Source organism: Gossypium arboreum, chromosome 7 (assembly GCF_025698485.1).
Source record: "Gossypium arboreum isolate Shixiya-1 chromosome 7, ASM2569848v2, whole genome shotgun sequence".
Lineage (NCBI taxonomy): Eukaryota > Viridiplantae > Streptophyta > Magnoliopsida > Malvales > Malvaceae > Gossypium > Gossypium arboreum.
The window spans coordinates 94,807,775-94,879,863 of NC_069076.1; the positions used below are offsets into that span (position 1 = coordinate 94,807,775).

The following is a 72,089-nucleotide window of genomic DNA, read 5'->3' on the forward strand; positions in this document are numbered from 1 at the left end:
ACTGCTCTATTTTTTTTCCAATTCCCGACTCCTTTTCTCAAAATCTTGCTTGATGATCTCTAATTCAGACGGGATTACTTGTAAGTGTTCCTGTATCGGGCGAACGTTTTCTTGACTTGGAATTGGAAAGATGTCGTTGATTCTTTTACGCTACCACCAGTCATAGCGTTTTCTTGACTTGGAATTGGGAAGATGTCGTTGATTTTTTTACGCCACCACCAGTCATACTCAGGGGTTGTCATCGGACCTGCGACGAATCCTTTCTTTCTACAGGTTCAGTTCCAATCGTTCGATATTTCATGAACCTTCTTCTTATAGTTATCGCTCTTGTAAGTGAAATCGCATTGAGCCAACCCTTGTATTGTTGGTATGAACTGTCTTGATCGATACTGCCTTATCATGAGTAGTGGAGCATATCCAACAGCTCCCCATATCCTAAGTAGAGGGACCCAGTCGAAGTCATTACACCGATATAAGATCTCATCAGGGATCATCCTTGGAGCCCTCCATTCGACATTTTCAACTTATAAATTTTGGAGAATCGCCATCCATTTCTCTTCGGAGATGTCGTCCTGTCTCGGTGTAGCCATTAATTCCTTCAACGGGGAGTAGTTCTCAGAAAAACTCAATATGAAACCTTTTCTACATTCTACAAGTGACTATGGAACCATGCCAACAACAAATACGTATACCCTATGAATCTTCCCTCACCCGCTCTCTGGCAAGCATTTAGGGATCTAAAAGTTTCAGCTAAGATTGCAGGAATGGGTGTGACCTTTTTGTCAAGTCGATCAAACAGGTCTGAGACTGCCTCATCAACGTGCCCTAAAGTTTTGGGGAAGACGACCAAACCGTAGATGCTCAAAACAAAAACATCAACCTTCTTTTTCATATCTGGATGGGCTAAAATCATATCCCTCAAGTTTTTCCAAGGGATGCACTTACTATCTCCTTTTTGCTTTATCCGGGCTGCAACCCACTGTTCGCTCATCCCCGTAATACTCATCAATTTCTTCAAAAAGGTCAGGACATTAGCGGCTTTTGAATAGGCTTTGTCAGCTTGAATCTTCGAGCAACGAAGTAAAGCCATGTACTCTTCCACAGTAGGTACCAAATCAACTATCCCAAAAGTTAAGCAACTGTATGCGGGATTCCAATATTGAATGAGAGCTCAAAATAAATGCTTGTCCACCTTTATATCGAGTAGATAGAGCAAATCGCCATAGTTACAGTAAAATAAATGCTTAATCTCGTCGCCCCATTGGTCCATATCTCCTTTAATTCTCACAGATTATTCTAAGTCACACTGATACGGGTGAAATCCTACAACTCTGATACATATCCCTCGGTTAGACTATCACCTTTCTCTTGTTGCGTCCTCTCAGACCATAATTGGACTACCGCATTATCCTCCACTCTATCAAGAAACCCTTTTTCCATGCTAAGCTCTCTATTTAGTAACCGAATGTGAATCAACACCTTTTTATGATAAAATTCCATACAATAATAGCAAAACACAACAAGTTAGTATTATGTACAAAAAATAGAACTCAAAGCAAACAATAAATAATCAAACACCTATTCGGGTGACCACTAGGGTTTGGCGTGGTTTTACATAGGGTAGGCTCCTAAGGCTCATTACATGTGGTTTGGTTCTAAAGTAAAGGTACCTGAACCGGCAGATTCCTCTATCCTCATCCATTATAGGCTCATAAGGGCCAAGTTCAGTTCAGGGGAATACATTTCCCTATAGCTATATAGAGATGAAAATCTCACGAAGACATAAGTACAGATGTATCCTGAAAGCGGTCCACTATCCTATATGGATGTAAAGACCTCATGAAGGAATAGTTTCTCACTCCCACTTAAAAGGGAAAAAATCGACCAAATCATGAGATGTAATATGCAAACATACATCGAAAGATTTAAACCACTAAAGCAAGCATATTATGACGAAAACCACGAAAGTTACAGATAAAATGCAATGGAGCAACAGTAAATTTAAAACAGATTTTCAAATTTCGACAAAAAAGACAAAAATTAATCAAATTTCGAAATCATTTTTTTTGAAAGGGGGTAAACTTTTATTTAAAAACGAAAATGGAGTCGCCACCAATTTTTTGAGGTGTGATCGGATCACCTAATAATTTGATCATTTTATTAAAATATTTCAATTTACTAAAACAACGGTTTTGCCCAACGAAATTTGAAAAAAAAAAGGGTTCGGGATTCGGTTACGTGCGAGGAAGGATTAGCACCCTCATCACACCCAAAATTGGTACCAAATTTAATTGATTAATGTCTTAATGTCGAGAGTTGAAACTTGAAAAGATTTTAAAATAAGATCCCTTTTGATAAATGTATGTTTTTTTTTAAAAAAAAACTTGAATTAAATTGAAACGAACATCAAAGGCCCACTCGTCCCGAGATAACAAAATGCCACATCCCGTAAGTTAGGATGCGACATGAGAACATTCGAGAACAAGTTTACCTTCAAATTTTTCGAAACTTCATGTATTTTAAAATCTAAAAGGATATTTGGCTATTTAGGTTTAACAAGAAAATCGAAACCCCGTAAGTTAGGGTACGATTTCTTGAATTCCCAAAGCGCGAAATATTGCCTTATTTTGAATTTTTTTTATTTTTGAATAATAACAAGTATAGCATTTAACGATGCGCGTTTATTTTTTTGGAGCAAAACCAATTGGTCGATATTGGACAAATACGTTGGAGCTTAATACACGATGTGATTTAAACTAAATAAACAAAAGGTAACATAGAACATGGAATAATAATACACGAATTAGATGCAATGTTAATGAATGTCCACAATATAAAGATGTTAATAAATAATTTCTAGAACATGTAATGGTGATATTCCTACAATGTATATTATTTTAATACCAATATTAACAAATGAAGAATATGCAACAAAATATTATATAAAACAATTTGAAGTCAATAATATAAAACAATTTCAAATAAATAATACGTAAAACAAATTTAAAATAAATAATATACAAAAAATTTAAAATAAATATTATATAAGACACTCTAAAATAACATATAAAAGTTAAGATAAATAATATGTAAAAAGAAATTTAAAATAAATAATGTACAAAAACAATTTAAAAATAAAAGATATATATAAAATAATCCAAAATAAATAATATATATAAATTTTAAGATAAATAACATTTAAAATATTTAAAATTGATAATAGTTTAAAATACATAATATGTGAAAAACTTAAAACAAATAATAATAAAACGATTTAAAATAAATAATATAAGAAAAAACTTAAAATAAATAATAATAACAAAATAGTTTTAAAAAATGAATAACTAAACAAATAAATAAATTAGACAAACTAAGGACTAGGTTGAAATCGAATTGAAATTTAGGGTACAAATTGTAAATAATAAAAAATAGGCCATCAAGGACCGAAGTGGAATGCGCTTAAAGAATGAGGGACTGATTAGGGAAATATTCTCAGCCCTTATGTGCAGCGTTTCAAATGTTTGCCTCTTCAAATGGTCAGAGTACCAAACTGAAACAGAGGCAAAATCTTGTGGCAGAAATCAAAAATAAAAAAAGAACATTGGACCCCACTAAGACGGCTACAAAGGTGAGGGGACCCAATGCGCAAATAGACCATAAGTCAAAAAAAATGCGCGGATCCCCTGAAGCGAGTTGGGTCGCGCGGGTCAGAGGCCTTATACGACATCGTTTTGAGGCCACTGAAACAGGCCCTAAACGATGTCGTTTCGCCAGTCCTATAAAAGCAAAATTTAAAACAAAAAATCATTTTGCTATGTATTTATTAAAAAAACTTAGAGAATTCTCTTGGCTCTCTCTCTCTCTCTCCCCTCTCAGGCCTAGGTCCAGCCGATGGGTTTCCCGGCTTTTGTCGCAGCACCACCGTGGCTCCACTGTGGACAGTGGTCGGAGCCACTCAAAAATCAAATTTTCGTCTCTTTTTAAGACGGATCTAAAAGCGAAGCTTTCCTAGCCCGAGAATATCAAGAGAAAGGGACCCTCCACCTTCTCCTTGGGCCGATTTCGACGCCGGAGGGGGAGCTTTCGACGAAGAAAACGCGGACTCCAGTAAGTTTTCCTTCCCTTTTTTATATTTTCTTATATGAAATAAAAAATAAAAAACTTAGAGAAAAATAAATATGAAATATGAAACGAAAATCGCCTTTAGAAGATTTATGGATATTCAATCTTTTTTTGTATTTAATCTTGCCTGTTCATAAAAAAAGGTACAAAGATGGAGTTCGGGTTTTTATAGCAGAATTTTACAACTCTTTAGTTTCTAATTTTTGTTGTTTTGCTATTTACTATTGTTGCCCACGTGTTCCTCTTTGCCATTGCATTTAATTTTATTCTGCATGTGTCAGGGGTGTGCGAAGGCTGGCGTGCGGCGCTGATGACGCGCGTGAGGAGGTGTAGCGGCTGAAGCTCTTAGGGAGGCTAGGGTTTGCTGTTTTGTTTATGTGTTTGGGCTGACTTGGGCTTTAGAGTTTTTTTATTGTTTAGGTCATTTGGGTTTGGGTTTCAATGTGGAAATTGGGCATGCTGTTTTTTTTTGTAAAATGGACTCTTAATGTATTTTGTTCTTTCTTTTTGGTTTTATATTTGGGTATTGGTCCCAGACCAAAATTGGCCTATTATTCTACGCTTGAATCATCGATTACGATAAGGAATTTAGGATTCAAATCCATAATAATGACCAAAAACCACACCAGCAAGTTGATTGTAATAGTTATTTAGGAATCAAATTCAAGATGAAAAATGATGTTAACTTCCTAAAAACAAAACTAAAATGAACTTAATTATGTATAAAAAATTACATTAACTCTTTTATTTACTTGATAAGTCGCTACAGTTTACAATAATACTATATCAAGACAACCAAGATCAATTAAAGTACTTGAAAGGTCATTGTATTATAAAAATTAATCTCTTTATTATTTAATGGATCAATTTATCCTTACACTATAAAAATAATCAAATGAGTCTAAATTGTAACAGAATCAACATTTATTGTATAAAAATGTGCTGAATTTTTTAAAAATTGTTAAAAATTACAACATTTTAAGAAAGTGTATTGAAATTTAAAGAAAAAAAACACAAATGAATTGTGTAGACGTTTTTATGATAATTTACAATACTATTCTTACTTTTTATTACGTTAACTCCAAAAATATTTAATATATTGAAAATAAAATTATCTTGACCGTAAAGCGTAACAAATTTTAGGGGACGAATGAAATTTTAATATTTTATAGTCTATATATTTATAATTTTAAAGGATTAAATTAAATTTTTATAATTTTAGGGAGGCCAAAGTACAATTTTACCTTTACTAATTTAAAATTTTTAAAAAATTTAAAGGCCTAAATATAAATTTTTCATTTTAAAAGGGGCCAAGACCACTGCTAGCCCCTTGTATCCGCCTTTGTTGTTGACCATATTAGTTTTGCTAACTTACAAGTGTATGATTGAATATAACTTTTTTTTAGTTTAAGTGTTTGACTAAGTTAGTGATATTTTTACATTTAATTTAATTTTAAAATTATTAAAAAATTTATTTTATAAAGTAATAAATATTAATTTGAGAATATTTTATTATTTGATATTTACATCAATTTTTATTATAAATTATTAGATATTTTTATTTTAATTTAAATCTTCCACTCACATATCTAATTAATTTGTCAAAATCACATCTCAACCAAACACATAAAATCTTACCTCATAAAAACAAGAGAATCTCCAAAAAGAAATTAATTGACATCGCATACATTAATAACTTACATTAAGTGATATTAACTCAACTTAAAATGAGAGAATCCAAAGTTATTATCTCTATTAATACTTGTTCTTAGCATTATTGTTTTAACAAAAAAAAAATCAAAACAAAAAATGGAGAAGAAATTCATGTGATTTTCTTGGTCCCTTGTTGGGGTTCTTGTGTTCATCATGATTTTGGTAGCGAAACCAAAATTGGTGGATCCAATCACATGCCAAGAAGCTTTGATGTCATTGATTCCTTGTCGACCTTTCTTGACCGGCGGAGCATCCACACCCATTCCGCAGTGTTGTTTGGCGGTGGCTAACATCAACGCCGCTGCTACCACCCCCACAACTCGTAGGGACCTCTGTCGTTGTTTCAAGAAAGCTGGTCCTGGTGCAAGTGTTGTTCCTGACAAAGCTAACCAGCTTCCTCGATTGTGCGGTGTTAGAGTCATTGTTCCTATTGATCTTACTGTTAACTGTGGGTTGTAAGTTTTTATTTCGTTTAATTTTGCAATGAGAAAGCTAATTATGGTGTTTGATTTTCCAAAAAGTGGTGACGAAAGGTATAACTTGTACAAATCTTTCCAGTTTGCAATTCGATCCGATCAATTAGTTCGTAGAACTATTTACTCGATTGCAGACATTTCTGGAACACCTCTGACAGAGGGACAAATAGTCAAGTTTGAAAGAACTTATTGTCAACCTCTTTTAGATATGAATCCATCTAATTCAGAAGAGAAGAACTTGCATCAGTATCTCAATTTCAATTCAAACATGGGTTTGATTCACACTCCATGTTCTGAGAAATATTTACCATCCGAAAAGCGGAAAAAAAAGAGTCTTCGTCTAAAGAAATACGTTGAGAAAGGGTGGATGTATAGAACATTTCAACGAGATAGTGCTTTTTCAACTCTCTCAAAATGGAATCTATTCCAAACATATATGCCATGGTTCCTTACTTCAACAGGGTACAAATATCTAAATTTGATCTTTTTAGATACTTTTTTAGACCTATTGCCGATACTAAGTAGTAGTAAAAAATTTGTATCCATTTTTCATGATATTATGCATGGATCAGATATATCATGGCGAATTCTTCAAAAAAAATTGTGTCTTCCACAATGGAATTTAGTAAAAAAAATTTAGTCACTCAATTATGAAAAATTACAAAAAGGTCACCCAACTATTTAATTTTATCTTTTTTGGTCACCAACAGTTGAATGGATAAAAGAAAGATGATGTAGTAGCTTTTAAAATTAGCATAATAACAACTTTAACCTTCAACATTTACACACTATATAATTTGGTCTTTTTTGCAGTTTTGCTTTTGTTTGCGACCCTTTCACTTAAAAAGCTAAAAAAAACAAATTTATTAGCTAAATTTGATTGAAAATATATCAAATATTGAAACATCAAAAAATCCAAGATAACAATTTTCATCTTTTTTTTATTCTTTTAAAATTAATCTTCAATGTCATAAAGAAAAGCAAAACTGCAATAAAAGACCAAATTAATCAATATGTAAATGTTGAGGGTTATTTTTTTTAGAATCAATACTAAATTGACACAATGTATAAATGTTGAGGGTTAAAGTTATTACTATGCCAATTTTAGAAGCTACCAAGTTATCTTTCTCTAGTTGAGTGATCATTTTGTAACTTTTCATAGTTGAGTAACCAAAAAAGAAATTTACTAATTGTCGAAACTACTTTTTTGAAATCGACTTTTTATTTTGAAAAATGAAAATGGGAGTCGCTACCAATCCTTTTTATGAGGTGTGATCGGATTACCTCGAAACTTGATCTTTTTAATAAAATGTTTAATTTATTAAAATGATATTTTTCGGTCTACAAAAATCCAGAAATGGGTTCAGGAGTCGGTTACCTACGTGGAAGGATTAGCACTCTCGTAACGCCCAAAATTGGTACCTAATTGATTAATTAATGTCTTGATGTCGAAAGTTGAAAACTCGAAAAGAATTTAAAATACGATCCCTCTTTGTATTATATTATTTTAGTAAAGTCCCTTAAATAAATCAAAACGTATGAAAAGGTTTTCTTATCTCAAGGTAACAAAAAATCATATCCCGTAAGTTAGGACACGACATCTCGAATTCTCGAAAATAAGTTCACCTTTTATTTTTATATAAATCTCACGTATTTTAAAAGGATATTCGGTCATCTGAGTTCAACGAGAAAGTCGAGACTCCGTAAGTTAGGGCACAACTTCTCGAATCTCCAAATACGGAACATTGCCTTATTATTTGAAAATTTTCTTTTATGTATCATGCAAAAGTAATGTAACACTTAAATTTTAATTTATTCGGGTATAGTGTAAAACGGACAAGTATGATTGAATACAACACCTAGTACAAATATTGGCATAACATAAAATAATGGATAACAAGTGAATACATCAACAGAATGAAAATATCATGCTAGTAAATGATGATAATGGACGATAGAATGAATAAATAAAAATAGCAATTTAATGATAATGATAACAATAATTATAATAGTAACTATCATAATATTAATATAAATAATAATACTAATAATAATAAGAAGAAGAAGAAGAATATATGTAGTAAAAACATAAATAATCTAATTTTTAAAAATATGTATATATAAAAGGTAAATAATAGATAGATGAATAAATAATAATAAAATAATAATAGATAATAAAATGGTAACAATAATAAAGGTATAAATAAAATAAATAATTAATGAAATAAAGTAAAAATCTAAAAAGAAATGAATATATAAACAAGTAAATAAATAAATGAATTAAAATAAAAGGGCTTAATTGAAACTTAAATGAAATTAAAAGGGTAAATCAAAATTAAAATGAAATTTAAAGCCTAAATTATAATAAAATAAACGAATAACCATAGATAGGGTTAAATCGAAATTTAAACAAAATTAAAAGCATAAATCATAACAAATTAAATAATAAAACTGAAATAGGGACTAAAATTAAATGAGCAAACAAAGGCAGGGACCAATTGGGGAATTATTCCCTGTCTCCAAAACAGTGTCGTTCCTTTCAGGGATTAAAATGAAATAAAAATAAAATTATAAGGCGAAATTTAAATAAAAAATGAAAAAGGACTAAATTGTAATAGGCTACAAAAGCGGAAGGGCCTAATGCACAAATAGCCCATGCACTTAAAAACACGCAAACCCTATGTCATGTCGGGTCAAGGTGCGGGTCGGCCTCAAAACGACGTTGTTTTGGGGCACTTCAAAATGCTTTGAAACAGCGTCGTTTAGCACCCTTATAAATATCAAAAATTCTCCAAAAAAATCAGTTTAAACAGCTTTTAAAAAAAAACACTCTGCTTCTCTTTTTTCTCTGAAAGGGGAGGTTGAGTCCGACCCTGGGAACCACCGTCGGCCACCGTGGCTGCCACCGATCGCCAGCAACGACGACGCGGTCCACAATGTCGGAGAAAATAAAAGAAGTCATTTTCTTCGCTTTTCGAGTCTCCGAGAACGTGACATGTCGTTTTTCATCGGAAGCAACAAACCTCTACCACCTATGGCGACGGAACGCGAAAAATCAGGTAAATCTCGACCCCTTTTTTTGCTTTTCTGTTTTATTTACAAAATAAAAAATTAAAATACATAAAAAATCGCCTTTTAACTGAGTTCTGTTTTTTGATTGATATTCTCTGTGTAAAAAAAATTACATTTGTTCGTGGCTTTTTTATAGCCGATTTTACACTGCTTTATTCACTGTTTAGTTAGTATTTGTTTTCTTTTGCTACAGTTTCTTAACTCTAGTTTTTGTGTTTTTTTAGTCTTCTTTTGCAGGTCTTTGGCGAGTCAACGGAGGGGACTTTGTCATTTCGGTGCAAGACGACCAGGGGTGCCAGGTCTCGGGTGGTGGGTGCGCTGTGAAGGCACGTGGGTGGCAGCAGATGGGTGCAGCGCACATGGGTATTAGGGCTAGGGTTTTTTTTTGAAAAAACTTAATGTTGTGGGCTTGTAAATTGGGCTTAGGGTTTTTATTTTATTTTGGGTTTTAATGTAATTGGACATGGACTATTTAATTTTGGTATTTATATTTGGTTTTATTGGTTTTGGGCCCGGGCAAATTGGGCTTATTACACTAATATTTGGGTGACTATTAGTGTAATTTACCCAAATTTAAATTATAACATGTTAAAAGGTGAAATAAATTTACTTTATTCCTTAAAGGCTTAATGCAATGTTAGTCCCTGAAGTATATTGCTTTTCTCACTTTGATCCTTAAAGTTTTTTTTGGCTCACTTCAATCCCTAACGTTATCAAATGTTCCCAATTTAATCCCAAATATTATCAGATGTTTCCGGTTCAGTCCTTTGGACATTAAAAAATCAACCAATCATTTATTGCCATGTTTCATACAATGATGTCACAATGACATCATCAAAAACCTTAAAAATATTTAAAATTTACAAAAAATTATAAAAATTTAAAACTATTAAACTATAAATTTACAAAAAATCATAAAAATATACTAAAATTTACAAAAAAAGTATAATATATATTAAAATTTTAATATTTTAAAATTTTATAAATGAGATTTACTAAAACTTGAAAATAGCATCATTATTTTTTAAAAGAATACCACTTCTATAATTATTTTATAATTCAATGAATCAGAATTTATAAATTTGATATTTCATTTCAAAACAACAAGGAATGGTAAGAAAAACATAGAGGAAAACAAACACATTAATACTAATATTTAAATGTAGGTAGAGGAAATGATAATGTTTTCACAAGCCAATGGAATAATTTCAGTTCATGTTATGATGAATCACTACATGCAACACAAAGCCATTATTAAACTTTCAAAACTTGAAATTGTGGTTAAAATGAGCTTATATTTATTTAAATTTATTTTCTAAAAGATTTATTAATTATAATTTTTATTGATTGAATTATAAAATAATTATTGTAGATAATTTTCTTTCAAGAGATAATAATAATCTCATGTTCAAGCTCTAGTAAATGTTATTTCTAAAAATTTTAAAAAACTTTTACTAAAATTTAGTTTTTATATTTTATAAATTTTGTAATTTTCTATTTTTTCTATTTTTAGCAATTTTGTAATATTTTAAAATAATTTTGTAAATTTCTTTGCATTTTTTAAAAAATTTAAAAAAATTCATATAATGACATCACAATAACATGATAGGCTAGCCGATTTTTTAACACCTAAAAGAGTGAACTAGGAATATATGATGATAACGTTAAAAAGTGATATACTTTAAGGAATAAAGTGTGCATTAACGTTTCTTAAAAGATTTATATTTAATGATTTGAGAGTTTACATGCACTCTAATAATTATTACGAAAGAATTATAAAAACATATTTATTTTAATTTGAATTTTATGTTTCAAAATGTAAAAGAAAAAAAAAGTTTCAGGATTTACAAGGTAGAAGTGGCAAATTTTTGTTATCCAAATTTGGTTTAACTTGAGGTTAAAAGTTGATTTGAAAACATTAAATTTAAATGTTATATTTAATTATATCGTAAGATATAAATTTTAATTAATGTTGAATATGTAATATTTTAATAAATGTAAAAGTATATACGTTTTGTATAACAAAACAGTTTTTAACTTGTAATTTTCATAATCAAAATAGAATAAAATGGAAATATTAAGACAATGGTTATTGTAAATGTATAAAATTTGATCAATTGAAAAGGTAACAGAGAAAGCAAGAGAGAAAATTATTCTACTTAAATGGATTATGCTTAAATTAAAGGTGTATCAAATTATAAAATATACAAAGGATCAAACTAAAAAGTTTAGTAAAATATAATTTTACTTGTTTTAAGTAATAATTGATATATAATTATTTGAGTGAAGGGTTTTAAAAGAATTAACAAACATTTAATGTTTAGAAAATCATCTAATAATTGAATTTAAAGTATAATTGTTTGTAATTACACAAGATTAATATGTTTAGGTAACCATTATAATTGATAGGCTCCACTAATTTAAATATAATTAAAACATCTCAATTATACTTTTTATTTTTAGAAAAGGATGAGAATTGAGATAATTACATACATAATTACTTCGTTTGTGGCTGCCAAATGATATAATCCCAGTGCCCTTAATTTCTCCTCCTCCTGATTTTATTATTTCCTCCCATTGATCAAAACTCCAAATAATGACTGTGGTAGCAACAGTAGCTTAGATGTGAACAAAATCTTCATTTTGGAGACATTTAACTAAGAAAAAGTACTTTAATAGAGAAAAAAATATGGGGAATGGTTCTGGATGCAACTGTTTATGGTCGAGTTTGATCGGGATTGGTTCGGCCCGACTTGAAAAATGGGTTTAGATTTTGTTTAAGCTTGATCTGGATAAAAATACTAAAATTTAGGTCCGCTTGTGTTAATTTTTTAATTTTATTTTTATATAAAATTTTAAAAATATAATACACCAAACACATTACAAATTTTAAAATAAATGTTTCCTAACAAATTGAAAATAAATTAAAAATAGTCTTTATACTTAAATAATACTAAAATATGTGCAACATGATAAGCAAATGTTTCTAAAATAGCAACAAAAAAATAAAATAAGTGTTATACAATAATCAAAACATTAACAATAGAATAGTAGTAACATAATAGTGAAATTGTATTAAGACAGTGACAAAAAATGAGAAAACAACATCACTACATAGAAAAAGAGCAGTAAAAATAGAAAGGTTTTTTATTAAAAATTCGGCCAGAGTTAAGCCCAAATAAAAAAAAACCTTACTAAGGCTTGGCCCATTTTCAAAATTGGACCTTTATTTTTTTTTTGTCAAAATCTATTTATCGAACCTATATTTTTATCTAAACTCTCTCACTTTTTAGCCGGCTCAGTATATACAACTCTAGTTTTGTATACACAACTAAGACGGTCAGATTCTTCAAATGCCGAACAACGAGAGACTTGAGGCTTTTAAGCTATGGACACCAAGACGAAAAAATAGACTCTAGCCTTTCACATTCCTCAATTCTGCATTTTTTCAAAAGGGTTGCTTGCCTCTTGCAGTCCAAAAACTCCATTGAAAATTTTCATGTCATTTCACTCATGTATAATTCTTTATCCCTTAAACTCAATTTAGACCTTGGTTTCACCAAAACACTTGCTAAAGTACTCCATAATCTAAACTCAAAAATTCGAGGATGGCGTCGAACGATGGTGGCAAGCGAGAATGGTGACAGAAAACAAAGAAACAAGAAAACGTTTAGTTTTGGGTTTATTTTTAATATTAATTATAAAATTATATGGAAATTAGTGGAAAAAATTGATGGTTAAAAAAATACGTATCATTAAATTACCTAATGGGTTAGCAAATTGTTATAATTTTAACGGTTTTAGTAAAAAAATTAAATTAATAAATTGAGTGATATTTTATAAAATTTTAAAATAAAAAAATTAATAACGAGTCATCATTTATGTAATTTACTTTTAAAAACCAATTAAGTGTGTACACAATTTATGGTCGGTTACAATACCATTCTACTGTTTTTACTACGATAACTCCAATGTTTGAATTGACCAAAAAAGTAACTCCAATTTCTTGAAAAATAAAATTATTTAATATATATATATATTTAACATTATTTATTTAATATAATGAAAAGAGTTTTGCTAATCATTTTAATATTAATTAGTATATAGCTATATATCAACAATATTTGGTGCAATGGTAAAACATATGTAAGTTCGAATTTTGAAGATGGCATTGTTAAAAGGAATAGTCATGAACCTCGAATATAAATTATAAAACGGATATGAAAAAAAAATAACATCTACCTTTATATCTATCTTTTATCTTCTATATTTAAGTGTTGATTGAATTGGTGCCATTTATCAATCGAGTCTAATTTCGATTGTAAAATTATCAAAAAAAAATTATTTTACAAAGTAGCAAATATTATTTTGGAGGTGTTTGTCTTTTTATATAAAAACTATAAAATTATATGGGTAAGCTACCCCCAAAGTCACTAAAATATTAGTAAATTTATATTTTTGTCGTTCAACTTCAAAATATTACAAACTATTTAAAAGTTTTCATTTTAAGTCATTAAACTATTCGAAAGATTTTATGTAAGTCAATGAGCTATTATTATTTTTTAAAACATCTGGATAGCGAGTTTCAAATAACAATTTAATGATTGGTACTGTGAATCATTATCCATCAGCGAGCATATCTTAAGTCCAAGTCGATTTGACGATCAATGTCAAAGATCGAAAAAGAAAGCTATTTGGATTTTGATTCATAGATGCAAGATATTCAAAGTTGTTTTATGAAAAAAATTGAACTGTAAAAGAGAAAGGGAAAGAGAGTTTTCGATTGGTGTAAACCATATTAATAGAGAAGGCTAGACAAAAAGTGTTTTAACAATCTAATGACTTAAATGAAAACTTTTAATTAACTTAATAACCATTTTTAACTTTTTGAAATTAAATGATTACAACATAAACTTACTAATAATTAGTAGCATAAAATGAAGTTTACCCAAAATAAAATTGAAGCAAATTTTATGATTTCAACCAAAACCTCCTTTCATATTTACATCAACACAGTGGCAAAGCAAAAATAAATATTTAAGGGGCCGGATAAAATTTTAATTTTTTATAGTTTATATCTTTAAAATTTGTAAATGATTAAATTAAATTTTTATAATTTTAGAGAGGGCCAAAGTGCAATTTTATCTTTACTAATTTAAATTTTTTAAAAAAATTTTAAGAGTCAAAAGAGCAAATTTACATTTAGAGGGCGGGGCCGGGCCATGCTAACCCCTAGCTTCGCCCCTACATCAACACATTTTATAAATTTATTACATAATTTAATTTTGATTTAAATCCAATTATATATGAATTATCTCGACATTTATTCTCATTATCAGCTTATAACCTAAAAAGAATATTAATATTAATTGGTACAACTCATATCTCAACCTACAATTAATATCTTTATCACATAAAAACAAAAGAATCTTAAAAAGGTGATTAATTGACATCACAAACATTAATAACATGCATTAAGTTCCATTGGCCGATAAAGGGGAAGGTGGGGCCAGTGGCCCCTAACTTTTTAGAAATTTACATAATATGTCTTTTAAGATAAATTTTATTACATTAAACTCCTTAAAAGTTTAAATTTTGTCCCAATCCCAAAAAAACACAAACCCTTTTAATATTTTTAAAAATATGTAAATATAGAAATTTCAAAATTTTAAAACTTTCAAAGCTACAATAAAAAATTAGACTTTTATATTATATATTAAAAATTAAAAGCACGGTACAATTATTAATATTAAAAGGTTAAACTTTAATTTTATTCATATTCAAATCATAAATATATATATATATATGTAGTTTAATTATTGAATAATTTATACATGAAAATCAATAATAAAAATATAAAATTGACCATATTAATATAAATTTACAGTTTAAGTCGTATTTATAAATCCACCATAATAAATGCTATTAACTCAACTTAAAATGAAAGAATCCAAAGTTATGCCTATAAATAAGTGCTCTTAGCACTAAATTTTTAATCAAAAACGAAAGAAAAAAAAGAACAAGAAAATGGAGAAGAAATTCATGGGATTTTCTTGGTCACTTGTTGTGGTTTTTATGTTTATCATGATTTTGATAGCGAAATCAAAATCTGTGGATGCAATAACATGCCAAGAAGCTTTATTGTCACTGATGCCTTGTCGACCTTTCTTGACCGGCGGGGAATCCACACCCGTTGCAACATGTTGTTCCGCGGTGGCTAATATCAACTCCGCCGCTACCACCACTGCAATTCGCAAGGACTTGTGTCGTTGTCTCGAGGCAGCTAGTCGTAGTGAAGGTGTTGATCCCGACAAAGCTAAACAGCTTCCTCAGTTGTGCGGTGTTACTGTCGCCATTTCCTTTGATCCTACCATTAACTGCGACACGTAATTAACCTTTTTTTTTTCTTTCCGTTTATTTTTGCAAAAAGAGAAAGAAAATCATGGTGTTTGATTTATGAAACCGATTCATTGATTTTGTTTGTCTGTTTGTGCAGGATCAAGTAGGCAATGGAAATGTGGTGCTGTATGTCACCATGAATAAAAGCATGAAGAGCAAGGAGAATAAATTAATGTATGTAGTTATATAGTTGAAGAAATTAATGATGTTTTAGTTGATTCTTGTAATATGTACTAAAGAAGAAATTTATGACTAAGAGCTGTTTGCTCCTTCCAATATCTGACAGAGTTGCAAATCATTTGTGTTTAAGTTATTGATTTCGAGTTTGATTCTTCGATAACCCTTACTTTTTAACTAGGGACGAAAGCCCTTCTTAAGCTGATAGGAGAACTTCACTTACTAAATTTCTTGAGTAGCGAGAATTTTTCCTCAGAGGTCCCGGAAAGGGTCCAAGCCATAGGAAAATATCCAGTTTATCTGGCAACATATTTATGAAGCAGCATTTATCGAAATAGCATTCCCATAAGCCGAAGATGAAACCCTTGCTTGTTTATCCCGACGAGGGTTTATGAATCACTCAAACGAGCCAATGGACATAATGAGCCTTGGCCTCGTTAATTAAGTGGGAAAATTGCTTTATATCCCCTCTTCAAAATTAAAAAAAAAAATCAATTTAGTCATTTTAAACCTGTGATTAAATGGGAAAATTTAAATTTGAGCCCTTTTAGAAAATTAATAATTTCATTTAATTATTTTTAATACAAAATTTTTAGTTTCCGCATCCAAATTTTATAATTTTTCTCGATTCCTTAAACAAAATTTTGGCTTTCTCCATTGCTTTTAACACATTATAAAAATATATATAACTCTATGCTGGAGATTGATAAAACATTAAATTAAATTATAAGTTGTTAAAGGGTAAAATAAAATTTATATTATTTCTTAAAATATTTATATTTAATGGTTGAGTATATAGGCACTCTAAAAATTATTATGAAAAGGTAGACCTAGCCTTGGAGAAGCAAAATTTTTGTTATCCAAACATAAATATCATATATATAATTTTTATAATAAAAATAATTTTAGTTTTTTAATTGATGTTGAATATGTAAAATTTTAATATGGTTTAACTTCTAAATGAAAAGTTTAATATGTAAATTTTTTCTAATTATGAAAAGTTTTAAAATGGTCACTCAACTATTTAATTTTGTCTTTTCTAGTCATCCAACTATCTTGAATTTTGTGTGTTTCTATTTTTACTTTAGCTAACCAATGGCAAAAAAGACAATTGAATAATTGAGTAACCATTTTGTATCTTTTCATAGTTGGTTAACTATTTTGTATCTTTTATAATTGGATAACAAAAAAATTGCTAATAGTTAGATAATTGTTTTGTAACTTTTCATGTTTAAAAAATCTATAATTAAATAATCTCTATTATAATTTTCGTAGCCATTTTTTTGAAAACGGGTATCGACTTGGAGAAAAAATGAAAACGGGAGTCGCCACCAATCTTTTTAGGTGTGATTGGATCACCTTGTAAAAGTGGTTGTTTTTAATGAATGGTTTGATTTATTTAAACAACGATTTTGGTCCACGTAAATCAAGAAAACAGGTTCGGGAGTCGGTTACGCACGAGGAAGGATTAGCACCCTCGTAGTGCCCAAAAATTGGTACCTAGTTGATTAATTAATATCTTAGTGTCGAAAATGGAAAGCTTGAAAGACATTGAAATACAATCTCTCTTCGTAAAAATGCTAATTTAAAAATGACCGAATAAATTAAAACAAATGTTAAAGACTCTCTCATCTCGAAGTAATAAAATGTCATGCTCAGTAAATTAGGACACGACATCTCAAACTTTGAGAATGAGCTTGCCTTTATTTAAAATTCATATATTCTAAAATTTTTTAAAAGGCTGTTCGATTATTTAGGATAAACAAGAAAAGTCGAAACCCAGTAAGTTAGGACATGTTTTCTCGAATTTCCTAATACCAAATATTGCCTTTATTTTTAAACAAATTCTTATTTCGAGGTGACAAAATGTCGTACCCAGTAAGTTAGGGCACAACACCTCGTACTTCCGAAAATAAGTGTTTTTTCGTATTGCGATTTAAGAGGATTATATCGTTATTTAGATTTAAACGAGGAAAACCGAAACCCAATAAGTTAGGGCGCAATTTTCTCGAATTGTCTAAATACGAAACTTGTTTTATTTTAGAAAAACGCAATTATATGTGTCGAGTAAAAGACCAATGTAATCATAATCGCATGGTGAAATAAGAAACGAGTTGCAGTATTAACATGCATAATAATAACAAAGGTGGTGATATAAACAACAATTATAATGACAAAATAATATGGATTTGCAAATATATTGAGACATATAAGAATAAACGAATAAACATAATGAAATAATGATAATGAGAACAAAACGAAATAAAAATACAACGATAAAGGAAATAACAAAGCAAATTATAGTATAAATTGGATTTTAAATCGGGGTAAGCAAATAAACATATGAGTAAGTAAACAAACTTATAATAAATAAAAAGCATAAAATAGTAATAATGGTATAAATATAAATAAGTATTATATAAAATAAAATAATGATACAAAATATATAAAAGGTTTGGAATTACATAAAAGTATAAACGAATAAGTGGTAAAATCAATGTATTATATAAAACGTAAATGTATAAAAGAGAAACCATAATAATAGTAGTAGGTGTAATGAAAGTAAAAATAATACTAGATATGACAATAGTAATATTAGTAATAAAATAATAGCTATAAGAATACTAACAATGACAATAAGGAATAATAGTAATAATAATGATAAAATAAAAGTCATGTTAATAATACATTAAAATATAATAGTAAAATACTGACAGTGGTAGTGATAATATATGAGTAATACATAATAGAAAGAATATAAAATGCAATAATAATAATTGTAATAATATAAATAATAACGTATATGTATGTACAAAAATAGTAATACAAAGAAGTAAGAATAATAATAATATAAATGATAATATATACGTAAAAATCATAATAGTTAGAGATAAAAGATAATGGAAGTAGTAATAATAATGGTATTAAAACAAAATACATATAGATATAAGTACAATAACAATAATGGTAATAAAAATAAAAATAATAGTAATAATAGCACGTTAAGTTATAAAAATTGTGATAAGAAAAATATGATAGTAAAATAATAATAGTAATAATGTTAATAAAGATACAAAATGATAATAAGTAAAAATGCCAATGAAAATAAAAAAAAAAGAAATAGTAGAATAGTAATGTTCATGCGTAAATATAAAGATAGGTATAATACATAAAATATAAACATAAATATAAAGAGATAAATAGAATTAGATAAGACGAATATAAATTAGGATATAATAGCAATAATAATAAATATTGATAATAAACAATAATAAAAGGAATAAAATAATAGTAATAATAAGAATATTTAATAATAGTAATGATAACGATAATATAATATATACATGAAAATACTAATAATAGCGCAAATAATAACAAAAATAATAAAATTAACTAATTTAACAGTAAAATAGTTAAATAATAAAAAAAAAGGATTAAATTGAGCACTGAAACAAATTATTAAGTAAAAATTTAGATAAACAAAAAAAATGATTGCAAACTGAATTAAAAGCGGAAGGACTTATTTGGCAAATAACCCACTATAGCAAAATCGCGCAGATCTCAGGTAAGGCGGGTCGGGTCGCACAGGTATGGAATAAAACTGCGTCGTTTTGGGTGTTTAAGGTCAGTCCCAAAACGACGTCGTTTTGGTGGCCTATATAAACCCGAATTTTTTTTTTAAGTTCATTTCTTCTCCTCTTTAAAAAAAATTTTCTTTCTTCCTTTTTTGTTCTCTGCAAGGGCCATTGCTCCGGCGAGGTTTCAGTCCGGTCGCCACCGTGGACCACCGCCGTCGTTTTTTGTTTTTTTTTTATTTTTTTTATGTCCTTATGATATATTGATGTAGAGGTAAGTAAATTCGAAAATGAAATAAAAAGGAAAAAAATAATAAATAGAAAGAAAATAATAATAATGTAATATCACCTTTTGTTTTAGATTTTGATTCTTGATATTTCAACTTTTATTTTCCTGTTTCTTTGGTGTTGCTTGGATCTCTGCTTTCTTTTGTGCTTAGATCTAAAAATTGTCAAATGTTTTTTTTTTTTGTATTTGCTCCAAAAAAAAAATTTCTTCTCTCCTTACAATGGTTTTAGTATGGCCTTTTTATAGCTATTTACAAACTTTATTATATATATATATATATACTTAATGTCTTTTCTTCTTTTTGTATGGCAGGCAAACGGTGGTGGAGGCAAGTGCTATTTGCACTATCAATGCAACTAAGGCAGTGGGATTAGGTGATTTAGGGTTTCTTTTTCTTTTCTTTTTTTTTTGTTTTGGGTATTGGGCCAATTGAACTAGGGTTAGGTATTAGGTTTGAGTTTAGTGGGTCATTTGGTTTAATCTGAGCCCGCAAATTGAGCTTGTACAATAATTTATCCAAATTTTAAAATCAAGCCTTGGAATTACCTATCAACATCTTAAATATGAATAAAATTATTCTCTGGCATTATTTTTTTGGTGATAGAAAGAAAACAAGCAAAGTGATTACACTAAACTCATTGGGATCTCTACAAACAACTATCTCCTCTTCCTTGTCAAATGCCATTTTGGCTAGTCGATTGGCTTCACTGTTCTCTATTCTAGGAACATGTTCAAGCATCTATTGGTCTACATTCGTCAAAAGCTGATGGATTCAGCTTGATAAGGACAGCGCTTGATGTCTTCAAAAAAAATTCTTAAATAGTACAAATGGTTTCTATATTATCTGTTTGAATCGACATTCTATCGCAATGTGAGTTCTGTAATAGAGTTAAACCATCTAAAATACCCCATAATTTCGCGTTAAAGACTAAGCATTTTCCCAAACATCTATTATACCTAAGAATCCACTCTTTATGTTGGTCTCTCAAGACGCCCCGATAGCAGCAACCCTAGACTCAACCATCAAATTTTATTTGAATCCTTTAATTATAATCATCAAATTAAATAACTAATTCATCAAACTAAATATGATACAAACCCATAAGTAATAAAGTTTAAACTTAAAATCTCAATTTCCTACTTACCATTAAATTAATGCTTCATAACACGTCATTGTTGAGGTATTTATTATTAAACAAGGTCCATATTATGACATATTGGTCTATTTTTTTCCTTTCGAAAGAAAAGATGGAAAGAGACTAATAAAACAAGGTCCATATTATGACATAAAGTGGCATTTAGAGTCTTGGTTGGTTGAAGAAAATTGGTCTCTGAGAACAATGACAAATGTTGGATAGTTAGGGTTTGGTCATAATCGAAACAGATAATTAAAGAGTACGTAAGGTATGGTAAGGTATGGGGCATGACTTTGTCAACCAAAACTATGACATGCTCACAAATTTGCATGTCACCCCATCCCATGAGATTTCTATTCTAATGATTTTGTATGGCTTTTAGCAATTGGATATGATTCCATGTGCCCCATTAAATCTATATATTTGATCCACAGTCTCTCTAAGCTCATGTAACCATTTGCACGGTTTTTCTACCCATTGCCGACACTTAGCTTCCTCTGTATACAAATTATATGTACATATATGCATGTATTATAAACATAGAGGTTCTTTGCTTAGTCATTTCAACTAAGATTAGAGCTTTATACTTAAGTCATTTTCAAAACTTTTTGAGTTATATATATATATTCAAATGATAAATACAATTATGTTAATTCAACTTAAAGTATAATTCAATCATAACTTATCTTAAATTAGAATAATTATAGACATGACTAGGGTATAGAATAGTTTAAGCTATATATTAATTTAGATAGAGCTCATTCATAATTTATTTTTAAAATGAATTCACTGAACTTTAATGATGTGTTATTATTTAATGGTTAAATTTTACCTTTTAGTCACTGTACTTAACGAAAATTCTGGATTTAATCCTAGTATGTTAATTTAATCATTTTTAGTCATTGTGCTTTTTTTTTTAATTTGAAAATTTCAATCCTCACCAAACAATAACTATTGAATCATTTAGTTAAGTTTTACTATTTTCAAAATATAATGAGGCGTACATATTATCATGTGTAATGCCAGTTTGTTATTTTGACATATTACTCATTGAAAATTCTAAAATTAAAAAATTCAAACGTATATAAACTAAAAATGACCTGATTGAAGAATATGGACTAAATCTAGAATCATAAGATAGTACAAGACTAGTAATTAAATTTAATTACTACAGTTTGAATCAAGACTAAAATTTCAAATTTTAAAAATATAAAACTAAAATTGACCAATTTAAAAGTTAAATTAAATTAGAGAGATTAAATTCAGAAGTTTATAAGCACTAATAACCCTTATTCAATTAACTGCACGCATATTATTTACTATAGGTTAAACTTTTTATATTTTGATTGAATTATATTATCTCTACTGAAACACGTACATTCTTAATTATATAAAAACTCAAATCAACATTTTTTTTTTTGGGAATGATTCACCGTTTTTCAAATTTTATTCCACTCTTACTTAAATTTATTAACCAAATTATTAATATAATAACAAAAACTTGTATTAAATTAAGTCATATCAAATGACATTTAATCTTGAATTCAAACCCTAAAGAGAGTGTAATAAGCTTAGCCTCATGTTTAAAATAAATAAGCCACAAAAAAACATGGTCCAAGACCAAGACTAAGAGCAAGAACATCAGCCATTGATTCACGGCGTAGATAACTGCAACTGGTCCCAACTTCCAACACCAAAGTAGGCTCCAATCTCAACTGACAAACAATATTGCATATTCAAAGACACGTGGTTGTCATTACAGAATCTCACGTCATTTTATCCCTAGTCCCACGACATAGATTTTTTTTTACCATGCAATCGTGTTTGTCGTGTAGAATTTGGTTTGAAAAATTGGAATGAAAATGGTGATGATGATGATGGTAGTGCACTCAAGCTATCGCTTCATTTGAAGAAACAACAAAAACAACAACAACAAAAAACCAAAATTGTTGCATTGTTCCTGAATTAGAAAAATTCCATCCCTTTACTTGTAATGTAAGCCTCTGGTTTTTTTCCATTACATTAACAGCTTTCTGTCCAATGGTAATCATGATATGTTTGTTTTTACTTCAAATAATTCAAATTTCATTTATAAAGTTGATGTCTTTTTGGAACATGGGTCTCTTTTTTTCTATATTGTAGTCAATAAATCTATGATTTTTGGTTTCTGGGCTTTTGTTCTTCTCTCATTTCCTTTCTGGGTTTTCCATTTTCATCTCATTTCTTGTAGCTTCTATTGCATTGTTACACATTTTTTCAATATATAAAAATTGCAATGTTTTTAATTTTGTGTATGAATTGAAGGATGGGAGACCATTTTGTGTTGCTTGTGGACCGGCTATTGACCGAATCCACCCTTGAAGCTGCTATTGAGAGTAAAAAACAATTACAACTAGGCATGCCCTCAGCAAGCAAACATGATATAATTGAATTTTCATCTATGGATGACAATGTTGGTTCCTCTCCAAGTAAATTAGTAGAATGTAGGATTTGTCATGATGATGATGAAGATTTGAACATGGAGATACCCTGTTCTTGTCGTGGCAGCTTGAAGGTCAGTTGCGAATTGAACCGTTCCTCTTGGATTTTAATGTCAGTACTAAAACATACATGCTAAATCAAGACCCTGCCTATGCTGTTAAGTTGAATGTGGTAATTTTTTCATATGAATCAGTAGCTTCATAGAACTGTTTTCTGTGTTTTGCGTGTATGTTATATTGATATATCTATCGATTAGTGTTTTGGCATGCAAAGCACTGAGTGCATACCGGTAGGCGCTCGGAGCATTCTCTGTTCTTCCATTGTCATTGTTGAACATTGCCACTTGTATCAATTGGTTTTTGTGTTTTGGCATGCAAAGCACCGAGTTCGTTCCCACCACATGCTCGGAGCATTCTCTGTTCATCCATTGGCATTGTCAAACTTTGCCACTTGTAGTTGCAATGAGATAACATGTGTGTGCTTCTATTGCTAAATGGAAATTTGTTCAGATGAATCAGTAGCTTCATAGAACCGTTTTCGGCATTTTGCGTGTATGCTATGTTCGTATATGTATTGATTAGTGTTTTGGCGTGCAAAGCACTGAGTGCATACTGGTAGGCGCTCAGAGCGTTCTCCGATCATCCATTGGCATTGTCGAACTTTGCCTCTTGTAGTTGCAAATGAGATAACATGTTTTATTCATTATTGCAGTATGCTCACCGTAAATGTGTGCAGAGGTGGTGCAATGAAAAGGGTGACATAGTCTGTGAGATTTGCCACCAGGTTCAACCATTCTTTTATCCTGGTTCAGAATTTGCTTGCACCGTTTTCTTTCATATCGAAAGAAACTAATTGCTACTTTTGTTGAAACATTTGCGAAATTTTAGCAATTTAAGCCCGGTTATACGGCACCGCCTCCTTTATTTCATTATGGAAGTGTTCCTATGAACTTCAGGTATATATTGTTCTGTTTATATCTATATTCTAGCCATATTCAGGGTCCTTCACTCATTAAGAATTGTGCTTGTCATTTCAGAGGGAATTGGGAAATTTCAAGGAGAGACTTGCCGACTCCGCATTTTATAACAGTAGTCACCGATGATCGTGATTTTCTGGAAACTGAGATCGATGATTACTCAGCTCCTAGATCACGAAGCCTGATATGTTGTCGCGTCATTGCTATAACTGTATCTCTCTCTCTCACACAAACACACGCACATCGGGCTCGAATTTTAACAACAATGTCATTCATTTGCAGTTTATGGTTCTTCTGGTTCTACGCCACACTCTTCCGGTCGTAATCAGTGGCGCTGGAGACTATTCATTGACATTGTTCACGGTAAGACATTACCGTTCGAGCACACTGCTGGAAACAAGCATTGTTAACATTTTTTGTTACTTGTTGCAGTTACTAATGTTGAGAGCCATTGGGATTATGTTGCCTATATATATCATGGTTAAAGCTTTTACTGCTATCCAACGCCGCCAACACCATCAGGTTTAGATTTCGTTTGGCGTTCTTCAAGAACTACTTTTATCAGTATCATTACTAGCTATGTTGACACTTAATTGCCGATGACTTTCACTGTGTTATAGGATCCTCAGTTTTCCCTTGATGCATCGGATGAAGAAAGTGATTTACCGCAATTGCACCAGCCGCATTCACGTTTGATTCGAGTACATTAGTTTAGTCGTAATGCTGGATCGTATGGAAGAACTGATGATTTGATTGCAGCTATAGAGAAAGCAGAAAACAAGCAGGATGGATATATATATAGTTGATGCTACTATGTATATTTACCAAAGTATTAAATAGCAAATATAAATATAGCATATAGAACTGAAAAGAAAAATGAGCTGATGATCATCTATTACTTCTCTGTATGAATGTTTAAACAAAAGAACTGTTCTATTAGCGCAAATCAACAACGCAGACAACCAGACCAAATCCTCAATACCAGACACAAAAAATCATAAAATAAACACTCAAATCAATAAAACTAAGAAAACCCCGAAATCAGACAAGCAGATTAACTATCCACTTTTTATTCTTAGTAGCAGAAAATACCTTAAAAATGCCAAACACACAAGAATGTCATTCTTCTTCAGATTCTGATTCTGCACTTTGAAGCCAATCAATAAAAGGCTTTACATTCTTCCATATCTGAGACCCTTTGTTCTTCCCTATCAAACCTTGTTGATGCCATTGAAGTACATATTCCTCCTCTAATACATCAACATCATAGAGTGTTTTCAAAACTAAAGCGACTTCCTTCAATGCATTTGAGTTAGCTTTTCCACAAAATGACTCTATGGCTTTAAGTAGAAGCAACAGAGATCCCTTGTCTTTAGCAACAACAGCGAGGTAGTTTTTCTTCTTAATCACTTCTTTTGCAAACCCTTTCTCAATGCCTTCAAATAAGGCCTCTAACAGAGCAATCATCTGTCCCTTGTTGCTTGCCTTGGTCGTCACCTTCGGTTTCTTTAAGGTTGATAACATGACCATATCTGCTGTTACAACAGTCAACTGCTCCTTTATTCGCTGCCGAACTGCCTCCATTGATGTATCAGTTTGCCATTGCACATCATCAGCAGCGGCGGCAGCAGCTTCACCTTTCTTAGGTCTCTCTTTTTCAGCTCTCTTCATCGCCTTCTTGTCTGATCTCTTCTTCGGTTCAGCTCGATTTCTCAATATGAAACTTGTCAACTTATCCATCATATCAACATCAGAAACAAAACCACATGCAACACAGTTCAATTTTATCATCTGATTCTTAGTTATAAATATCTCAGTTTCAGGGTTTCCACAACCATAACACTGCACATATTTGTTGATAAAGTTTTCAAGAAGTCTTGCAAGTTTAGCAGTGTCATGGGATCCATTAACAAGAGAAATCCCTGTTTTTTCATCAAATTTAGACTGTGCACCAAGCTCACAACGAAAATACTTGGTTGTATAAGAAACTGGCCTTGCCAATGCCTTTGCAACATCAACCATGTTGACTATGTTTGTTTTAATGCCATTTCCTCGACCTTCAACCTTGGTGATCATTTTTGGCATCTTATACCTGTAGAAGGCATCATCACTATTTCCAGCACCAATGTTTAGCAATGCCATCTTCAACAACAATTCAAAATAGCAAACTTTTCAAGTTCAAGACATATAAGCAAACCTCAAACATGAACAAAACTTATAACGAAATCATGTAAAGAATAAAGGTTATTTGAAACTTGGGAACAATTCCCACATTGAGACTCGATCTATTTAACCTAAATAAATAAATAAAAATGCCAGCAACTGTTGGAGCTTTGGAAAACTGTATAAATTTTTGCCTTCAATATACATATTAGAAAGCATTGAGAAATCAGTGTGACCAATAGACTTAGGGGAGAAGCTAGAAATTTTTTTAAGAGGAGTTAAAATTAAATTGTATTTTTACTATAATAAAATATAATTTTACCATTTTAATAGTCTGTATTTTTATAATTTTAAAAGATTAAATCAAAATTTTATCATTTTAGAGGAGTTAAAAGTACAATTTTACTTTTATTAATTTAAAATTTTAAAGAGGTTGAATGAATTTTTTTCCATTTTAGAGGGACCGAGGCCCCTGCTAGCCCTGCACCCCTGAATAGAGCATAACTACAATATTTATTGATAAAATTCAAACTAAAAATAAGTTAATTAAGAATTAAATTAAATATACAATCACATTTAAAAAAAAATTTGAAGTATCATGGAGACTCCTATACTAGTAGTTAAATTGCATTTTGTCCTCTTTACTCAAAAAATTGGCAAATTTGTCCCTATTTTGTTTAAAAATTATCTATTTCTACTATTAAAAACTAGTCCCTATACATCACCATGAGATATACGTGGCATGTCATGTGTCACTGTATGGTTATTTTGTTACCTACACTAGTTTTTAACAGTGCAAATGGATTAAATTTTTAACATAAAGGACCAATTTACTCTTTGGTTTAATGTGTATGGATTCATTTTTTCATTTTTTGAATTTAAGGGATAAAATATAATTTAACTCCTAATATAAGACTCTCCATGATATTTAAAAAAATTACTTATTTATAACAAAATTCAATGCTACTAAATACTAATATATTCTGCAGTTTTACTTTTATATCTAACTCATTTCATAAAATTTCAAATTAATTACCTATTATCCAGTTTAAATTTATTTTGCCTTTTTTTTCTAACATTAAAGATTACAACTTTTTCTTATAGATTTTCTTTACAAAAACTATTTAAACAATATGGGAAAAAATCAAAATACAGAATAAATAATGAAATAAACAAAGAAATATAAACCAAAAAATTATTAAGAAAAAGATGGAAAATTTTGTGATAATTTACCTGATACTGAAGGAACACGAAAATTAATTATAAAGATTTTGAGTTTTAGAAAAGTTGTGTCTTCCCTTTTTGGTTTAGACGTAGAGATTATTTATTTATTTATTTAGGGATCGGATATGAGGCCTCCTCCAGATCCATGCAATTTGCAATTATTTACATACCTCACTATATACTAGCTTTACATTTTTAATAATTTTTTATTTAATTAATCTTTTAATAATATTTTTAGAATAATACTTAAATTATTGATGGATCCACTTACACTACTGTAAAACTTAAATGGTTTTATATTCTTTCCTAATTTTTTTATATAATTAATGTTTTAACAATTCAACTCTCATATTTCATGCTACATTTATGTATGTCATGCATGTCAAATTTAACATAAATTTAAAATTTCTATTCATTTAATGTAAAAAAATTCAACCGTTAAATATATATATTAATATATATAAATAATATTTTAGACCGATAGATATTAAATTGATTCAAAAATTACATACATGACAAGTACACATATTTTGATATATTCAACGGTTGAATTGTTAAAGTATTAATCTTATAAAATATATGAAAGGGTATAAAACCATTTAAATTTTACATTGATATAAGTGGATCATTTCCATATATATATATATATACACTACTTTGTGTACCCATACGATGCATAAGCTAATAGTGTATATAAAGTATATGTTTTATTATGAAGTTCGAGAATAATATATTAAAATTATTATAATAAATAGAGATATTAATTGTTAAAATAATTTGAAGAAATCTGAATTTAAAATATTATATTAAAAATTATAGTAAATAGAATTTTATTATAAAATTTTGTACAGCCAAATAAATTAATTTATAAAAATAATAATAATTAACCATAACAAAAATAATTTTATTATAAAAATTAATAACAACAAGATTAATTTTAAAAATCTTATAATTTGTAATATACATATAATAATTAAGTTATGTTTAAACTAAATTGTCTAATATAATTTAAAAAGTAAGAAGCAAAAGAGTATCTTATCTAAAGTGAAAATAAATGTTTAAAATGAGAAGTATCGCATATCAAAGAACTATAATGTGAATAAACCTATTTGTTTAGAACCTTATAATATATATGATATATGGTTTGATGCTATAATATATTATTTATTTCTTATATATATTATATAATTAATATATTATATGAAATTAAATATATTATAAAATAATATAAATTTTAACAAAATAAAAATAGAATGACATATATATTATTACTAAATAATAAAAAGTAATTATTTTTAAAAATAATATCAACTTGGATTTAGTATTTATAAATATATAGGGATGGCAAAACACCGGCCTTTCTTCTTCTTTATCTTTTTTCACTTTGATGGAAACCGGCCTAATTTTTAGATGGTCACTCCGACACCCATAATCGAGGCAAAAAAATGTTACAAAAAATGGCTTAACCACCCTAAATTCAGCCCCCTTGCTTTTCATTCTCGATTAGGCTGATTTGGTTATGATATTTATCCATGAGTTTGATGAAAATATATATTGACTGAAGTACCTTATGAGTAGTGATAATAATTCCGACTTTAATGTTGCTAAATTTACTACTTAATATGTTTGTTTCATTACTCGTTTTTGCTCTATTACGGAAGTATAATTTTAATTTTTTTTTTATAAATATTGGATGCATCCATATATCACTATTCCACTCCACTTCATCTTACTCTATTTTAATTTAATTTAATTTTATATTTATCTTTAATATTTTTAAAATCAAATATATTTAACCCAAAGTTTCTATAAAATATATAGCACGGAAATATTTTGCCTTTTTGATATATAGTTTTATATAAAATCAACATAAACAATCGAAATGAAATTGCAACATAAAATAGTACAGATTTTGAAAATTAAACTTATGTTTAGTATATTTTATATTTATTTTTATTGTTTTTAATAATAATAAATATTATCTCTAAAATTTAAATTTATATTATTTTTTGAAATATAATTTACTTTTTATCACTATATGCAACATTTGTTACTTCAATTTTTACCATTTTGATTTTGAACGAAGAAAGGTAGATATGGTTGGCTATTCTATTGAAGAGGCAAGCCCATCTCTAATTGAGATTAATCAATTGGTTGATATTAAGTTTAATTAGATTTATACTTTAATTAATTAGAATGGGCACATGGGAGCGAAGTTAGGGTAGGTTGTTATTTTTATTAAATGGTATAATTACATTGTTCACTCATTTTAAAAATTTAATAATTCGTTTTAGTCTGTTTTAGCAAGTTAATAATACAATTTAAATTATTTTAATTTTATCTTACACCTCTACGAAATTACAGGCATTGGCCTTGCACGTAATGATAAAATTTTATAAAAATATGAAAAATACAAAGTTATTTTTCCTGGTGCTCATGTCTTACATATTAAAAATATGTTAGTTTATTTTGACTAATTTAGACAGTTTATTTCTGCATATATTTTTAAGTTCATCCAACCTAAAAATAAAATATCTTTTAACTGTAATAACTTATTTGGTCTTTTAATTTTTAAAAATAATTATTTTAATCTTTAAATTATTTTTAGCCCTTAAACTTATATTTTTTTATTAAGTCATCCAAAATGGACGGAAAAGTTAACGTTCTTAACTTTGCTGATGTGGCATACATGTGGATTGCTATATGAATGACACATCAACATTTAATTTTAAAAATTTTAAAAATATTTTTAAAATTAAAAATCATTAAAATTATTTTTAAAAATTAATATTTTATTAAATTAAAAAATTTAATTAAAATTTTCATATCATACACATGACAATCCATGTGTATGCTATAACAACAAACTTAATAATCGTTAGTTTTTCTATCTATTTTGGCGTAATTTGATAAAAAAAAAATTTAAAAAGTCAAAACTAAAAGAAGCGGAAAAATAATGAAGGGTTAAAATGAAATATATTTTTTTATAAAAATTGCAATTTTGTTGTTAAAGGGAACAAGGTTGCAAATTGATTTATTGAAGAATGGGAAATTTGGTATTTAATTAAATATGTCTTTCTTTGTTATTATTGTTGTGCTCTTTTTCAAAAAAATTACCATACAATTTGAAGGTCCCAAATACAAATTTCCCATTATATATATTCCTTTTTTGACCTGGTAATAGAATATAAGATTGTAAGCATTCCTCAAGGGAATCAGCTTTGCCTAGTACTGTATAGTTAACCTTAGGAAGCCCAAAAGCAAACTAGTTGTAACCTAGTTATCTCAATCCTAGCGTGCACTATCCAATCAATTTAATATAAAGATGCAATCAAAATATACATTAAAACTCTATTAAGATGTCATGAGATTTATTTATTTATTTGTTTTAACAAAAGTTGAAGTGAGACTTCAACCCTCTACGGTTCTTATGCTTTTGTTATAAACTAATAAAACTCTCAACCTCAATAAAATTAAATTTAAGATAATTATACCGAAAAATAATTATATCATATACATGAGGCGGAACATTTTTCCTAACCAAAACACATTAATACTTTGGACAACTTCTCTTTTTGCAAGAATCAAAACAATAATTATGTTCATTTTTGAGTAAAATATTAAATTCTATGGTAAGTTGTAAAAATGTTGAATGATAAGGTTGGAAAAGGTGGTTTTATGGTGGGCCTCTTCTAAAGAAAGGCTGCTAAGGATATTTGACCAATTTTATTTTAATCTGAATATGAACTCATAATTCAATTTTCATGGAAGTATCCGACGCCGTATCAACTGGAGCATGACTTCAATTCATCCAAATGTGTCGTTCCAAATATATTTTTACTTTTTTTTTTTTTTTAATTACCATCAGTCAAAATGTTGGTCTAACACATCTTTCTGGCCGTCTTCATATTTTAATAACCTACAATAATATATTTTATTTTCTTTTAACTTACATATTTTTCATGATTAAATTCGCTTTTAACTTTAAATTTGTATTTAAATCAACATATATTTCCACATCTTGAGTTTATATTTTATTCTGGTTTACCTTTTATTGTGTGAGGATTCTATCCACTGGTGAAGCTAGGAATTTTTAGGAGAGATTTATATATTTTATGAAGATTAAAATGTAATTTTATCATTATATTAATTTATATCTTTATGGTTCAAAAGGATTAAATCAAATTTTAGTATTTTTGGAGGGACAACGGTTAATCTTACCGTATATTAACTTAGGATTTTTTAATATTAAAAATAATTTTAATTTTAAGAATAGTTTTTATAATTGTTTTGAATTTTTAAAATTTAAAAATTAATTAAATATTAATATGATAATCTACGCGTATGCAATGTTAGCAAACTTAAAAATATTTAATTTTTCATTAATTTTAAGACGATTTAATAAAAAATATAAGTTTAAGAGTTCAAAAGATAAAAAATTAAATGACTTTTTCTTATAAATAAGTTGGAGGCGCAAATAAATAATTAAAATAGTTAATATAAATATATTAATTTTCAAATTGTTCTGAAACAAACTGTTGTTATAAACACATTTTTATTATATACAAATTAATAGATACAGGGCTGGATACAGTGACTAAATAAAATTCAATTAAATAATAAAATAATCCAAATTATTGTTATTAATTTAGCCGATCTTAATCTTGTTTTATTCCTTCAATTTGGCCTAAAAATAATCAATTTTTTCTATATATATTAAGGTGATAAACTTGGTCAAAACCTAATCAAATTTGCAGCAAAAACCATCAGTTCAGAAAATATATTATTTTCTTTCAAAACCTAACTTCAAAGCAACGAAAACAAAAATCATTGCATATAAAGAAACTACAGAATAACCTCCTCAAAATCCCATGGCTTCTTCTTTATTACCTTCTTCTGTTACCATAGTTTCTCCATCTTTCAAGCATCACAATAATCGTCATCAACCCTTTCAAGTTAGAGCTCAAAGCTGCAGAGATGGAGGTAATAACAATAACTTGCTGTTTTTCTTTTCTTCTTTTTTATCTTAAAATTTGTGCAACAACAACATAGTTTTTGTTTGTTGTTGCAGGTGGAAGATCTAGTAATGGGGTGGATGCGAATTTGAGGGTTTTAAAGGAGAGAATAGACGTGGTGAAGATGAAAGAGAAGCTTGAGAGATGTTGCAGATATGAATATGGATGGAATTATGCAAAAGGGTTTAATTATAATAAAGTGAAAAGAAATGGGGAGATTTCAGAATTGTTTGAACTTCTGGGTTTGGTTGGGGCAACTATTGGCTCAATTTGCTTTACTGGAACTCTTTTCCTTTGCCTTTTTTCTATATTTGTTCATTTACATTCATGAAATTCATGCACAAAAGTAGGATTCAAATTCTTTTATTGCTATATGTTCATCATGTAAAATAGTTATAAGCATTTTGATTGATCTTGAAAAGTGTAGTTGGTATGTTATGTAAAGTTTGGGGTTCTTTTAATTGAATAAAGTTTGATTAAGATCAACTTTTTTTTATTCGTTATTCCATTCATCAGTTGCGTTGGTATATTCAAAAACTATGAAAGACGAGCTAATGATTCACATTAAATAATAATAATAATAATAAAACCTTCCGGCCTCTTCAACACGTACACTGTAAAAAGTTATCTATAGTTTAATAAATAACTCCGCCTACTCTGTCTCTACGTATTGAACAATTTTTATACATCATTGGGATGTGATTTGATGGATGGTTCAATTTATTTATGAGTTAAGAGTTATTCGTAAGTGGTGAAGATATGAAGATTAATAAAGGTTTTGATTTTTTTTAAATGAAAAATATTTTATCTAAGTTTCTTTGTATTTAATAAAATTTTAATTTAGTAATAATAAAATTACATTTTGACTCATCTCAAAATGATAAAAATTTGATTGCTTCACCCCTGTAATCTGTCTACGTTCAAAAACTCGTTTAATTAGACAAAAAAATTAGGCTCATTTAAAATATAAGTCAATCTTAAACTTGAACATTCGTGGCCCAAGTCAAACTTGGCCCAACCCATTTTTTTTAAGTTTAAGTGGTTTTATATTATATTATTTTCATATATTATATAATTTATAACATAAAAAAAAATTAAACCTGTAATAGTATACCATACTACTATAATATAAATATTAAAAAAATTAAGATGGCTATATATAAAAGTTTAATAAATAAAAAGTATAAATTTATTAAATATTAAATTAAAAATAATGTAAATATATTTCTTATTTTTAGAAAATAATATGAACATATTTAAAATAAATTTAGATAAATTATTTACAAATATGAATGAAGTTGAAAAAATTTAAATCAATGCCCGATTTCGATTCAAATCTAACCTGAGTATTGAGAAATGAGGTGGTATAATAAGATTGAGTTTATGTAACACTTGTAGTTAACTTAAAATGGTTATAATTGTGTGTAAAACATATATTGGCTACAATGTTTTAATTAATTCAAGGTTATGTTATGTGTAAGTATTTTAGAAGTGGAAACTTTTTTGTGAATGTCGTGTTATGTGTAAGCATTGAGAAACGAATGACTGATTAAATGAATCTTTTTCCTTAGTTCATTGACCTACGTCAGATTTCTTTTTTCTTCCATGATTGCCTTAAAAAAATGAAATAAATTTTGAATAAATAAAATTTAAATTTCAAAAAATATATTTATTTATTGTTCATAGAAAACAAGTATATTTAGTTAATACAAAAGAATTATAAAATATTTAAATGTGTATTGCAATCAATCATGCAAAACATACAATAACTGTGTTTATTTTGATTATTATCAACATTTGAAAAAGACTTTATTATGGGATTATTATTTTACCAAATCTTATCTGTTAAATTGCATCTAGAAGATGATTTTCTTAATTAATTATATATGAATTATGATGCTTATATATTATCTACTCCAAAATAAATAAATGAATAAATGCAAAATTATTACGTAGGAAGGAAATTAGACTTAACCTAGGCCAGTTTGGAGTCTAACTGATACAATTTTAATTTTTTAAAATTTAATTATGAAAATATATAAGTTTATGTTTTATGATGAATCAAATAATAGGCTTCTGTATTAGAAATTAGTTGTGAAAGAGTAAATTGATTATTTCTATTAAAAAGATTTCATTCATTTGATACGGTTAGAAATTGTATGCTAGTGTTTGCTGGTTCTAATTTGGCTTAACGTGTAATTGTTCTATGTTTGCTGGTTTAATTTTTATACTATCATTCTGTACTTTATAATTCATCATTGTCTTGTACTTTGAAATTAACATATTCTGATCACTTGATATTGTTTTTCATCATTCAAGTGTTATTTTGGGATCAATGTCTGTTTTTTCCTACGCTTTTATATTCAAGCATTATCCATGCGTGTGTTCTTGTGCTCATTGGTTATGGGATTATGTTCATTCAATGCATGCGGGATGCTTATTATCATTGAGTTGGAGGTGATAATTGAAAAAGTACGATATCATTGGGAAGCCTATACTAGTTAAGAATGAGATAACACGGAGGGTAATCCTGATTTCTGCTCTAAAATCGGATCAGCGGAGTTGAACAATAAAGGCCAGAGTAACGAAAAGCAAAAACTCAGGCACTTTAAAAATGTTCGTGGTGAAGGGAAAGATTTCTCTTTCAAACTCCTTGATTCTATAATTGAAGCTGGTAAGGTTTATTTGATTTCCGAGGGAAGTCTAAAACTTGCTCAGAAGGAATATAATGACCATAACAATGATCATCAAATCCTTCTTGCGAGCACAAAGATAGTACAGCAGTGTTCTGAAGATGACGACATGATTCCTCGACAGCATTTTCATTTTCGTACCATAAGTGATGTCGAGGGCATGAAGAACAATGATGTTGTGGATATAACTGGTGTGGTATTTTTTGTTGGTCCTACTGCTTTGTTAATGAGAAATTTTAAAGAGATCCCTTCATTTGAAGGACATGTCCGGCAAGAGCGTTGAATTAACTTTATGGGCAGCTTTTTGCAATGATGAAGGACAAAAATAAGATTTGTTTGATTCTGGGGAGTTTCCGGTTCTAGCTGTGAAATCCAGTACAGCGAGTGATTTTAGCGGGAAGGAAGTGGGAACTATTCCTTCAACCCAGCTGTTTATAAATCCCGATTTTCCCAAGGCTCGTTTATCAGAGAGGGGGAGGAACACTCTTTCTGTCTCCATTGCTAGGGAAAAATCAAGTCGGAATAAGACAGATAATCGAAAAACTATTTCACAAATAAAAGATGAAAGACTAGGAAGTTCTGAGAAGCCGGATTGGATTACAGTTGTAGCTGTAATTGCTTACATTGAGTTGGACAACTTCTATTATCCAGCTTGTCCTTTCATGGATGGGTGTCTTCAATGCAACAAAAAGGTTACAGAAAACGTAGATGGGAAATGGTGGTGCGATAAATGTGACTATAGATGTGTAATTCAGTTACAGATACAAGATCATACCAGCACAACATGGGTGATTGCTTTTGAGGAATCTGGTGAGAGTCTGGGGGTGTCTGCAAAAGATCTGTATTGCTTGAAGTATGAAGACCAAAATGTGGAAAAATTCAAAGAAATCATACATCAAGTTTTGTTTAACAAAAACACTTTCAAATTGAAAGTAAAGGAGGAAAATTTTAACAGCAAATCGACAGTGGTGACTGTAGAGGTAAATTTTGCATCAGAATCGAAATATCTTTGGGATTTGATCTACAAGAGTAAAGCAAATGATTTTTGTCCTTTACAGTCTAAGGGCAAGAACTATTAGAGGCAAGTGTTGGACGTACTTTAGACCTGTGCTATAAATGCCATCGAATTGGACATTTGGCTACAGATTGTCCAAGGAGGTCATATAAAGGTGTTTGAAGCATGACAAGGTAAGGTTGGTTTTGAAGCCTTATTGTGTATCTGTTTTTGTAGAGCTTTTACTGTTACCGGCTTTGCATGATGGCATAACCAGGGCATTGAGCTTGGGAGCCATGAGCTGCTGTTGGAATATCATCTTGGAACAGCTTTTTGCTGAACCATGAACCAAAAATAGGTTACAGCTTTATGTTTAACTTTTGTTTCTTTTGGTTGTATTATATATTTTCAAGTTAAAAATGCACACTGGTAAAAGCCTGAAACTGGCCAGCCTAAAAATGGCTGTTCAATCAGTCTTGCTTTGGTGGGAGCTTTCCTAGTCTCTTTTTGGTTTTTATAGGAAATCCCCATCTCTATATATGCACAATCCTTATATTTTTCACATGTAAAAAGTGAAATTCTGGTGGCAGCTTATCTTTTTCATGTGTGTGCTGAAGATTAGTACAATCTTAAGAATGTTTAAAAGCTAAGATTTTTTTTTTTTTTTTACATTTAAAAGCCATTGCATTTTGAGATTTAAGGATGCTTAAAGATTAGCGGGGCTTCAATTTTGTTCCAGCAAAAGGAGATCAATTTCATTAAAGCATTTCAACAACAATAAACCAAAGGTGCAGAGCCACTTGGGAGACAGACCATGATTGTGCAATTAAATATATACATACATATTATCTATATATGGTGTTATGTGGGTCAACCACCAATCCCAAAGACCTAGCCTTCAGTTACCTTTAGTTCCGTACGAATGCGACAGTAGCAACATGTGCTCCCAGAGATCCGCCGAACATGAATGTCGGATAAGTTTGAACATGGTTCAGATATTGGTACGGGGGGCAATCTCTGTGTGTTTCTCGGTCCTTGATTGTATTTGGGTCTTGGGGCAGCATTCCAGCATTTCTATGATTGAAATTTTCCACCTCTTGTACCAATTCATCTTTTGTATGGTTGCAAGATGTAATCACCTACAAGCATCATTTTAAAGAGGAAATGATTGTGTGGAAATTGTTAAATCTACAAAGTATAATGTATTTCATTTAAATAAAATTCTCAAACAACCTATAACCATGCCCGGATGTCTAGCCTTCTCAAAGCTAACTTTAAACTCATTTTTCATATATAATACTTTCATATATTATATGTATACATATTCACAAATCTAGCACTCGAACTCGAGCTTTGATTTCAATGGTTCTTGTTCCAGACAAGCATAAAAATCTACAAATAGAAAAGTAAAACAATAAATAAGCCTGTAAAATACTTACTAACACACCACCTGGGGCAACCAACTTCGAGACCGAGTCCCAGTACATCATCCTGAAAGGAAAAGTTTAGGAATTTTTAGAAGGTGATCAAATAGGAAATCATAGCAAATGCACAAGTTAGAGCTACTGAAAAACTACAAAGATTAGAAACAGACTATTTTATCTCAGTAACATAACTGCAAATTATGCAATTCAAATTATGAGATTCCACAGGCATTGAGAAGAACTTCCTAATAAATCAGTTATTTGTTAATATATGTTGGTGTACAAGGGAAACAGAGAGGGCAAAGGGTGAATTTGCAGTAAAGATGGTGCTATTATTACCTTTTGATAGGTCCATCAGGATGCAAGCCAATGGCATCAAGAGTCCCCTTATCCATGACAAGTTGAAATTGTCTTTCCAACTTTGTCTCAAGAATATCATCAACCTAAGGACCAAATGGAAATGGAAAATGGTCAATGTGCTCTGAGGATAATTAAGCCAGTAGAAGAAAATACCAATATGTAGTTTACAAATGAAGTCAGAAATTCCATCCATACCAGAAACTTGATGCTTGAAAATCCATCTCTGTCAGCATGACTTCGAGCGAAGTCAATTGCAACCTCGCTATAATCAATACCAGTCAAATCCGTGAACCTGAATTGAAAAAGGCAAAGTATTCACTTGACCATTACCATAACTACAATGATAGTAAGAAATTTTAGTTAATCCCAAAACACATTTATCAGAAAGTTGACCCAAGGACTACACATGTCTCACAGCACCATTAATTTAACAAAAATCACTGTTGTGACAAGGTGCACTTTAAGCTCTAGAATCCTCATATTACCTAAGGAGCAAAGCACAATATGTACATGTGTTTGTGGGTATATAATAAGTTTAAGATATGTAATTACAATAATGAACTCCACAGATTGGTCCAGTTTTATCCACAGAACAGCAATTATTATTTTCTTTTGTTGGGCCATATGCATGAATCATTGTCCTATGTTGTTGAATACTCAATACTGAGAAGTAAAGAATTTGACATCATTCCCCTTGTTAATAGTAAGGGTAAAGCTTATGGAAACAAAGTTAAACATAAAACACATTAAACGAGAACTAAAGTCAGGCAGCCCTTTTGTTTTGGTCATTGCCTTACAAAAAGAGCACCTAGGTATATGGGATAGACTGAACAATATGCAAACCAGTTTATTGTTGAAATTGAAAAAACCTATGAATTTTTTTTTCTTGAATTAATTTTAGCAGCATATATATAACACCAAAACCACAATTAAATCTCAGTGTACCCCTGCTTAGCTAGTTCTTGAAGGAGTAGACCATTGCCAGTGCCAATGTCAAGTACACTCCAGCAAGACAAATATTTCTCATCCTGTGCAACAGGCTCGCGCTTGGCCTCGTCAACATGATTTGGCATGTGACCTTGAGAAATATCAATACACAAGTTTTTGGTCCAAGAAGTAACAGTATCCATGATTTCAGCTCCAATCCTATTGAGAAAGGTAAACAGTGAAGAGACAAATAAATTAAAAGACCTAAAGTGAAATTCCCACAGTTGGAAGCTCTAGGAATCTGTATTAATAAGAAAGTTCTTAAACATGGCCCATATAACAATGCAGAGCTGTCAAGCCAGTCAGTTATTGGGGGAAGAACCATTGAAATGCATATTATGGTAAATTACATTTCATATGTTTATACACAAATTACGTAATTATGTGATTAATAAAAAAAAAAATTCCTAGTAGTATGAAGATATTGCCTAGATTGAAGTGAAATTACATAGTTAAGGTTATACTGACCAAATTTCACCAGCATGACTATGATCACGAAAACTTGTCAGCTCATCTGCATATGCACCGTTCCTATAATTCTGAAGACCAAGCACTGTTGTCATAGCATCAGCATCGGCTTCATCCTTGTCAGAACTGTGTATAGTGTATATAACAGAAACCAAACAAATCCATGTTAAGCATATCAGCATGATAAATTACAATATTCAATGCATTAAAAGTCAACTAATAAGCCTCCATTAGGTTGTTACCTTTCCTACTTGCAAAAGAAAAATATATTGTATAAAAACAAATAATGATCTTGAGAACGGTAAACAAAAATCACATAGAGAACAAAAAAAAAACAACATAGTTTTTGACATTTGCATGGAACAAACACATTTCAATAGGTAGTTCGTTTCAACCATCTACACCTTTTTAGAAGGAAGTATGCAGTGCATGAGATATTTTGGGAAGTCTCAATATACATAGCCTCCCCTTTGTTCACAAGAGAGGCTGTTTTAAGAGTTTGAACACATGTACCAGTAGATAACAATTGACCATCATGCTAAGCACAACCTTCAATCATATATGATTTTGTTTTTATACTATTTGCAATTGCTTTATAGCGAGAAAAACGCAATTAACAAAAGAACCAAAATAGAATATAAGAAGCAAGAACTTGCTTTGTGATTGCATTCATTTATACAATTATACCAATAAGCCATGTTACCTGGACAATTCATTTTTCTTTCAAGTAGCTATGCCCTTCAGCTGTGTCCAACAAGGCATGTGCACATAGGGAAAAACTTAAAAGAAATTAAGCATACACATCTTAAACAGATTACTGTATCTGATACTATTACTCACCATGAGCTAAGATAACATAGAAGATAACTAATTACATATTGAAATCCAAAAATGTATTATTTGGCTAAAAAAACTCAAATTGTATAGATTGATCATTTCAATAAATTTTCTTTTCGTTCCAATAGCATTGATAGACAGCTAAATGTACATTTGACCTTATCACAAAGTTCGATATTTTAATTGAATTCTCAATAGATCAAATCTCAAGCTTAAAATCCAATATACTGATTCATTAGCTAAAAACTCAAATTTTAGTCAAACATTCAATTGAAAATTGCGAAAAAAATGAAAGACAAATAGAACTAGAAAAAGAAAAACCTGTAATTAAGGGCAGCACGGAAATTGGCAACGGAGGAGAGGGCTTCGGCAGCATCAGCGTGGCGCTGCTCATCGTCAAGTGTGCTCCCGTAATCGCTCTTTATAGACCAGGAATCTGCAGCCACCGACCGCTCGTCGTCGGACGCCACTTCTCGACCGGCCTGCAGCTGTTGTTGCGGCGGTGGATGTTGTTGGGTTGGATCCGGTGACTCTTCCGGCGCCAATCTGAATACTGCCATGGATTTTAAGGTATTTAATTTTAAAATTAAAAAAAGAAAGAAAGAAAGAAAATTTGATTAATTTGTGATTGAAGAAAAGAAATTCCGAGGTTTCTTTTAGTAATATTTTATGTGAAATTTCATTTATTAAAAGTTGCTTACAACTCTGAGAAATATTCTGATTACGCACGTGTACTGAATTTAGAACACGGCTACTATATATAGGTCAAATTTTCCTTTTAGTCCCTGTGTTATGTTAAAGTTATAGATTTAATCTTTATCCTTTTTGAATTTTGAAATTTCAGTTTTCATCCAAATTGTACCAATAAAACTCTTTAGGTCAAATTTTGCTATTATTCCCGTACTATGCATAATTTGTGGATTCAATAATTATTCACCAATTTGACAATTCTTAGCCATTATAGTTTTAAAATCTTGAAATTTCAATCCCAACTCAAATGAATGATAGCACTCAAATCTATTAATTAAAATAACATGACTTTTTTATGTGTGAATATCATGTGGAAATAGCAAGTTCACATAGCATTATACATTTAATAACATATTTACCGCATAAGTTTTGAAAATAGTAAAATTTAATTTAACAAATATAATGATTATTGTTTTCGTCATCACTAAAATTATAAAATTTGAAAAATACGGTACTAAAATATTAAATTTATGAAATTAATAATTTATACATAATATAAGAATTAATAGGAGGATTTGACCTTATATCTACTATTATTTATCTTTTCATTTATGAAATCAATTTTGTTTTTGTCTTTAGCCTCTCAACAATCTTGAAATTGAAGATTCATCATTTTATTCTACTCTATTTTATAATATTATTAGATGGTTGAATTCAAATGAATAAAATTGTTAATTATGACATGAGTTTAGTCCATTTGAAAATAAATCTTCAATTACTCTATTTAATGAATTTTCAGTCTCATTTAAAATTTAAAACCCACATATTTTAATTTTTAGTTAATAATATTTACAAATTAGATAATAAATTTCTAGAATTAAAAGTAAAAATACAAAGTTTTAAAAGTCCAAGAGTCGCAAAACTAGACTAAAGTAATAAAAGGATATAATGCCAAATTTAATCCTTAATGTTTATATTTTTGTTAATTTGGTTCTTTTTTTAGTTAAATTTAACTTTTAATCTTTTAAAAGAGTTAAATTTCTTTTTAACAGAAACATTAACTAAAACATTAAATTTTTAACCGTCCATATATACTTCATATTGATATTTCACTCTTTATCTTATATTTCATATCAACAAATAATTTAAAATTTATAAAATATTCAAAAATAAAAATTTCAAAAAATTATAAAAACTTGGTAAAAGTTTAAAAAATTATTATGAAGACATGTGAATGTAATGACCGAATTTTATGGTTATCGAAAAGTGTATTTTTGGGTCTCCGTTGTTGAAAAATAGATCCGTAAATATTTATCAAAAATATTTACAAAGTTAATTGAATGGTTAATTAAAATTTAATTAAGTGAATTTAGCTTAATTAAGGATAATTGGATAAAAGATTAAATTGAATAAAGTGTGAAAGTTTAATTATAGATTAAAAGAAAATAAAAGGACCAAAATAGAAATTATGCCATTTAGCATAAATGAGGAGACATATAAAGTAAAAACTAAAATTTTTACTTTCAGATTTTAATTATAAAATATATATTTATTAGTAATTATTAAATTAATTTATTATAATTATATTATAAGATAATTATATGATAAATAAATTAAATTGTGACAAGTGTGTGACAAAAATAAAATACATGTGTAATAAATATTATGCATACATTTGTAATATATGTATGTATTTACTTATTATTTAAGTAAATATTAATGTTATTGTTATTATTAAATTGATATTATATTATGAAATAAATTAAATAAAGATAAATATATGGTAAATAAAATATACAAGTGTAATACATATATTTGTACAATTGTAGTATATTTTATTTAATTGCTTTCTATTTAAATAGATTTTATATGAAATAAATAAAATAAATAAAAGAAAGACAAGTGTATAAAAATAATTTGGTATAAGTGTAATAAATATTATACATACATTTGTACTACATGTATGTATTTGCTTATTATTTAAGTAAATATTAATGTATTTATTATTATTAAATTGATATTGTATGATGAATAATTTAAATAAAGACAAATGTGTGGATATGATTTGATACAAGTATATAAATAAAAATATATACATTTGTAATATATGTATTTAATTATTAATATATATTTATTAATTATAAAAGATATTTATTAATCAAATGATTATATTATAAGCTTTTATGTACTAAATAAATTAAAACATGACAAATGTATGATGATGATATGTTACATGTGTAAATATAAGTAATATTACAATTGTAATAAATATATTGATTATTAAATAGATATTTAGTAAGTTATTATATATATATATATATATTTACAAAGCAAATAAAAGGAAGAAAAGAATAGAAAAACAGAATAGCATGAAACGAAACAGAGAAAGGAAGGAAAGAAAAGAAAGAAAGGGAGGAAAGAGAAAATTGAGATTTCAAGGTTTGAAAGTTTAATAGTTGTTTCGGAAATCTCAGTTAAGTAAGGAAAAATGCAAAGTCGACGGGAGCTAGCTCGAAAATTACGGTTTATATTTCTATAATCCGAACATAGTTATTAATTGTTATATTTTATTCAATGCCTTTAGTGATTGTTGAAGTGAGAATTATTATATTTGATAATGGAAGAGGGTTGATTTGGTATGTTATGAATTTATTGAATTAATTTTGAATTGAATTATATATATATATATATATATATGTGTGTGTGTGTGTGTGTGTGTGTGTGTGAATGTGATATTGTGCAATTATAATAATTGAATTTTGGGTGAATGTTATGATAAATAATTAAGATGTGAATTATTTGTATTGTGTTTTTTATTATTATTATATATAATTGAAATGAATTGATTTAGTATGTGATGAAATTAATATGAATAAGTGACTATTGTGAAATTGAATATTTGTTATTGAAAAGTGAATTGAGTTTTATTGAATTGGGAATAAATGTGATTGTTGAAGTGTATAATGATTGGAAACTGGAAAGTGAATTGAAAACCCTATTAACAGTATCGGGCTAGGTTGGATATAGTTGGCATGCCATAGGATTGGAAGAGTTCAGGGATACTTCGACCTCGAGTCGATGAGACACTGGGTGTCACTATATTTCTTCGGATAGATTCGATGAGGTACTGGGTACCACTTTACTTCGGCTAGGCCGATGAGACACTAGGTGTTGCTATATTGCTTCAAACTATCCGATGAGGCACTGGGTGCCATTCTGGTGTGTTTGGTTGGATCCGTGTATCCGTCTGACTCCGAGTCATGTTAATAGGGGTTATTAAATATAACAGTGATCAGATTGATACTGAATGAAGAATTGAAATGTAGACTGAAACACACGAATCGTATTATACAATGAAAGCTATCTGGGATAGCAAGTGGATTAGATATGAATGGTAATGACTGTTTTTGAAATGGATGTGTACAGAACACTGATTGAAAAGTGAATAGTTGAATATAGTTTATTAATATTAAACAGCGAACTAAAGTATGATTGAGACAAATGAATTATGTAGCTCTGGATTGGATAAAAGTGAATATTATAATTGTTTAATGACTTGTAAATAAATCGTGGAAAGCTATATAGGTTAGTAAGTGAAAAGAATGAAATAAGTTACAGTAAATTTATCTATGAATTAAATAATTGAATAGTTATGATTGTTATATGATTTTAAGTGTTTGTTATTTTTTTATTTTATTAAGTGTTTGGATTATAGAAATACCACTGAGTATATCAATACTCAGCGTACGGTTTATTTTCGTGCGCAGGTTAAGTTAAAGTGAGAATGTCGAATCAACATCCCAGGCAAATCCCGAATTCAATGAGCTAAAGCGTGTTAATTGTTGATAATGGCATGTACTTATGTGTGTCATTTTGAATGGTGAATGTAAAAGTGAAATAAGTAGATTTAGATTTTAGTAATGATATATAATAGGACTTGGCTAATTTAGTATAAATTGATTTATTTGATAATATTTGATAAGTAATTAGAATTGAGTATTGGATAATATATAAAATGTGTAAATTTAGCAAGTTTTGAGCATATTTAAATGTGTTTAGATTAGTTGAACATAGGTATTTTATGTAAATTGTCTGATATGTTCGGTAATGCTCTGTAACCCCGTTCCGACTACGGTTTAGGGTTAGGGGGTGTTACATGAATTTACATGCAAGTTGCCATGGTTAAAAAATTAACATTTTTGTAAGTATTTTTGTTAAAAAAAAATTGATTCTTTTGAGAAGTAGACGATCAAGTTCAAATTTTTTAAAAGGTTGATGGTTAAATTTAGCTCAAAAGAGTAAATATCAAATTGACAAAAGATACAAACATTAAGGGTTAAATTTTCCATTATGCTTAATAAAAAAATTAAAAACACATTAGTACCTATACCATGGTTTAGGGATTGTTTAAGAATTGAATAAAAAATTGATATCAACCGAAAATTTAAACATAAACCTTTTATTGCTTCCTTCGAGATTTGGTCTATCATAACACACTAAAAGTACTATAGAAACTTCTGTAATGAGAGTTACATTTTGCCTACTTTACTCAAAAAATGGGCAAGTTAGTCTCTACACATTAAATCAAACAACAAACTGATCTTCTCTATTAAAAATTTCATCCATTTCTATTATTACAAACTGATGTTACTGACGGAATAACCAGATAGTGACATGTGGCATTCCACATGTACCTCATGTGGATGTACAAGGACAAATTTTTAATAGTAAAAAATTGATAAAATTTTTTAACAGAAAAACCCATTTACTCTTTGATCTAATATACATAGACTAATTTACTATTTTTTTAAATAAAAATAATAAAATACAATCCAACTTTTAATACAAAAGCTTCCATAATACTCCCACCATCGTAACACTTAAATGCGCTTGAGAATCATAAACATCAAAGTATTGTCAACAGCATTGTCTCCAAATACGAAGCCAGATTGTAAATGCTTGTTAGCGTAACATGCGAAGAACTCGCCAACGATCTCTGCTCCGAAATGGTCTTTAATCAATCCTTCGAATCCAGCTCTTACGTGAGATATACAGTTTTGGGTACTCGGCAATGGCTGCCCACGTTTTAGTTGCTCGGTTATTTCGTTCATGCTTTCGATGCTGAAACGCCCGTTTCTCTCAATTAATTCCTTTACCTCCTTAGCCGAGGGAAAGTATAAGGGCAAGTTGAAAGATTTCACCTTTTCTTCATTGACTAATCCCTGCAATAAGGAACAGGGTCACATTATGGACCACATAAAGGTCTAATTCTGCTCTTAGTCCCTCTAATCTTCAGATGTTTGAAATTTAATCTTTATAGTTTCTAGTTTGGGCAAACTACATGGCAGTCACAAATTATTGGTAAGTTTCTTTTTTAGTCACCCAATAATTCAATTTTGTCTTTATTATTCACTAAGAGGTAAACGAAAAGATGACGTGTCAGCTTTTAAAATTGGCATTATAATAATTTTAATCCTCAACATTTATACATCGTGTCAATTTAGAATTGATTTTAAAAAAAATTAACCCTCAACATTTACACATTATGTAACTCTTATTTTAGTTTTACTTTTCTTTGTGACTCTTTCACCCAAAAATCTAAGATAATAATTTTCAAATATTCTCATTTCTTTTAAAATTAACTCTCAATGTCACAAAGAAAAGCAAAAAAAAAAAAAAAGAAAAAAGAAACCAAATTGCACAATGTGTAAACGTTGATGGCTAATTTTTTTAGAATTAAGACTAAATTAATACAATGTATAAATGTTAAATGTTAAAGTTGCTATTATGCCAATTTTAAAAGCTACTACATCATCTTTTCATAAGCCATTTAACGGTTGGTGACAAAGAAAAGACAAAATCGAATAATTAGGTGACCATTTTATAGCTTTTCATAGTTGGATGATAAAAAAAAAAACTTACCAATAATTGAATGACTTACTGTAATTTACCCCTATACTTTTAATGCCTATAATTTAGTTTTTTTTACCATTTTAATTTAATAATTGAACTTTCATCGATAATTTGGTGAGTGGAATTTCATTGAATTGGATTATACAACTTTTTCTCTATTTTTCTAAGTCGATTTTACTTAATTCAAAAAGTGTTCATAGACAGAGTCGAGGTTCGATTGTAAAAGAAATTTCAAGTCCAAACCCATTTTCAGGTCGAGCTAGCTTGCCCAAAACATCCATTTCACTATTTAAAAAATAATAAAATATTAAAGATATAATTTCAATTGATATTTTATATACTTTGACTTCAAATTTAAAATTTAAAAATATTTTTTATTATTTAAAATTAAATTCGGGTCAGACCGAACTCACCTGAAGCGTGAAAATTCTTTTCCAAATTCGGCTCTAGCTGGATCAGGCCTACTGTACTAGACAAACTACCCGACCCTTGAATAAGTCTTCTTAATCCTAAACTCGACGTTTTTATTTACTTATTTCAGTTTGTAGGCATGAAATATTCATGATGTGGCTCAATTTTTTAATTCTAAAAATGCTACATAATCCAATTTAATGATAGCATTTGTTGATAAAATCACTAAAATTTAAATATATATTCGAACCGACCACTCAAATTAAAAAGCAAACTACAACAAATGAATTGATAAAAATTGGATCCAATGAATAAGTGTAGTTACAATCAACTCCTCTATTCAACATAAAATAAATTAATTGAGTCTTTAAGAAGCATGTAAAATACATTATTTCATGGTTTCATAATAGTCTTTGTCTCCATAATAAGGAAAAGTTAACCTATTTTATGTTGGTTTCTTAAACTATTTAATTTGTTAGTTAATGTAGGATACTAATTAATCATGTTTAATATATTTACTATTATTTTAATTTTATTTAGGTTTAATACATTATTTTATATTCGAGTTTGACATTTTTTTCTAATGTAGTATCTGTGTTATTTTTGATACAATGTGGTACATATATTTTTATATATTTTGGTACCTAGTGTTTAATTCAATTTTAGGATTAATTTGATGAAAGTTAATTGCAAATATTATTAGGTTTGATTTTTCATAATTTTGTTAATAGAATACATTTAGTGTTAATTGTGAATTTATTTAATGAATTTATTTAATTTTTGTTTAATTTGTCGATGAAGTTTGATAAATGTGATTTAATTCAAGTAGACTTGTTCAAGGGTCGGGTAGCCCACCTGGTCTGATGAAAGTTAATGGATATTATATCAATAAAGTTGATTTGACGGTTAAACTTTAAATTTTAAATTGGTAGTCCACCTAGATTTAGAATGATTGTCAGGCGGACTGCCCGCCTAAATTTGTCAAAACAATTAAACTTAATTTAAGTTTTAGAGTTGATCTAATGAAAGTTAATTGTTAATATCATTAGCTAATTATGAATTTTTATCAAATCAACTCCAAAACTCGAATTAAACACTAAAAAAAATTAAGAGTTAATTACACCAAAAATCCTTAAACTATGGTAATCATTCTAAATTGGTCCTAAAACTTTAAAACATTCTAATTGCATCCTAAAACTATTGATATTATATCAATAAAGTCTTTCCATTACTAAAATCGTTAATTTAATCTTTAAATGAGAAACCAAATCCTACATGACATAATTTAAAATGAAGAATTTAAATAAAATGAAATCATAAAAATGAATATCGTAAAAATATTAGTTTTGAGGTTTTCGAAACTTTTACAAAGACTATTGTTTACTCTCTCTTTCGATTTTACTTTATTTTTAATTTTGATTTTTAATTTTAATTTTAAAAGTTATGTGGCAACACTTCACTTTTCTTTTAAAACTTTTATTTTAAATTATGGTACGTAAGATTTGCGTGTTGTTTAATGGTTTCAATAATGGAAGGACATTATTGATATAAAATCGATAGTTTGAGGTTGTAATTAGAACATTTTGAAGTTTGGGGACCATTTTAAGATAAGGGTTATAGTTTGATTGGAGATGTTTTGTGCAATTAACTCAAAAGTTAACACTGTTACATTTAAGTATCAATTTATATAATTTTTGTCAAATATAGGTATCACATTAGCAAAAAGTGTCAAATTTATGTACTAAATGGTATATTAAGCATTTTATATATAAATGCAATAATTAAAAGAAAAAGAAAAAAAAAATACCTTGTTAGTCAAATCCAGAAGGCAAGATCCAAAAAGGTCATAAAATTTGCCAATTGCAGTATGAGATAAAGGGATTCCATTGGGAACTCCACCCATAAGGATTACCATCAGCCCTCCATTAACAAGTTCTTCACCTCTACCATTCAAAAAGCTTTCCATATCTTTCTCAAATTGAGCTACATACGCTTTGGTCACTTCCTTTTCAATTCCACGACAATATATACTTCCATCGTTGTAAGCTGGAGACTTACAATCAACCACTTCTTGTGGAACTTTGGACAACCATTGCAGCGCGTTGGATGAATGTCCGATATGAATAGATGATTTCGGGAACAATCGACCGTAAAACGAACCTGGAACACCGGCGACAAAGTATGGCCACGAGGGAGGGATGGATTTGAAAAGGGTGTTGAAATCGTTGCTCGAATGATCATTGAAAAACAATTGAAATTCGAGCATGGTGGATGAGTTTCCATGGTTGGTTTCGTGGTGTTTTTGTTCTAATGCTTGTATGATGTTTTGCATGGAGAAAATTGTGTTTGGTCCAATGGAACACCCAAAATCTGCTATTCGAAATGTTTGAGAAGAAGATTGGGAACAAAACTTGTCCATGTCAAGGTTGTTTGCGATTGCACGAATGATCATTGCTTTTGTAGCGTCCACAACTTCTTTCTGCACCGAAATTTTTTGTCACTAAAGAACAAAGATTTTCGGGAAAACATTATTGCTCATGCATGTTATAATTAAACCCATGGCTTTGTTATCCCATTTAGGTTCTTCTTTATATTACAGTGATATATAGGTCAAAATTGGTTTTGAGCTGTTACTACGTTTAAATTTGAAATTTAATTTTTTTAATATCTTTAGTGGAAATAGTAGAGGAAATAGGCAAGGTCTTGGTCTCAAAATGAAAATTTTACCTTTTTATTTTTTTTTATAAATGACCTAATTAAAAGTTAATATTATATTTTGACCCTCCAAAATTAAAAAAAAATATTTAATCTCTTCAAAAATAAAAAAATTATAAATTAACACAATATACACTTTCACCTCACACAAAATTTATAGGTCAATCTCGCCCCCCTCCCACCCAAAAAAGAAATTTGGCTTCACCCCTATCAAATAATTAATGCCATTATACATACCTTTTTCAACTAAAAAAAAAATTCATATAATCATATGATAAATTTAAAAAATGTTTTTTAAAGAAAAAATCCTTGTTAACATTTTAACCAAAATAGCTAATTGTGTTAATAATTTATACGAACTAATGACATTATAAAAGTATCAAATTAAATCAAATTAAAGTATAAAAGTTAAAATTTAAAACTGAGGATAGAAAAAGGATCAAAGTCATAATTTAACCTAATATTTAAGATAGTTGGTGAAACCTACCTGCAAACTAGAGTTCTGGGCATAGCTTAATGGGCCATCCCCACCTTTCATGGTGATTTTTTGAGTCACCGTTTTGGGCTCTTCATTGGCCATTTCCATTTGCTTAGAGAAAATAAGTACCTTTTTTTTTTTTTTTGTTTGCTTTAATTTCAATGGTATGATGAGCTTTTATAGCTTGAAATCTAGCATATAGGGTTCTCTTTATATTATACTTGAAATATAATCATATTTTATATTCCTTGGATATTTCGAACAATATTATATTCGATGCTCTAAGGCATGCATGGACGGCAAGTCGGCAACCCTATACGATGGTGAAAGAAAACGATTCTGTTGAAATGTATATATTTTTTAAACCAAACACACTCATCCCATTCGGCCATTACATAGGTAATCTTTTTGTATAAAGGGTTGGGTCGTAAATATTTATAATGAAATTAAGCTTGCAAATTCCTTGATGTGTTCGATTTTATTTATGTTACTACAGCGCACTTATTGTGAATACCAATGAAAGCTTCTCCAATTGCACGCCAACAATATAATATAATGTTTCTTTTCACATATAATTTAATAAAAGGACAACGTAGCAAGCAAAGCAAACATGGATTAAACCTAAAAAGCTTTTGGGGTTTTTATTTCTTACTTTTTTGTCTCAAAACTTATACAGGTAATTATTTGATATATAATTATGAAGTTATTAAGATTTTTAAGTGTTGTAGGCTTTTAGTGACGAATGTACATGGAATATTCCATAGAGGTTTACTAATTAAATGAGACTAATTTAATCCACTTGAATTGATCTGATTTGTAGAACATATGGATAAGCCTATCTACTTGAAACCTTGGTGGCCCAGTAAAGTACTCCAGTAAAATTAGAGTTACGTAGGTAACTATTATAAATACTAAGGGATGAAGATGTATAGAGTTTAAATCTCTTAGGACTGTCATTTTGTAGATAGGTACAAATATCAACCATTGATGTAATTCAATCTGTACTATTGGATCTGGGGGAGCTCAACAATAAATAGAGGTCTTTCCTTCATTTGTAATCACTCAGTTGTAATCCTTCAAAGTAATAGAATGCTTTTTAGAGTGTTTACTCAAACATTTGGTGCATGCTATTTTTCTGTTCATTTCTGGCATCTTTCTCTTTCGAGTTAGCTTTCACTTTGCTTCGGTGCCTTAGAGAATTTTTTGCAAGAATTCTCATTTTTCAAGAGTAAGGCTAACTTAGACGGATTTGAACTCAAGAAATCACTTAAGGTTGTGCAATTTGCCAAACTAAAGTTCTAGCCTCGTGGCAGTTGGTATCCGAGCTAGTGTTTTAAGGTGTCGGTTTTGATGACGAAACGAGGAGACGGGTGATCTGCCACAATTCGTTGTAACGATCTGATAGTTACGAGTTTTGAAAAATGCATTTTTGAGACTCCGTTACCATAAATCAGACTTGTAAATATTTTTAATAAATATTTACGAAGCTAGTTGTTAGTTAATTAGGTTTTGATTAAGTGAATTTGTATGAATTAAGAGTAATTAGGTAAAAGGACTAAATTGCATATAGGGTGGAAGTTAAATTATAGATTAAAGAAAAATTAAAGGGACTAAAGAAGCAATTATGTCATTATTCTTAAATGAGGCGGAATAATGTAAGATATTATAATTTAATATAGATTATAATAAAATAAGTTTACTTAATATTTAAGTAAATATATATATAATATAATAATAAAACAAGTAGATAAATGAAAAAGAAAGACAAAGCTAAATAGAAAGGAAAGAAAGAAAAGAAAAAGGGAAAGAAAAAAGAAAAAGAAACAGACACAAACGCAAACGCAAACGCCTAGGGACTTCTAAGGTTTAAAGTTTAATTGGTTAGTTAATTTAGTCCTTTTTCTTGTAATTTTTATGTTTTTGGAATCTCGATGTTAAGTACTACCGAACCATGTCGAAATTTTAGCAATTATTAAGTTTTTGAGTGTTGTTAATGTTGAATAATTTTAGTATTAGGAATTAAATTGATAGATTTTAAGCTAGAAATGAAAAAGTATTGAATTGTAGAATAAATTGTAAATTTTGAATAATAGAGACTAAATTGTAAAAATTTTAAAATTTAGGGATTTAAGTGAAAATAGGGAGTTAAATTTAGTTTAAAGTGAAATTTGTATGAAAATATAGGATTAATTATAAAGAAATAAAGTTAGTCTCGGTTTAGGGACTGAATTGAATATTAGGAAAATATTGAGCAAAAATTAAAATATTCAATATGAAATTGAATTGTGTTGTATTGCTGAATTTTAATTGGTTTAATTCCGTAGCTAACGTTGTACCGGAATCTTCAACTAAAAAGGAGAAAGATAAAGTTGACGTGGAATATCTTGGAATTCCTGGTTTGTATTTTTATAATTCGAAACTAGTTATTAATTGTTGTATTTTTATTTAATGCATAAGGTAAGTGTTGAGTTGAGTAATTGATATTTGATACTTGATTGAAATGGATTGAATTAGTAAATACATATTGAATGTATTGATTATTGAATTGAAATGAATATAAGTGTTAATGTGTGTAGAGGCCCAATATCGCCCGGGCCCATACAGAAACCAAAACCCAAAATAAACAACAAATGTCCACAGTCCAGATTATAAAATTACAACCCAAATTACAAGGGTTCAATAGCCCAACAACAAAAACTAAACAGGCCCACCAATAAACCTAAACCAAATTCACACCCAGGCCTAAATGGCCTAAAACCAACACATTCTCAACATTCACAGAAACCCTAGGGTTTCCCCTTTGCGCCGTAGCCAACAGGAATGGCCTCTAGCACCTCTCGCCTTCGTGCACGCTATGTCGCCTCCGTACCTGCGAAAACGACAAGCAACAAACACAGCAGAAGAACAAAAAAACAAAAACAAAAAAAGATTGTAATCATTCGGCTATAAAGCCAAGAACCTTTTCATTGTATTGGACTATGAAAAAACATAAAACGAATACAGAAGCAAATATCAATCCAAAAAGAGATTAGGTATTTTCATAGCACATTTAGTGCGAATATTGTGTATAGATATAAAAAAAAACCTACTGTTACATTTTTTCGGCGATCGGAGAGTTTAAAACCGAGAGCTTTCCTTGTTTCTTTTCGACTTTCGTGGGGTTTTTGAGGTTTTCGATCTTAGATCTAGGACGAGGGGAGCAAAACGATCAAGGAGGGTTCTTTTTGTGCTCTCCGGCCACCGCGGATGGCGTTGCCATTTTCGGTGACCGACGGCCGGCACGATGGCTGATGGTGGCTCCCATGGCCGGATCTCCCCCCTTTCAGAGAGATAATTTTTTTTAAAAGCTACTTACAAATAATTTTTTAAAATTTTTTTTGACATTTATAAGCCTTACAAAATGGTGTCATTTTGAGGCCAATACATAGACGCCAAAACGGCGTCATTTGACGCAACCCGCGCGCGACCCAACCCTCATAAGCTAGGATCCTCGTGTTTCCAACTATTGGGTTATTTGCGCGGATAACCCTTCTGCTTTTGCTACGACTTTCAATTAAATCCTATTTTGTTTTCTTTGATTTTAATTTGGCCTCGTAATTTAGTTTGGCTTTCAATTAAGTCCACATTGAAGCGATTCGCTTTGAGGGAGGGGAATATTGCCCTTTCGACCCCTCCTTGTATGCGCGCATTACATTTTGACCATTCCCTTTTATTTTACTTTCGATTTGCCCCTAAATTTCTATTTTAAAGTTCAAATTAGTCCCATTTTGTTATTTCTGCTATTTTTTAATTAATTTGATGTCATTATTACTATAATTATATTTTCTTTTAGTGCTTATTATTATTATAATATTATATCATTCATTTTATATTACTATTACCATTATAATTGTATTTCCTTTTGTATTTGTTTATCAATTATTCTTAAATATTTTTATATTCACTTTATCGCTTTTGTTACTTATTTATTTATATCTTTCTACATAGATTTAAATTTTTAAACTTTTTATTATATTATTATTCATGTCGTCGTTATTATTATTATTATTACTATTATTACTATTATTATTTTCGTTGTTGGAATTTGTATTATTATTATTATTATTATTATTATTATTATTATTATTATTATTATTATTATTATTTTCACCATTTTCATTTTATTATTAATGTTGTTAAATTATGCGTGTTGTTGTTATGTTTCATTATCATTTATTTTTCATGCTTTATTAATTTGTTAAATTTATGTCGCATTATTATTCGTCTAATTTGAGATTTTTACGCTTTAGTCATATTCGAATCAACTATACATATATCATTTATAAATATTTCATCAACATTCACCAAAATTCATAAAAAGGAATTCTTTAAACAAGGCAATATTTTGTGTTTAGAAATCCGAGAAATCGTGCCTTGACGTGTTGGGTTTTGATTTTTTGTTTGACCAAATACCCTTTTAAAATTTCCGTCCGTGTTTTCTTCAATTAAAAAATAACAAGGCAATTTTCGTGTTTGGAAATTCGAGAAATCATGCCCTAACGTGCTGGGTTTCGATTTACCGTTTAACCAAATAATCGAATATCCTTTTTTAATATTTCAATGCATGAGTTTTGGAAATCATGAGATGATCTTAGTATCGAGGGTTTGAAATGTTGTATCCTAACGTGCTGGATATGATTTTTTATTTCTTCAGAACAAAAGAATCTCAATATCCACTTCGAGTTATCCAAACATTTTTTAAAGAGATTGTATTTTAAAATCTTTTCAAAATTTTGACATTAGGACATTAATTAATCAATAAGGTACCAATTTTGGGCGCTGTGAGGGTGCTAATCCTTCCTCGCATGTAACCAACTCTCGAACCTGTTTTCTTAAATTTTGTAGGCCAAAATCAATATTTTAATAAAAATAAAATGTTTTATAGGTGATCTGATCACACTTAAACAAAAAGGATTGGTGGCGACTCCATATTTCTTTTTAAAGTCGATCCTCTTTTTTTTAAGAAAAATGTGGGTTTCGACAGCTTGGCGACTCCACTGAGGACTAAGAGAGTCAAACCGTAAATTGATTAACTTATGTCTTTTCATCGAAAATTGAAAATCTGATTTAAAATATGATCTTTTCATTGCATTTCATTTGTTATCTTTGTGGTTTATGTCATAATACCTGCTTCGTTGGTTCGAGTCTTTAAATAGTTTTGCATATCACATTGCATGATCGCTTGGCCTTACTCTTTAAGTGGGAGTGAGCAACTAGTCTTTCGTGAGGCTTTCACCTCTGCATGGGATAGTGGATCGCTTTTGGGATACATCCATACCTATGTCTTCGTGAGATTTTTATCTCCGCATGGCCATAGGGAAATGTATTCCCCTGAACTGAACTCGGTCCGTATGAGCCTATAATGGGTGAGGATCGTGGAATGTACTAGTTCGAGTACCCTTTTTTTTAGAACCGAACCTCATATAGTGAACCCTAAGAGTCCACCTTAGGTAGAACCATACCCAAAATCTAGTGGTCACCCGAATAGCTGCTTTATTTGTTATTTATTCTGTACTAATGTGTTTTGTTTTGTATTGTTTATGATTACATTGCATTGCATCATCGTAGAAAAGAGGTGTTGATCCACGTTCGGTTACTAAATGGAGAGTTTTTCATAGAAAACAGATTTCTTGATAAAGTGGATTATAATACGGCCGTCTGAATATGGTCCAAGTAAACACAACGAGAGAAAGCTGATAGTTCGTGGAGGAATACACGCCTTTGTTTCTTTGGCCGGAGATTCAAGTCGACAAAGTTTATTCGAAAGCCGTCAACTCCCTTAAAGATGCTAACGAGCATCGTGGGGATAAGTGAGCAATGGGCCGCGGCCCGGATCAAGCAAAAAGGAGATAGTGGAGGCATCTATTGGAAGTTTACGAAATTTGACCTTAAGAAAGGGACCGATGCCTTCGCTTGGAATATGAGGGTAAGGCCGCATATGTAATCCATTTTATATAAATAAATTTGTTTTTTATAAAAGTTCTTCTAATGGAATTGAATTCAGAATCAATGTCTCTCTTTCTTTTTGCATTCATCCCATGCATTGGCATTGCATTACATCATTTGCATTAGATTTTCACAAAAGGACCCTGATTAAGTAAAATTATTTCAATTAATCGACTAAGTATCGTTACGATACGCGCACAAGAACAAAAGCCATGGACCAAAAGTTGGAGAGAATAGAGCAAATACAAATACAAATGCAGGAGTAATTGACCAAAATTCAACGGGACATGTGGGATCAAATGCAAGAATTCCAAAGGAATGTGATGGGCCAGTTAACCCAGTTACTAGTCGAAGGACTTGAAAAAAGGAAAGACCCGGTGGTCAACAGTAGGGATGATAATGAAGACCTTATTTATTCCCAAGAGTTTACTCCAATAAACGTCCCGACCCAACCAGGTGCGCATCTGCAAAGGGATCGCCGTTATTATCAGACCCCAATATCAGACTGATACCTTAACACCGTTGAATTTCTCGTCGAGTTCAGGTTTTAACCTGAAGGATGATCTAGCCAATCCTGTTGTCCTTGATCTGGATGGTCTAACGAAAACAAAAAAAAAGGTAAGAGTGGGGCGCCCAAATTAATACTTTAAAGGCCCCGAAGAAGAAAGAAAATGAAGTGAATAATACGAGTAGGTATAACAAGAACTATTCGAAGCTGATTACAGTAAGCCAGCCAAAGACGAAAATTATTAGCCATCAGGTCCCCCCAAGGCAAGAACTCAATCCAAGACCAAACTTAGAAAAATACCAGTCCGCGCCCATCCCAATCACGTATAGGGAGTTGTACCAAATTTTGTTTGATGCACATGTTGTATCCCGTTTTTATGTAGAACCAATACAGCCTCCATACCCTAAATGGTACGACATAAATGCCCAATGCGAATACCATGGGGGAATCACAGGGCATTCGATCGAGAACTGCATCGCTTTTAAAAAGATAATCGAAAGACTCATACAATTGGGTATCGTAAAATTCGATGATCCCTCTGGTGCAAAAAATTCATTACCCGACCTTTCTATTAAAGGGGTAAACATTGTAAGTTCCATGATAGATAGGGGCATGAGATTCAAGAATGGATCGAGCTTAGGGTTCTAGTGCAAGACCTGATGGATAATAAAGAAATTGAAGAGATCAAAGGCCTAGAAGGAATATCGAGGAATCAAACATTAACGATGTATCCGAAGAGAGAACTGAGGAATAAAAGTTTCCAAGCGTCTGCCCTTGCATACTTGGGAGTGTTTTGAACAATGGGACTATGGAAGAGATCCCTGTATTTTTAGAGCTAATTTAGAGTAATATTCAAAACATGTTTGTTGCTTTAAGCCTAGAGGTAATAAGAATCCTTTTGTGAAATAGGCTTGTGTCCAAAATCTTTATTTCAATAAAATGTATCTTTTTTGAGCAAATATTCTTTTATTTCCATTTATAGATTCTTTTGTTCTTTGGACTTTCTTTAAAATATTCTTTTATTCTTTATTCATGATCATACCATACAAATAATCATTTTTAGATTCATTTATTTTTTGAAATCTTCTTTTGTACCTACAATAGGTACCCAGATATCAACGACATGAGCGATGCTACTACTGACCCAGAATCTCTTTTTGAGTGAGATATGTGTCTAGAGGGATCTCAGGACTTTAAAGATGACAAAGATTGTAACATATCTCCTGATTTGTTAAGGATGATAGAACAAGATGAAAATAGATCCTACCTTACAAAGAGTCAGTGGACAGTAAGCCTAGGACAAGAAGAAAGAGGCAAACATCGGAGCCTGCATCACCACAAAGACAAAGCAAGACGTCATTGAGTTGTTCCAAGAATTCAAAGATGTTTTCACACTATCGCATCAAGATATGCCTGGGCTACTAAGACGTGAGGATGCTGCAGGGTATTTGAACAGCATATGCTAATGGTTTTATGATGGCCAGGCTAATCATGAGGTTCGGGTACAACTAGGCTACCATGAAAGGGGATTGTATCAGTTATGCCATAAATTCCAGATTGAGGAAGACAAGACTTATGTGCGTCCTCCATTTCTTCACATATTTTCTATATGTGGGGCATGGATGTTATGGGGCTGATCTCGTCAAAAGTTTCTGGCCAACACCGATTCATCGTTGTGGTTGTCGATTACTTCACTAAAAGGGTGAAGGTAGCTTCATATGCCAATGTTATAAGGTCGACAGTATTCGAATTCAAATTCAAATTAAAAAAAAAACAACAACAAAAACAACAAAAAATATCGTGGATGGTAACCGGCATAAAAAAGTTACCATTTACCCTCTATGCTTATCGAACGTCGGCCAGGACCTTTGCCGGGGCAACACCTTGTCCATTGGTTTATCGAATGGAAACGGTTTTTCCAATTGAACCCAATAAAAAAAAAAGGGTTAAAAGCTACTCATCACGGTCAAATGATGTGAGCTTACGACAAAGTGGTTTATCTTAGAAAATTCCACGAGGGGGACCTAATGTTAAAAAAGATCCTTCTTATACAAAAGGATTTTAGAGGAAAGTAGATACCAAACTGGGAAAGACCTTATGTAGTAAAGAAGGCTTGTTCTAGATATTGACCGAGATGGATGACAAAGACCTGCCCAATCCAGTGAATTCAGGTTTAGCCAAGAAGTATTTTACTTAAAAGGGGAAGGGCCAAGGTGAAAACCCGTAAAGGGCGCATTAAGATAAAAAAAATAAAAAATAATAAAAATCAATAAAAATTTAAAAAAATATAATCAAAAAAAGAGAAGAAAGAAAAGGGAAAGGCCAAGGCAAAAACCTGCAAAAGGTGTCTTAAGACTGAAGGGGGTTTGAGTTGAAAACCCGAAAAGGGCGGCTCAAATTTGGATCAAAGTGGGGCATACAGTAGTCTTGCTATGCCTAAATTAGTAATGAAGAATTATGCTACGTCTTGGGGCACCGACAAAGTACTCCAGATCCCCTAAACACAGATTGAGTGTAACACCCCTACCTGTATCCATCGCCGGAATAGAGTACGAGGTATTACCGAGGAGTACAAAACACTTACAGATAATTTAAATATATTTCAATAACAACTTGTCTCGATTTCATACTATTTCATATTTAAGCTTTACTCACCAAAGTATTTGAAATATCATCTTTATGCAAATAGCACACATTAGGTACATAATTCCATAATTAAGAATGAACACATTTATCAAACATATTCCACATTCATATATCAATGTCTCATGTCTCCATATATCAATAACCGTCATTTTTCTTATTTTTCAGATAATTATGTGTAATCATTCATAAGCATGCAATTCACTGTTTCTTCTTGTCAATCACAATTTCAAATGACAAATTCATGTGAATGAGCTCAACCTCATTAGCTGTTTAAATTCTGTCACTTTGATTCACATACTCAAAATTTACTAACATAACCTGTCAAACACAATCTCTGAATGATGAAATCGCATAATTGAGCTAAATTTCAATGTTCACTAAAATCTGTCATATAAATTCAAATAATAATTACCAAAGCTTTGTCAAATTGGAGAACGTCTTATGAAATTGAGTATGTCGTTACTCAGTGCTACGATTCATAACTCAGTATGGTTTTCCTCATTGAAATACTATACCTACATTTCACAACTCGGTATGGGAAATGCCATACCTACATTTCTTAACTTAGTATGGATAATACCATACCTACATTTCTCAACTCGGTATGGATGATACCATGCCTACGTTTCACAACTCAGTATGGATAATACCATACCTACATTTCTCAACTCGGTATGGATGATACCATACCTACATTTCACAACTCGGTATGGATGATACCATACCTACATTTCACAACTCGGTATGGATGATACCATACCTACGTTTCACATCTCGGTATGGTTAATACCATACCTACGTTTCACAACTCGATATGGTTAATACCATACCTACGTATCATAGCTCAGTATGGACGACGCCATACCTACATTTCACAATTCGGTATGGTTATACCATACCTACATTTCGCACTTTACCATGGATCAACCATTGTCTTTTCCATCAATCCATCTTGTGACTAAAAGTGCTCAATTTGATCGTTTATTCAATTTTCATACTTTTACATTATTCACGATTTTATCATCAATTCATATGAAATAACACATCATGAAATTCATAAAATTAACAATTGTTCACTAAAATTTAGTTATACAAACTCACAAGTACGATTTTTGTATTATAACGATAATCATAATTACATAATAAATATTCCAAATAAAATATTATATCATTTCTTATTCAACATTTATCGATTATAGTCGGGCATGTGATCAATTTATACCCAAGTCATTCATATATATATATATATATATTTACTTTTCCTCCTCCTTCTCTCCATCCACATCCTTAATATAAATAACACACTTGTAATTAACATTGTCCATAATTTTACTATTTACTTATGTAAATATTCAAGCTGTCCATCTATGTCATAGTCACTAAATTATTTTTATCTTGAGCTAAAAAACTCCAAATTAAGATCCATAACTTTTCCCAGAAACTAGACTTATATTTCTTCTTACCGTAAAATTTTCATAATTTTTGGTTAGGCCAATTAATACAGTTTATTCATTGAAGTCTCCCCTGTTTTGCTGTCTGACAGTTTCTACCCTTCTTCACTAAAAATTAATTATCTCCTCATACAGGATTTGAATGATGTCATCATTTATTTTTCTTGAAAATAGACTCATTTATAATTCTAAAAATATAAATTTAAGCCCCTAATTATTTTTATACAATTTTTTATGATTTTACAAAGTCAGAACAGGGGAAACCAAAATCATTCTGACCTTGTCTCACAAAATTTATCATATCTCATTATTTACAATTCCATTGCTTACATCATTTCTTCTATAAGAAACTAGACTCAATAAGATTTAATTTCATGTTTTATTCATCCTCTAATTCCATTTCTACAATTTTTGGTGATTTTTCAAACTTAGACTACTGCTGCTGTCCAAAACAGTTTTAGTGCAAAATGTTGATTTCCATTTTGCCCCAAATTTCACAATTCATACAATTCAGTCCTTGCTTAATTAACCCCTCAAATAAGATAATTTTCTCAATTAATACTTTTCCTATACATTATAAGTTATTTCATAACTATTTAAATTCATAATTTCTACATAAAACTCTAAATTCAAACTATTTTACAATTAGGTCCCAAACATTCACTTTCTATTCAATTCTTTCAATAAAATCAGCATATAAACAATTTAAAGCTCTAATTCCATGCCAAATCATCATATACTTCTAGCACATATTCATATCAACTTTCAATTTCTTTCATAGAATCAAAAATTAATGAATTCAACAAGTGGACCTAGTTGTAAAAGTCACAAAAACACAAAAAAGTTCAAGAAATAATCAAGAATTAAACTTACTTGAAGTAAAAATATGAAAAACAAGCTTAAGAGAACTCTTCCATGGCGTTTTTGCTTATGAGAATGCAGAAAAATAAAGAGAAATCTAGATAATTCCACTTTAGTCCTAGCTTTATTAAGTAAATTTTGCAATTTTCCAATTTTTCCCTTAATTCTCCTTATTTTCTTGCTGATTTCATGCCCTGGCCATCCAGCCTAAATAAACCTTGGGTCTATTTGCCTTTTAAACCCTCTTTCTTTTATCATTTAAGCTATTTAATCATTTCCCACAATTTTGCATTTGATACAACTTAGTCCTTTTTGTTCAATTAACTATCAGAACTTTAAAATTTCTTGATGAAACTTTAATACTAACATATTAACACTCCATAAATATTTATAAAAATATTTATGGCTCGATTTAAAATTCTCGAGGTCTCGATACCTCGTTTTCGATTTTAATTATTTTAATATTTATTTTAGTATACTATTCACTTTTTCAAAATTTTTCCTAACTTTACATTTAACTTATACTCACTAAATTAATAAAATTTCCTACTCATTTTTCAGATTTAGTGATCTCGAATCACTATTTTGACACAATTGAAAATTAGGCTGTTACATTGAACTCAAAATGGTCCTCAAGAAGTTGGTACAGTGAAGCTCAAGCTGCGATATCTAGGGCACCTAGTTTTTCCATTTTACCCATTTTGAATTTTCTATCTTTGATTACCTTATTCTTTTCAAGATACGTCCCAATAAATTTCCTTCTTAATTGCATTTGCTATCTTTGATTAACTTACTTTCCTCGAGCTATGCTCCTAATTAATTTCCTTCCAGTCCATTATTATGATCTTTTTCAAGCATTTTGCATTTAAATAATGATGAGTGGACTAATAATACTTTCATAAAAGGAGTTTCGCATATTACTTTGGAAGCTTCTAAATAATACAAGAACCTGAAACAAGACTATTGTTTAGAACTCAGCAAGCCTAAGGGTTGGAAATATTGGAGAAAGATGATTATCTCTTTGGACTTTTTATTGGTTGAACGAAAAAACAAGACATTTCTTCGGTGATACAACCTCGACAAATAACAAACAATGTCAACACAAGTGTAAAAGGGAATCATTCTTTAGAAAAGAAAAATGATACAATACATTCATGCAAATATCAGACATATACATCTGGTTATTGCACCCAGGGAATGGTGTAACAGATAAAATTGATTGAAGATGATACAAATCCTATACCTCTGAGTTGCAGTAAGATGGATGGATGGAAGAAACCAAATATTATTCCCCTGAAGTTACAGTGGGAGGTACAAACTTTATGTCCCAGAAGATACAGTGGAAGGGACTATGAAATTACAGCGGGGCAAGCTTGCTGAGTAGAATGTGATTGTTTCTTTGGGTTTCTTGTCAAGAATACTAGCCGAACAAGATGATAGGGTATTACGTCAGTGATAATGCCCTAATGAGCAACGATCGATGATACCTTAAGCATTTAAAAAAAAGAGACCATTCTCATTTCTGCATTCATATATCATTCATAACACTTCTAGTTGGAGCATTTGATTCATTTCGATCATAGCACTCTAATCATTTGGCTGATTCTACAAATCATGTCCCTAGAGGATGGTGTAGCAATGTAGCACCCCAAACCCGGCCCAGAAGTTATGGCCGGATCCGGCATGCCACATCAAAACGTAAAAAAAAAATTTCCATTCTAAGTCCAGAAAATCGTACTTGATGTTCAAAAGATTAATTCATTAAGGGTTAAAGTGAAAGGAAGCTGTGCACCATGTAGGAAACCGGAAAAGAGGTGGTGAGTCCATCGGACTGCTTAGGTACCAAGCTCCCTTCGGATCCAATTCTAGACATGCATACCGCCATTGCCACACTTTAACGTCATGGATATTTCTAGGAAACCGATTTGATTAAGTCATTTTTAGGAAAAGTGATTAATTTTGGAAAATACTTTCATTGCGGAAGCTTTGCTTGTTGTCGTGTTATTTTGAAATCAACTGTTGTTTTTGAAAACGCGCCTAAAGCTATCCAATTTCAATAGTTAAAATAAGTATTACCTATCTTAGTAATACATATTAAAACCATCAAAATAAATAAGCGGCCTTATTACATTTAAAAGCCCAAAACCTCAAACGTAATTAAAAGGATGTCCAGTTCACCGAAGAAAATCAAACTTTCGAGCGGTGGCCACTCAATTCCCTCACGACTCCAAGCCCACTATGGTTGGGGATTTCTGCGGATGAAAATAAAAGGGGTGAGTTTGGGGAAACTCAGTGTGTAAGGAAAACCCATTCAAAGCCCAAGTCAACTCAAGCCTATTGGACCTAAGCTCATTCAGTAATAGTGGTATCGGGCCGAGCCCTTTTCAGATTATAATAAACCGGGCCTTAGCCCTTATTCAGATAATGATATGGCCCATAGGCCCATTTCAAAATACATGCAACATCAATAACATATGCAAGCCCATTTGGGAGACTACTCAACCCACCAACCACTACACTCCACCCGTACCAGCCATACACTCCATGTGGGGAATAGCTCAACCCACCCAAATTTAACACTCCACAGCTTGACCTTTTACTTTGCTCGATTAATAAATTGAGGCAAAGCCTCCAAGACGTGGACAAGCCACTTTCATTACTTCCTCCGTCAATATCCCAATCCCATGCATCGATAATAACAACATGGCATGCAAGAAATAACAACAATCAAACATGCATTTAGGTCAATTTAACCCTAGGGGTATTTGGTAATTTTGCACCTAGGGGTATAATAGTAATTTTCCATACATAGGGTATTATAGTAATTTAGCTGTTTTAGGGTTTTTCATGCATATTCCTACTTTTCACGTACTAACGTAATCACGCATCGAGGGTTCTTACCGAATTGGGCTCGTTGGCCCATCATTCCAATTTTGGCCCATTCACCAAAAATATCAAGGGCACGTAAATCATGCACTTTGCGGTCCAAACATTGCACTTACAAAAACATTAATCGATTTACCTCACGAGTATTCGCACATCAAAAATCTACAAAATACCGATTTTCGGCATTTCGACTTTTCGGCTTTTGCCGATCTAGACTAAGAAAGAGGGTGTTAGTTACGCACTGCTTATGCGACGATATCTTCGACGAGATCCACACACGAACCGCCTACAATTGGATTACTAACACGTTAATCTAACTATTCAAATACAAACTACGATTAACCCCTTACAATATTCGGCCAACCACACCTACAGATCATAGTAAGCTTATAAGAAATCAATAAGCAACTCATTAATAATTTTTTGTCAATGTTTACCACATAATCATAATTTCACTGCAAGCTGTCTTCCTGAGCAATAGTCACTAAATCATTTATAACTGGAGCTACGAAACTCCAAATCAAGTTCCGTTAATTTTCCTTGAAAATAGACTCATATATCTTCTATCCATAAAATTTTCAGAATTTTTGGTTTAGCCAATCAATACCAGATTTTTCTCAAAGTTTCCCATGTTTCACTGTTTGACTAATCTGACCACTCTTCATTACGAATCAAATTTCTTATTGTACAGAATTCAAAATATGTTCTTGTTTATTCCATTAGAAACTAGACTCAATAATCTTTAATTACATAATTTATTCAGCTTCTAATTCATCTCCCACAATTTATGGTGATTTTCCAAAGTCACATTACTGCTGCTGTCCCAAGCAGATTTATTACCAAATCACTCTTTCATACACCTATCTTGCATGCATGTTATTTAAACATGTATATCACCAATCAATCATCACATATCTATGATTTTTACTTAAGCATAATCTCCATTTCATCATTTTAAAGCAAAACATGTTAGCCGATTTTTCCATTTAGCATCTAAGGCACATGCAGGCTCATTTGTTTGGCTCAACTTCACATATCTTCCATCTTTCATCAAAAAAACATGAAACAACAACCATTTCCTTCATTTTAATTCATGACCAAATGCTCACAACACAACTAAAAATCAAAATATACTTCAAGAGTTAAGGTAGAATCAAGAAGAACTCATGAACTTCAAAATAGAAGCAAGGTACCAAGAACTTACCTTCAATTTTCCTCATCCTAATGACCGAATACTCAAGAGCTTTCTCCTCTCCTTTCTCTTCTCTAACTTTCAGCTATGATGAACAAAGATGGACAAAACTTTGTTCTTTTCACCCCTTTTTCTTCTAATAAAACTTCATATTTCATCCATTTAATTCTTTAATACAAAAGACATGTAATTCTTATCATGAAACATTTACCTAACCCATTATCATGAAACATTTACCTAACCCATTATCATGGAATATTTACCTAATCCATTGTCATGGAACATTTACCTAACCCATTATCAATTTGTATCAATTTGTACCATAAATTATGGATATCAAGTGTACATTTTGTCTACAACAACATGATGGCTGGCCACTTCATGTAAAATGGGAGGTTTATCATGCAAATCCTCCTATTTTGCACTCCTATTTATTTGGCCACTTCAATTTAGCCTATAGCATTTTCAAACATTTTCACATAGGTCCTATTTCATAATTTCACTCACAAATGACAAAATCAAAGCATGAAATTTTGTCAACATTCACAGAATTCCTGAAAATTGGGGCGTTACAAGCAACATCAGTGAATTCAGAGATCTTATCTCCCTAAGCAGTAGTGGGGCAGATCGAAGACGGCGAATATTATCTTCCCGAGGTAGTAGGGAAGCAGATTTAAGCCACTAGCAAACTGAAGATTGTAGATCTTATCTCCCTAAGCAGTAGTGGAGTAGATTGAAGATAACGAATCTTATCTTCCCGAGGTAGTATGGAAGCAGATTTAAGCCACTATCCTTATCTCTCTGAGCAGCAGTAGAGCAGACTAAAAATTGTAAATCTTATTTCCCTAAGCAGTAGTGTAGTAGATCGAAGACGACGAATCTTATCTTCCCGAGGTAGTAGGGAAGTAGATATAAGCCACTAGCCTTATCTCTTTGAGCAGACGTGGAGCAGGCTAAAGATTGCTGATCTTATCTCAATAAGTAGTAGAAGAGCAGATTAAAGACAATGAATTTTATCTTCCCGAGGTAGTAGGAAAGCAGATTTAAGCCACCAGCCTTGTCTCCCTGAGCAGCAGTAGAGCAGGTTGAAAATTGTAAATCTTATCTCCCTAAGCAGTAGTGGAGCAGATCGAAGACGCGAATCTTATCTTCCCGAGGTAGTAGGGAAGCAGATTTAAGCCACTAGCCTTGTCTCCTTGAGCAGCAGTGGAGCAGGCTGAAGATTGTAGATCTTATTTCCCTAAGCAGTAGTGGAACAGATCGAAGACAGCGAATCTTATCTTCCCGAGGTAGTAGGGAAGCAGATTTAAGCCATCAACCTTATCTCCTTAAAGTTTCAGTGGAGAAGATCGAAGCTACAAATCATTTCTCCCTAAAATTACATTGGAGCAGATTAAAACCACCAACCTTATCTCCTTGAAGTTCCAGCGGAGTAAATTGAAGCTACAAATCTCTTCTCCCTAAAATTACATTGGAGCAGATTAAAGCCACCAACCTTATCTCTTTGAAGTTCCAGCGGAGTAAATCAAAGCTACAAATCTCTTCTCCTTGAAATTACATTGGAGCAGGTCAAAGTCACAATCTTTATCTCTCTGAAGTTGCAGTAGAGCATGATAAAAATATACAAACCGTATCTCTCTGAAGTTGCAGTGGAGCAGGTTGAAATTAATAATTCTTACCTCTTTGAAGTTCCAGCAGAGTAGATCAAAGCTACAAATCTCTTCTCCTTGAAATTACATTGGAGCATATCGAAGCACTAATTCCTATACCTCTGAAGATACAGTGGATTGGAGCGAGGTTACTTAAAGAAAAAGAAAAGAAGCGCCGAGACTCAGTAGGTCCAAGCAAAATTGGCCCTTTTATAGTCTTTGCTCCATTCTTGTTACAAGACAACGAGCAAAGAGGGGCAGCTGTAGAGGCCCAATTTCACCCGGGCCCATACAGAAACCAAAACCCAAAATAAACAACAAATGTCCACAGTCCAGATTACAGAATTACAACCCAAATTACAAGGGTTCAATTGCCCAACAACAAAAACTAAACAGGCCCAGCAATAAACCTAACCCAAATTCACACCAAGGCCCAAATGGCTCAAAACCAGCACATTCTCAGCCACTCACAGAAACCCTAAGGTTTCCCCTTTGCGCCACAGCCAACAGGAACGGCCTCCAGCACCTCTCGCCTCCGTGCATGCCACGTCGCCTCCGTACCTGCGAAAACGACAAGCAACAAACATAGCAGAAGAATAAAAAAAACAAAAAAAAAATATTGTAATCATTCGGCTATAAAGCTAAGAACTTTTTCATTGTATTGGACTATGAAAAAACAGAAAACGAATACAGACGCAAATATCAACCCAAAAAGAGATTAGGTATTTTCATAGCACATTTAGTTCGAATATTGTGTATAGATATAAAAAAATACTTACTGTTACCTTTTTTTGGTGATCAGAGAGTTTCAAACCGAAAGCTTTCCTTGTTTCTTTTGAACTTTCGTGGGGTTTTTGAGGTTTTCGATCTTGATCTAGGACTAGGGGAGTAAAACGATCGAGGAGGGTTCTTTTTGTGCTCTTTAGCCACCATGGACGGCGGCGCCATTGTTGACGATCGACGATGGGCACAGTGGCTGATGGTGGCTCCCATGCCCGAATCTCTCCCCCGTTTTAGAGAAAACAAAGAAGCAAATAATATTTTTAAGGGCTGCTTACAAATGATTTTTAAATTTTTTTTTTACATTTATAGGCCTTACAAAACGGTGTCGTTTTGAGGCCAATACATAGACACCAAAACGGTGTCGTTTGATGCAACCTGCACGCGACCTGACCCACATAAGCCAGGATCCGCGGGTTTCCAACTATTGGGTTATTTGCACGGATAACCCCTCCACTTTTGCTACGCCTTTCGATTAAATCCTATTCTGTTTTCTCTGATTTTAATTTGGCCTCGTAATTTAGTTTGGCTTTCAATTAAGTCCGCATTGAAGTGATGCGCTTTGAGGGAGGGGAATATTGCCCTTTTGACCCCTCCTTGTATGCGCGCATTACATTTTGACCCTTCCCTTTTATTTTACTTTTGATTTGCCTCAGAATTTTTGTTTTAAAGTTCAAATTAGTTCTATTTTGTTATTTCTGCTATTTTTAATTAATTTGATGTCATTATTACTATAATTATATTTTCTTTTGTGCTTATTATTATTATAATATTATATCATTCATTTTATATTACTATTACCATTATTATTGTATTTCCTTTTTGTATTTGTTTATCAATTATTCTTAAGTATTTTATATTCACTTTATCGGTTTAATTTTATTTATTTATATCTTTCTACATAGATTTAAAGTTTTAAACTTTTTATTATATTATTATTCATGTCGTTATTATTATTATTATTATTATTATTACTATTATTACTATTATTATTTTCGTTGTTGGTATTTGTATTATTATTATTATTATTTTCACCATTTTCATTTTATCATTAATGTTGTTAAATTATGCGTGTTGTTGTTGTGTTTCATTATCATTTATTTTCATGCTTTACTAATTTGTTAAATTTATGTCGCATTATCGTTCGTCTAATTTGAGATTTTTATGCTTTAGCCATATTCGAATCAACTATAATTATATCATTTTTAAACATTTCATCAACTTTCACCAAAATTCATAAAAAGGAATTCTTTAAACAAGGTAATATTTCGTGTTTGGAAATTCGAGAAATCGTACCCTAACATGCTGGGCTTTGATTTTCTATTTGACCAAATAACCAAATACCCTTTTAAAAATTCCGTCCGTGTTTTCTTCAATTAAAAAAAAAAAACAAGGCAATGTTTCGTGTTTGGAAATTCGAGAAATCATGCCCTAACGTGCTGGGTTTCGATTTACAGTTTGACCAAATAACTGAATATCCTTTTTGAAAATTTCAATGCATGAGTTTTGGAAATCATGAGATGATCTTAGTATTGAGGGTTTGAAATGTCGTATCCTAACGTGCTGGATATGATATTTTCTTTCTTCGGAACAAGAGAATCTCAATATCCACTTTGAGTTATCCAAACATTTTTTAAAGGGATTGTATTTTAAAATCTTTTCAAATTTTCAACATTAGGACATTAATTAATCAATAAGGTACTAATTTTGGGCGCTGCGAGGGTGTTAATCCTTCCCCGCCCGTTTTCTTGAATTTCGTAGGCCAAAATTAATATTTTAACAAAAATAAAATGTTTTATAAATGATCCGATCACACCTAAACAAAAAGGATTGGTGGCAACTCCATATTTCTTTTTAAAGTCGATCCCCGTTTTTCAAAAAAAAGGGGGTTTCGATAATGTGAAATTTGGATATTGGATATTCGTTGTATTTGGAAAGTGAATTGAAACCCTATTAACTATATCGGAGTGATTCAGATATAGATGGCATACCATAAGATTGGAAGAGTTCAGGGATTTCTTCTGTAACGGCCAAATTTTTTAGTGGTATCGGAAAACAGTGATTCGAGATTACAAAATCCAATGAGTAAGTTTAGAAATTTTAATAAATAATAATTATGGGCCAAGCGCGAATTTAAAAGAATTTTTGAATTAGTGAATTTTGCGATTTTAAAAGAATTAATCAGGTAAATTGGGTTGAAAATGAGGTATCGAGACCTCAAATTCATAAACCGAGCCATAAATATTTTTAGAAATATTTATGGAGTGTTAGTAAGTCAGTATTAAAGTTTCGTCAAGAAATTTTAAGGTTTCGGTAGTCAATTCGGTAAAAAGGATTAAATTGAATTAAGTGTAAAATTATGAAATGTGATTAAATAGCTCTAATAATAATTAAAGGAGGACTAAATAGGCAATTAAACACCCATTATTGGGCTGGACTGCATGTGTGTGCAGGAAAAATAAAAATCAAGTGTGAACAAGGGGCAAAATTGGAAATTTTGCCAATTAAGCATATAAAACAAGACAAAATTGAAAAATCTAGAGATATCATCATTCTTCTTCAGCAAAAACACCATGGGAGGTCTGAAAGTTGCTGTTTTTCATACTTTGACATATGTGAGTTCAATTCTTTCCCTTTTCTTTGAGATTTTTATGTTTTTGTGACTTTTACAATTAGGTCCAAGTGTTTAATTCATTAGTTTTTGATTTTATGGACAAAATTGAAAGCTACCATTGATAAGTGTTGGCTGTTTATGATGAAATAAAATAGATTTGAAGCTTTTACTTTGTTGTTTGATGATTTTATCAAGTAATTTCAATAGAAATTGATTTTAGAACCTAATTGTGAAAAAGTTGTGAATTAAGGTTTAGTGTTGAAATTCTGATTTTTAAAGGTTGTGTAATAGTTTAGAATGATGGAATAAAATGTTAATTGAGAAAAATTAGCTTAAGTGATGGGCTAATTGAGAAAAATTAGCTTAAGGACTGAATTGCATGACCAGTGAAATTTAGAGGAAAAATGGTAATAAATATCTTGAACTAAAACAGTTTTGGATAGCAGCAGTAGGTTAATTTTGAAAAATCACCATAAATTGTATAAATTGAATCAGAGGATGAAAAAAATATTTAATTAAAGCTTATTGAGTCTAGTTTCTTACAAAAGAAACGGTGTAAGCAATTGAATTGTAAGTTATGAGATATAATAAATTTTGTGAGACAAGGTCAGAATAAATTCGGGTTCCCCTGTTCTGACTTTGGAAAATCACAAAAATTTGGAGAAAAATAATTATCTGAGTCTATTTTCAATATAAATCAACGAGAACATTATCTGAGTTCTGTACTAA

At 30.5% G+C, this 72,089-nt stretch overlaps 6 protein-coding genes, 1 long non-coding RNA gene and 1 pseudogene across 7 annotated transcripts; 5 read left to right on the plus strand and 3 right to left on the minus strand.

Annotated features, from left to right (window-relative positions):
- The first annotated feature begins 15,348 nt into the window (after positions 1-15,348).
- On the plus strand, positions 15,349-16,060 carry LOC108483600 (non-specific lipid-transfer protein A-like). The gene is made up of 2 exons (XM_017787085.2): positions 15,349-15,769; positions 15,880-16,060. The coding sequence occupies exons 1-2, from the start codon at positions 15,411-15,413 to the stop codon at positions 15,887-15,889; spliced, it is 369 nt and encodes a 122-aa protein (XP_017642574.1). The 5' UTR covers positions 15,349-15,410; the 3' UTR covers positions 15,890-16,060.
- A 6,762-nt stretch (positions 16,061-22,822) lies between these two features.
- On the plus strand, positions 22,823-25,381 carry LOC108486993 (uncharacterized). Its single transcript, XM_017791183.2, has 8 exons — positions 22,823-22,954; positions 23,264-23,513; positions 24,152-24,223; positions 24,328-24,395; positions 24,477-24,627; positions 24,699-24,779; positions 24,849-24,938; positions 25,037-25,381. Coding segments are annotated over exons 1-8 (804 nt in total). The 5' UTR covers positions 22,823-22,952; the 3' UTR covers positions 25,127-25,381.
- Positions 25,382-25,535: 154 nt separating this feature from the next.
- On the minus strand, positions 25,536-26,558 carry LOC108477010 (eukaryotic translation initiation factor 5-like). Its single transcript, XM_017779420.1, has one exon. The coding sequence runs from the start codon at positions 26,556-26,558 to the stop codon at positions 25,536-25,538; it is 1,023 nt and encodes a 340-aa protein (XP_017634909.1).
- Positions 26,559-32,547: 5,989 nt separating this feature from the next.
- Positions 32,548-33,314, plus strand: LOC108487651 (uncharacterized). The gene is made up of 2 exons (XM_017792033.2): positions 32,548-32,786; positions 32,875-33,314. The coding sequence occupies exons 1-2, from the start codon at positions 32,675-32,677 to the stop codon at positions 33,147-33,149; spliced, it is 387 nt and encodes a 128-aa protein (XP_017647522.1). The 5' UTR covers positions 32,548-32,674; the 3' UTR covers positions 33,150-33,314.
- Positions 33,315-35,387: 2,073 nt separating this feature from the next.
- Positions 35,388-36,590, plus strand: LOC108477018 (replication protein A 70 kDa DNA-binding subunit C-like; annotated as a pseudogene).
- A 68-nt stretch (positions 36,591-36,658) lies between these two features.
- On the plus strand, positions 36,659-37,625 carry LOC128295357 (uncharacterized). Its single transcript, XR_008285746.1, has 2 exons — positions 36,659-36,863; positions 37,185-37,625. It is a non-coding gene; the product is annotated as an uncharacterized LOC128295357 (long non-coding RNA).
- LOC108468414 (uncharacterized) lies at positions 37,234-41,308 on the minus strand. Its single transcript, XM_017769301.2, has 7 exons — positions 40,903-41,308; positions 39,745-39,870; positions 39,235-39,435; positions 38,485-38,581; positions 38,269-38,372; positions 37,945-37,996; positions 37,234-37,644 (listed from the first exon to the last, which is right to left on the minus strand). Exons 1-7 carry the CDS (start codon positions 41,139-41,141, stop codon positions 37,414-37,416), a joined length of 1,050 nt encoding a protein of 349 aa, XP_017624790.1. The 5' UTR covers positions 41,142-41,308; the 3' UTR covers positions 37,234-37,413.
- A 4,843-nt stretch (positions 41,309-46,151) lies between these two features.
- LOC108477029 (loganic acid O-methyltransferase-like) lies at positions 46,152-50,890 on the minus strand. Its single transcript, XM_017779444.2, has 3 exons — positions 50,798-50,890; positions 49,403-50,074; positions 46,152-46,493 (listed from the first exon to the last, which is right to left on the minus strand). Exons 1-3 carry the CDS (start codon positions 50,888-50,890, stop codon positions 46,152-46,154), a joined length of 1,107 nt encoding a protein of 368 aa, XP_017634933.2.
- Positions 50,891-72,089: the final 21,199 nt, after the last annotated feature.

Bases quoted from the DNA above. Each gene is read 5' to 3' on its own strand.
- LOC108487651 (XM_017792033.2), top strand. From the start codon at position 32,675: ATGGCTTCTTCTTTATTACCTTCTTCTGTTACCATAGTTTCTCCATCT. The intron at 32,787-32,874 runs GTAATAACAATA...TTGTTGTTGCAG, and splicing joins TCAAAGCTGCAGAGATGGAG to GTGGAAGATCTAGTAATGGG.
- LOC108477029 (XM_017779444.2), bottom strand. From the start codon at position 50,890: ATGGCCAATGAAGAGCCCAAAACGGTGACTCAAAAAATCACCATGAAA. The intron at 50,075-50,797 runs GTAGGTTTCACC...ATTTCGGTGCAG, and splicing joins CCCAGAACTCTAGTTTGCAG to AAAGAAGTTGTGGACGCTAC. The intron at 46,494-49,402 runs GTATTTTTTTTT...TCCTTATTGCAG, and splicing joins TTCTGGATTTGACTAACAAG to GGATTAGTCAATGAAGAAAA.
- LOC108486993 (XM_017791183.2), top strand. The intron at 23,514-24,151 runs GTCAGTTGCGAA...TCATTATTGCAG, and splicing joins CTTGTCGTGGCAGCTTGAAG to TATGCTCACCGTAAATGTGT. The intron at 24,224-24,327 runs GTTCAACCATTC...GCGAAATTTTAG, and splicing joins TCTGTGAGATTTGCCACCAG to CAATTTAAGCCCGGTTATAC.
- LOC108477010 (XM_017779420.1), bottom strand. From the start codon at position 26,558: ATGGCATTGCTAAACATTGGTGCTGGAAATAGTGATGATGCCTTCTAC.
- LOC108468414 (XM_017769301.2), bottom strand. From the start codon at position 41,141: ATGGCAGTATTCAGATTGGCGCCGGAAGAGTCACCGGATCCAACCCAA. The intron at 37,997-38,268 runs GTAATAATAGCA...TTTTCCTTTCAG, and splicing joins CCTGATGGACCTATCAAAAG to GATGATGTACTGGGACTCGG. The intron at 37,645-37,944 runs GTAAGTATTTTA...TGATGCTTGTAG, and splicing joins TTGCCCCAGGTGGTGTGTTA to GTGATTACATCTTGCAACCA.
- LOC108483600 (XM_017787085.2), top strand. From the start codon at position 15,411: ATGGAGAAGAAATTCATGGGATTTTCTTGGTCACTTGTTGTGGTTTTT.